The sequence below is a fragment of the Scyliorhinus canicula genome, chromosome 15 (genome assembly GCF_902713615.1).
Source record: "Scyliorhinus canicula chromosome 15, sScyCan1.1, whole genome shotgun sequence".
NCBI lineage: Eukaryota > Metazoa > Chordata > Chondrichthyes > Carcharhiniformes > Scyliorhinidae > Scyliorhinus > Scyliorhinus canicula.
Genome location: NC_052160.1, coordinates 39568636 through 39640724, shown reverse-complemented (window position 1 = coordinate 39640724; position 72089 = coordinate 39568636). Strand labels below are relative to the sequence as shown.

The 72089-nt window shown below is 50.7% G+C and overlaps 1 long non-coding RNA gene across 3 annotated transcripts; it reads left to right on the top strand.

The window, feature by feature from the left end:
• The first annotated feature begins 22714 nt into the window (after positions 1-22714).
• LOC119978014 lies at positions 22715-55311 on the top strand. Of its 3 annotated transcripts, none has more exons than XR_005463344.1 (3): positions 22715-22791; positions 54823-54880; positions 55163-55311. It is a non-coding gene; the product is annotated as an uncharacterized LOC119978014 (long non-coding RNA). The 3 variants fall into 3 exon arrangements; XR_005463345.1 differs by lacking the exon at positions 22715-22791 and adding an exon at positions 28186-28222; XR_005463346.1 differs by lacking the exon at positions 22715-22791 and adding an exon at positions 28233-28422.
• Positions 55312-72089: the final 16778 nt, after the last annotated feature.

The window sequence follows — 72089 nt, the reverse complement described above, 5'->3', positions numbered from 1 at the left end:
CTCACTGTTCCTATCCCACTGTAAATGGCCTCACTGCTCCTATCCCACTGTGAATGGCCTCACTGCTCCTATCCCACTGTGAATGGCCTCACTGCTCCTATCCCACTGTGAATGGCCTCACTGATCCCATCCCATTCTGAATGGCCTCACTGCTCATATGACACTGTGAATGGCCACTGCTCCTATCCCACTGTGAATAGTCACTGCTAGTATCCCACTGTGAATAGTCACTGCTAGTATCCCACTGTGAATGGCCTCACTGCTTCTATCCCACTGTGAATGGCATCACAGCTCCTATCCCACTGTGAATGGCCTCACTGCTCCTATCCCACTGTGAATGGCCTCACTGCTTCTATCCCACTGTGAATGGCATCACAGCTCCTATCCCAATGTGAATGGCTTCACTGCTCCTATCCCATTGTGAATGGCCTCACTCGTACTATCCCACTGTGAATGGCCTCACTGATCCTATACCACTGTGAATGGCCTCACTGCTCCTATCCCACTGTGAATGTCCTCACAGCTCCTATCCCACTGTGAATGGCCTCACTCTCCTATCCCACTGTGAATGGCCTCACTGCTCCGATCCCACTGTGAATGGCCTCACTGCTCCTATCCCAGTGTGAATGGCCTCACTGCTCCTATCCCACTGTGAATGGCCTCACTGCTCCTATCCCACTGTGAATGGCCACTGCTCCTATCCCACTGTGAATGGCCTCACTGCTCCTATCCCACTGTGAATGGCATCACAGCTCCTATCCCACTGTGAATGGCCTCACTGCTCCTATCCCACTGTGAATGGCCACTGCTCCTATCCCTCTGTGAATGGCCTCACTGCGCCTATCCCACTGTGAATGGCCTCACTGCTCCTATCCCACTGTGAATGGCCTCACTGCGCCTATCCCACTGTGAATGGCCTCACTGCTCCTATCCCACTGTGAATGGCCTCACTGCTCCTATCCCACAGTGAATGGCCTCACTGCTCCTATCCCACTGTGAATGGCCTCACTGCTCCTATCCCACTGTGAATCGCAACTGCTCCTATCCCACTGTGAATGGCCTCACTGCTCCTAACCCACTGTGAATGGCATCACTGCTCCTATCCCACTGTGAATGGCCTCACTGCTCCTATCCCGCTGAGAATGGCCTCACTGCTCCTATCCCACTGTGAATGGCCACTGTTCCTATCCCAATGTGAATGGCCTCACTGCTCCTATCCCACTGTGAATGGCCTCAGAGCACCTATCCCACTGTGAATGGCCTCAGAGCACCTATCCCACTGTGAATGGCCTCACTGCTCCTATCCCACTGTGAATGTCCTCACAGCTCCTATCCCACTATGAATGGCCACTGCTCCTATCCCAATGTGAATGGCCTCACTGCTCCTATCCCACTGTGAATGGCCTCATTGTTCCTATCCCACTGTGAATGGCCTCACTGCTCCTATCCCACTGTGAATCGCAACTGCTCCTATCCCACTGTGAATGGCCTCACTGCTCCTAACCCACTGTGAATGGCATCACTGCTCCTATCCCACTGTGAATGGCCTCACTGCTCCTATCCCGCTGAGAATGGCCTCACTGCTCCTATCCCACTGTGAATGGCCACTGTTCCTATCCCAATGTGAATGGCCTCACTGCTCCTATCCCACTGTGAATGGCCTCAGAGCACCTATCCCACTGTGAATGGCCTCACTGCTCCTATCCCACTGTGAATGGCCTCACTGCTCCTATCCCACTGTGAATGGCCTCACTGCTCCTATCCCACTATGAATGGCCACTGCTCCTATCCCACTGTGAATGGCCTCACTGCTCCTATCCCACTGTGAATGGCCTCATTGTTCCTATCCCACTGTGAATGGCCTCATTGTTCCTATCCCACTGTGAATGGCCTCACTGCTCCTATCCCACTGTGAATGGCCTCACTGCTCCTATCCCACTGTGAATGGCCTCATTGTTCCTATCCCACTGTGAATGGCCTCACAGCTCCTATCCCACTGTGAATGGCCTCACTGCTCCTATCCCACTGTGAATGGCCTCACTGATCCTATCCCACTGTGAATGGCCTCACTACTCCTATCCCACTGTGAATGGCCACTGTTCCTATCCCAATGTGAATGGCCTCACTGCTCCTATCCCACTGTGAATGGCCTCACTGCTCCTAACCCACTGTGAATGGCCACTGTTCCTATCCCAATGTGAATGGCCTCAGAGCACCTATCCCACTGTGAATGGCCTCACTGATCCTATCCCAATGTGAATGGCCTCACAGATCCTATCCCAATGTGAATGGCCTCACTGTTCCTAACCCACTGTGAATGGCCTCACTGCTCCTAACCCACTGTGAATGGCCTCACTGTTCCTATCCCACTGTGAATGGCCTCTGATCCTATCCCACTGTGAATGGCTTCACTGTTCCTATCCCACTGTGAATGGCCTCTGATCCTATCCCACTGTGAATGGCCTGACTGCTCCTATCCCACTGTGAATGGCCTCGCTGCTCCTATCCCACTGTGAATGGCCTCACTTATCCTATCCCACTGTGAATGGCCACTGCTCCTATCCCACTGTGAATGTCCTCACAGCTCCTATCCCACTGTGAATGGCCTCACTGCTCCTATCCCACTATGAATGGCCACTGCTCCTATCCCACTGTGAATGGCCTCACTGCTCCTATCCCACTGTGAATGGCCTCATTGTTCCTATCCCACTGTGAATGGCCTCATTGTTCCTATCCCACTGTGAATGGCCTCACTGTTCCTATCCCACTGTGAATGGCCTCACTGCTCCTATCCCACTGTGAATGGCCTCATTGTTCCTATCCCACTGTGAATGGCCTCACAGCTCCTATCCCACTGTGAATGGCCTCACTGCTCCTATCCCACTGTGAATGGCCTCACTGATCCTATCCCACTGTGAATGGCCTCACTACTCCTATCCCACTGTGAATGGCCACTGTTCCTATCCCAATGTGAATGGCCTCACTGCTCCTATCCCACTGTGAATGGCCTCACTGCTCCTAACCCACTGTGAATGGCCACTGTTCCTATCCCAATGTGAATGGCCTCAGAGCACCTATCCCACTGTGAATGGCCTCACTGATCCTATCCCAATGTGAATGGCCTCACAGATCCTATCCCAATGTGAATGGCCTCACTGTTCCTAACCCACTGTGAATGGCCTCACTGCTCCTAACCCACTGTGAATGGCCTCACTGTTCCTATCCCACTGTGAATGGCCTCTGATCCTATCCCACTGTGAATGGCTTCACTGTTCCTATCCCACTGTGAATGGCCTCTGATCCTATCCCACTGTGAATGGCTTCACTGCTCCTATCCCATTGTGAATGGCCTCACTCATCCTATCCCACTGTGAATGGCCTCACTGCTCCTATCCCACTTTGAATGGCCTCACTGTTCCTAACCCACTGGGAATGGCCACTGCTCCTATCCCACTGTGAATGGCCTCACTGCTCCTATCCCACTGTGAATGGCCTCACTGCTTCTATCCCACTGTGAATGGCCTCACTGCTTCTATCCCACTGTGAATGGCCTCACTGCTTCTATCCCACTGTGAATGGCCTCACTGCTCCTATCCCAATGTGAATGGCCTCACTGCTCCTATCCCACTGTGAATGGCCTCACTTCTCCTATCCCTCTGTGAATGGCCTCACTGATCCTATCCCACTTTGAATGGCCTCACTGTTCCTAACCCACTGGGAATGGCCACTGCTCCTATCCCACTGTGAATGGCCTCACTGCTTCTATCCCACTGTGAATGGCCTCACTGCTTCTATCCCACTGTGAATGGCCTCACTGCTTCTATCCCACTGTGAATGGCTTCACTGCTCCTATCCCACTGTGAATGGCTTCACTGCTCCTATCCCACTGTGAATGGCCTCACTGCTTCTATCCCACTGTGAATGGCCTCACTGCTCCTCTATCACTGTGAATGGCCACTCTTCCTATCCCACTGTGAATGGCCTCACTGCTCCTATCCCACTGTGAATGGCCTCACTGCTCCTATCCCACTGTGAATGGCCTCACTGCTCCTGTATCACTGTGAATGGCCTCACAGCTCCTATCCCACTGTGAATGGCCTCACTGATCCTATCCCACTGTGAATGACCCTGCTACCGCTCTTTTCTTCTAGTTGGTGGTTAATTCCTGCCTGTTATCACCGGCCGGATTACTACTGGCTGGGGATGAATGATAATCCCACAATCCTTCGTGAGTATGAATTTGGGGTTGGGCGGAGAAACCATTAGCAGAGTCACCTGCATAAATAGAGCTGGCCAGTGTGGAACCAGCTAGAGAGGAGAGAGCAGTGGTGGAGTACTGCTGCTGGTGTATGTGTGTAATTGTAAATAAAGATATTTTCGATTCTACAAACTCGGGCTGGATTCTTCGTGACCCAAACACAACGGCCTTTAACCGGTTATTGCATGGATTTTAACCAGTCATCTTCTTCTAATTAATTTGCCGAGTTTGGCTTATGTCAGCATTAAGTGTAATGTTGACCAGTAATTGTCAGCCCAGCTTTTCCCTATATCCATAAAAAGCCTCCACAAAATAACGACCCTTTTACTATAAATGAAATGCAGCAGCTCATAGCTGACAGGAAAGAAAGGCCACAATCAGGTCTGCCTTGATCTTATCAAATGGGAGGGAAGGCTTTAGGGGCCGAATGGCCTACTCCAGCTGCTAATTTGTCTGTTTGGCAGTGGCCCTAAGAAGTCTCAATTTGCAACGTTGTCTGTGTGGTGAGGTTGTGTGTTGGTCTTCAACAGGATCCTTCTCACCCAAGGTCATCCACTGAGGCTCCCTGATGGTGTGAAGAGAGGCAGCATCTGAGACTGCTGAAAGATTATCAAGACATTTCCCTGGGAATCTAGCACCCTCCTGCAATATAGAACATAGAACAGTACAGCACAGAACAGGCCCTCCGGCCCTCGATGTTGTGCCGAGCAATGATCACCCTACTTAAACCCACGTAACCTGTATACCCGTAACCCAACAAACCCCCCTATTAACCTTACACTACGGGCAATTTAGCATGGCCAATCCACCTAACCCGCACATCTTTGGACTGTGGGAGGAAACCGGAGCACCCGGAGGAAACCCACGCACACACGGAGAGGACGTGCAGACTCCACACAGACAGTGACCCAGCTGGGAATCGAACCTGGGACCCTGGAGCTGTGAAGCATTGATGCTAACCACCATGCTACCGTGAATGGCCTCACTGCTCCTATCCCACTGTGAATGGCCTCACTGCTCCTATCCCACTGTGAATGGCCTCAGAGCACCTATCCCACTGTGAATGGCCTCACTGATCCTATCCCACTGTGAATGGCCTCACTGCTCCTATCCCACTGTGAATGGCATCACTGTGAATGGCCTCACTGCTCCTATCCCACTGTGAATGGCCTCACTGCTCCTATCCCACTGTGAATGGCCTCACTGCTCCTATCCCACTATGAATGGCCTCACTGCTCCTATCCCACTGTGAATGGCCTCACAGCTCCTATCCCAATGTGAATGGCCTCACTGCTCCTATCCCACTATGAGTGGCCACTGCTCCTAACCCACTGTGAATGGCCTCACTGTTCCTATCCCAATGTGAATGGCCTCATTGTTCCTATCCCACTGTAAATGGCCTCACTGCTCCTATCCCACTGTGAATGGCCTCACTGCTTCTATCCCACTGTGAATGGCCTCACTGAACCTATCCCACTGTGAATGGCCTCACTGCTTCTATCCCACTGTGAATGGCATCACAGCTCCTATCCAATGTGAATGGCTTCACTGCTCCTATCCCATTGTGAATGGCCTCACTCGTACTATCCCACTGTGAATGGCCACTGCTCCTATCCCACTGTGAATGGCCTCACTGAACCTATCCCACTGTGAATGGCCTCACTCTCCTATCCCACTGTGAATGGCCTCACTGCTCCTATCCCACTGTGAATGGCCTCACTGCTCCTATCCCACTGTGAATGGCCTCACTGCTCCTATCCCACTGTGAATGGCCTCACTGCTCCTATCCCACTGTGAATGGCCTCACTGCTCCTATCCCACTGTGAATGGCCTCACTGCTCCTATTCCACTGTGAATGGCCACTGCTCCTATCCCACTGTGAAAGGCATCACTGCTCCTATCCCACTGTGAATGGCCTCACTCTTCCTATCCCACTGTGAATGGCCTCACTGTTCCTATCCCACTGTAAATGGCCTCACTGCACCTATCCCACTGTGAATGGCCTCACTCTTCCTATCCCACTGTGAATGGCCTCACTGCTCCTATCCCACTGTGAATGGCCTCACTGCTCCTATCCCACTGTGAATGGCCTCAGTGTTCCTATCACACTGTGAATGGCCTCACTGCTCCTATCCCAATGTGAATGGCCTCACAGATCCTATCCCAATGTGAATGGCCTCACAGATCCTATCCCAATGTGAATGGCCCCATTATCTGCTCCACTCTCTCTGTGAATGGCCTCACTGCTCCTATCCCACTGTGAATGGCCTCAGAGCACCTATCCCACTGTGAATGGCCTCACTGCTCCTATCCCACTGTGAATGGCCTCACTGCTCCCCTCTCACTGTGAATGGCCTCACTGCTCCTATCCCACTGTGAATGGCCTCACTGCTCCTATCCCACTGTGAATGGCCTCACTGTTCCTATCCCACTGTGAATAGCCTCACTGCTCCTATCCCACTATGAATGGCCACTGCTCCTATCCCACTGTGAATGACCTCACTGATCCTATCCCACTGTGAATGGCCTCACTCCTCCTACCCCCTGTGAATGGCCTCACTGCTCGTATCCCACTGTGAATGGCCTCACTGCTCCTATCCCACTGTGAATGGCCTCACTGATCCTATCCCACTGTGAATGGCCTCACTGCTCCTATCCCACTGTGAATGGCCTCACTGATCCTATCCCACTGTGAATGGCCTCACTCCTCCTACCCCCTGTGAATGGCCTCACTGCTCGTATCCCACTGTGAATGGCCTCACTGCTCCTATCCCACTGTGAATGGCCTCACTGATCCTATCCCACTGTGAATGGCCTCACTCCTCCTACCCCCTGTGAATGGCCTCACTGCTCCTATCCCACTGTGAATGGCCTCACTGCTCCTATCCCACTGTGAATGGCCTCACTGCTCCTATCCCACTGTGAATGGCCTCACTGCTCCTATCCCACTGTGAATGGCCTCACAGCTCCTATCCCACTGTGAATGGCCTCACTGCTCCTATCCCACTGTGAATGGCCTCACAGCTCCTATGCCACTGTGAATGGCCTCTGCTCCTATCCCACTGTGAATGGCCTCACTGCTCCTATCCCACTGTGAATGGTCTCATAGAACATAGAGCAGTACAGCACAGAACAGGCCCTTCGTCCCTCGATGTTGTGCCGAACAATGATCACCCTACTTAAACCCACGTAACCCGTATACCCGTAACCCAACAATCCCCCCATTAACCTTACACTATGGGCAATTTATCATGGCCAATCCACCTAACCCGCACATCTTTGGACTGTGGGAGGAAACCGGAGCACCCGGAGGAAACCCACGCACACACGGGGAGGACGTGCAGACTCCACACAGACAGTGACCCAAGCCGGGAATCGAACCTGGGACTCTGGAGCTGTGAAGCATTGATGCTAACCACCATGCTACCGTGAGGCCCATGAGGTCTCACTGTTCCTATCCCACTGTAAATGGCCTCACTGCTCCTATCCCACTGTGAATGGCCTCACTGCTCCTATCCCACTGTGAATGGCCTCACTGCTCCTATCCCACTGTGAATGGCCTCACTGATCCCATCCCATTCTGAATGGCCTCACTGCTCATATGACACTGTGAATGGCCACTGCTCCTATCCCACTGTGAATAGTCACTGCTAGTATCCCACTGTGAATAGTCACTGCTAGTATCCCACTGTGAATGGCCTCACTGCTTCTATCCCACTGTGAATGGCATCACAGCTCCTATCCCACTGTGAATGGCCTCACTGCTCCTATCCCACTGTGAATGGCCTCACTGCTTCTATCCCACTGTGAATGGCATCACAGCTCCTATCCCAATGTGAATGGCTTCACTGCTCCTATCCCATTGTGAATGGCCTCACTCGTACTATCCCACTGTGAATGGCCTCACTGATCCTATACCACTGTGAATGGCCTCACTGCTCCTATCCCACTGTGAATGTCCTCACAGCTCCTATCCCACTGTGAATGGCCTCACTCTCCTATCCCACTGTGAATGGCCTCACTGCTCCGATCCCACTGTGAATGGCCTCACTGCTCCTATCCCAGTGTGAATGGCCTCACTGCTCCTATCCCACTGTGAATGGCCTCACTGCTCCTATCCCACTGTGAATGGCAACTGCTCCTATCCCACTGTGAATGGCCTCACTGCTCCTATCCCACTGTGAATGGCATCACAGCTCCTATCCCACTGTGAATGGCCTCACTGCTCCTATTCCACTGTGAATGGCCACTGCTCCTATCCCTCTGTGAATGGCCTCACTGCGCCTATCCCACTGTGAATGGCCTCACTGCTCCTATCCCACTGTGAATGGCCTCACTGCGCCTATCCCACTGTGAATGGCCTCACTGCTCCTATCCCACTGTGAATGGCCTCACTGCTCCTATCCCACAGTGAATGGCCTCACTGCTCCTATCCCACTGTGAATGGCCTCACTGCTCCTATCCCACTGTGAATCGCAACTGCTCCTATCCCACTGTGAATGGCCTCACTGCTCCTAACCCACTGTGAATGGCATCACTGCTCCTATCCCACTGTGAATGGCCTCACTGCTCCTATCCCGCTGAGAATGGCCTCACTGCTCCTATCCCACTGTGAATGGCCACTGTTCCTATCCCAATGTGAATGGCCTCACTGCTCCTATCCCACTGTGAATGGCCTCAGAGCACCTATCCCACTGTGAATGGCCTCAGAGCACCTATCCCACTGTGAATGGCCTCACAGCTCCTATCCCACTGTGAATGACCTCACAGCTCCTATCCCACTATGAATGGCCACTGCTCCTATCCCAATGTGAATGGCCTCACTGCTCCTATCCCACTGTGAATGGCCTCATTGTTCCTATCCCACTGTGAATGGCCTCACTGCTCCTATCCCACTGTGAATCGCAACTGCTCCTATCCCACTGTGAATGGCCTCACTGCTCCTAACCCACTGTGAATGGCATCACTGCTCCTATCCCACTGTGAATGGCCTCACTGCTCCTATCCCGCTGAGAATGGCCTCACTGCTCCTATCCCACTGTGAATGGCCACTGTTCCTATCCCACTGTGAATGGCCTCACTGCTCCTATCCCACTGTGAATGGCCTCAGAGCACCTATCCCACTGTGAATGGCCTCACTGCTCCTATCCCACTGTGAATGGCCTCACTGCTCCTATCCCACTGTGAATGGCCTCACTGCTCCTATCCCACTATGAATGGCCACTGCTCCTATCCCACTGTGAATGGCCTCACTGCTCCTATCCCACTGTGAATGGCCTCATTGTTCCTATCCCACTGTGAATGGCCTCATTGTTCCTATCCCACTGTGAATGGCCTCACTGCTCCTATCCCACTGTGAATGGCCTCACTGCTCCTATCCCACTGTGAATGGCCTCATTGTTCCTATCCCACTGTGAATGGCCTCACAGCTCCTATCCCACTGTGAATGGCCTCACTGCTCCTATCCCACTGTGAATGGCCTCACTGATCCTATCCCACTGTGAATGGCCCCACTGCTCCTATCCCACTGTGAATGGCCACTGTTCCTATCCCACTGTGAATGGCCTCACTGCTCCTATCCCACTGTGAATGGCCTCACTGCTCCTAACCCACTGTGAATGGCCACTGTTCCTATCCCAATGTGAATGGCCTCAGAGCACCTATCCCACTGTGAATGGCCTCACTGATCCTATCCCAATGTGAATGGCCTCACAGATCCTATCCCAATGTGAATGGCCTCACTGTTCCTAACCCACTGTGAATGGCCTCACTGCTCCTAACCCACTGTGAATGGCCTCACTGTTCCTATCCCACTGTGAATGGCCTCTGATCCTATCCCACTGTGAATGGCTTCACTGTTCCTATCCCACTGTGAATGGCCTCTGATCCTATCCCACTGTGAATGGCCTGACTGCTCCTATCCCACTGTGAATGGCCTCGCTGCTCCTATCCCACTGTGAATGGCCTCACTTATCCTATCCCACTGTGAATGGCCACTGCTCCTATCCCACTGTGAATGTCCTCACAGCTCCTATCCCACTGTGAATGGCCTCACTGCTCCTATCCCACTATGAATGGCCACTGCTCCTATCCCACTGTGAATGGCCTCACTGCTCCTATCCCACTGTGAATGGCCTCACTGTTCCTATCCCACTGTGAATGGCCTCATTGTTCCTATCCCACTGTGAATGGCCTCACTGTTCCTATCCCACTGTGAATGGCCTCACTGCTCCTATCCCACTGTGAATGGCCTCATTGTTCCTATCCCACTGTGAATGGCCTCACAGCTCCTATCCCACTGTGAATGGCCTCACTGCTCCTATCCCACTGTGAATGGCCTCACTGATCCTATCCCACTGTGAATGGCCTCACTGCTCCTATCCCACTGTGAATGGCCACTGTTCCTATCCCAATGTGAATGGCCTCACTGCTCCTATCCCACTGTGAATGGCCTCACTGCTCCTAACCCACTGTGAATGGCCACTGTTCCTATCCCAATGTGAATGGCCTCAGAGCACCTATCCCACTGTGAATGGCCTCACTGATCCTATCCCAATGTGAATGGCCTCACAGATCCTATCCCAATGTGAATGGCCTCACTGTTCCTAACCCACTGTGAATGGCCTCACTGCTCCTAACCCACTGTGAATGGCCTCACTGTTCCTATCCCACTGTGAATGGCCTCTGATCCTATCCCACTGTGAATGGCTTCACTGTTCCTATCCCACTGTGAATGGCCTCTGATCCTATCCCACTGTGAATGGCTTCACTGCTCCTATCCCATTGTGAATGGCCTCACTCATCCTATCCCACTGTGAATGGCCTCACTGCTCCTATCCCACTTTGAATGGCCTCACTGTTCCTAACCCACTGGGAATGGCCACTGCTCCTATCCCACTGTGAATGGCCTCACTGCTCCTATCCCACTGTGAATGGCCTCACTGCTTCTATCCCACTGTGAATGGCCTCACTGCTTCTATCCCACTGTGAATGGCCTCACTGCTTCTATCCCACTGTGAATGGCCTCACTGCTCCTATCCCAATGTGAATGGCCTCACTGCTCCTATCCCACTGTGAATGGCCTCACTTCTCCTATCCCTCTGTGAATGGCCTCACTGATCCTATCCCACTTTGAATGGCCTCACTGTTCCTAACCCACTGGGAATGGCCACTGCTCCTATCCCACTGTGAATGGCCTCACTGCTTCTATCCCACTGTGAATGGCCTCACTGCTTCTATCCCACTGTGAATGGCCTCACTGCTTCTATCCCACTGTGAATGGCTTCACTGCTCCTATCCCACTGTGAATGGCTTCACTGCTCCTATCCCACTGTGAATGGCCTCACTGCTTCTATCCCACTGTGAATGGCCTCACTGCTCCTCTATCACTGTGAATGGCCACTCTTCCTATCCCACTGTGAATGGCCTCACTGCTCCTATCCCACTGTGAATGGCCTCACTGCTCCTATCCCACTGTGAATGGCCTCACTGCTCCTGTATCACTGTGAATGGCCTCACAGCTCCTATCCCACTGTGAATGGCCTCACTGATCCTATCCCACTGTGAATGACCCTGCTACCGCTCTTTTCTTCTAGTTGGTGGTTAATTCCTGCCTGTTATCACCGGCCGGATTACTACTGGCTGGGGATGAATGATAATCCCACAATCCTTCGTGAGTATGAATTTGGGGTTGGGCGGAGAAACCATTAGCAGAGTCACCTGCATAAATAGAGCTGGCCAGTGTGGAACCAGCTAGAGAGGAGAGAGCAGTGGTGGAGTACTGCTGCTGGTGTATGTGTGTAATTGTAAATAAAGATATTTTCGATTCTACAAACTCGGGCTGGATTCTTCGTGACCCAAACACAACGGCCTTTAACCGGTTATTGCATGGATTTTAACCAGTCATCTTCTTCTAATTAATTTGCCGAGTTTGGCTTATGTCAGCATTAAGTGTAATGTTGACCAGTAATTGTCAGCCCAGCTTTTCCCTATATCCATAAAAAGCCTCCACAAAATAACGACCCTTTTACTATAAATGAAATGCAGCAGCTCATAGCTGACAGGAAAGAAAGGCCACAATCAGGTCTGCCTTGATCTTATCAAATGGGAGGGAAGGCTTTAGGGGCCGAATGGCCTACTCCAGCTGCTAATTTGTCTGTTTGGCAGTGGCCCTAAGAAGTCTCAATTTGCAACGTTGTCTGTGTGGTGAGGTTGTGTGTTGGTCTTCAACAGGATCCTTCTCACCCAAGGTCATCCACTGAGGCTCCCTGATGGTGTGAAGAGAGGCAGCATCTGAGACTGCTGAAAGATTATCAAGACATTTCCCTGGGAATCTAGCACCCTCCTGCAATATAGAACATAGAACAGTACAGCACAGAACAGGCCCTCCGGCCCTCGATGTTGTGCCGAGCAATGATCACCCTACTTAAACCCACGTAACCTGTATACCCGTAACCCAACAAACCCCCCTATTAACCTTACACTACGGGCAATTTAGCATGGCCAATCCACCTAACCCGCACATCTTTGGACTGTGGGAGGAAACCGGAGCACCCGGAGGAAACCCACGCACACACGGAGAGGACGTGCAGACTCCACACAGACAGTGACCCAGCTGGGAATCGAACCTGGGACCCTGGAGCTGTGAAGCATTGATGCTAACCACCATGCTACCGTGAGGCCCCAATATCTATCCTCTTGGAATGGTTGCATGCGTACATTGAAGGAATGAAAACCCCGATTCATAAATTCGCCAGGCCTTATCAATGGGACACTGGGTGCAGTCAATTCCTTGTCCCAAATAATGGGGGGGGGGGGGGGGGGGGGGACAGATACATGCAATGCAAGGTCAGCCATACCAGCAGAGCATATTTTAACAGCCAAGTAAAATCAAACGACTTACATCATCACAGGAAAAAGAAAAGATCAATGCAACTAACCCTCCCTTGAGTCAGTCAGTCCTTTGCATGATTAAGGGATGTGGCCTGAGTTGTAGATAAGATTATCTTTAATTGTATTATTAATCTACTGTAAAGTCCATTGTAGTGGATTTCTGAGTTATAGACACCTTGTTATTTTCAGATTAACCCAATTAGGGTAACTCATGTTAAAATATAATTCACAGCAGCATGTCTAATATATGCTTCAGGTGTCAAAATGATAAGATATTGTAGTCTCTGACTTCATTTGTGAACCTGCATATGCAAATTGACTTCAATTAGCATAATGCTTTGCCAAATGACCCCTAATTTCAATATCAGGATACCCTCCAAGTATGATAGATAGGTGACTTAATGTTTTTGAGTGAGGCTGAATTCTTTTCGAATTAATGCATTTGCTCCTGCACAATTGGTCCCAATTAGATTAAATCATTCATGACACAAGATAACAACTTAACGGTGATTGGGTGAAGGTTTTGTGTTTCAAAACAAATTCCAATGGCAATATCCTGATTTTGCAAAGATATGTGGCTGGATTCTCCGCCAGAGAGATGCTCCATTTTGCCGGCAGCCCGGGGTTTTCCCGACGGTGTGGGGCTGCCCCACAATGGAAACCCCATTGACCGGCCGGCGAAATGGAGAATCCCGACGGCGTGCCGCACCACAAATCAGGGGCTGGATTCTCCACCCTGCCACACTTCTGTTTCAGCGCACCGGCGGGATGCTCCGTTACGCCGGCTGGTCAATGGGGTTTCCCATTGTGGGGCAGCGCCACACTGTCGGGAACCCCCCCCCCCCGGCTGCCGGCAAAACGGAGCATCCCGCCGGTGGAGAATCCAGCCCCTGGTGCGGCGGGATGGAGAATCCAGCCCCTGGTGCGGCGGGATGGAGAATCCAGCCCCTGGTGCGGCGGGATGGAGAATCCAGCCCCTGGTGCGGCGGGATGGAGAATCCAGCCCCTGGTGCGGCGGGATGGAGAATCCAGCCCCTGGTGCGGCGGGATGGAGAATCCAGCCCCTGGTGCGGCGGGATGGAGAATCCAGCCCCTGGTGCGGCGGGATGGAGAATCCAGCCCCTGGTGCGGCGGGCGGGATGGAGAATCCAGCCCCTGGTGCGGCGGGATGGAGAATCCAGCCCCTGGTGCGGCGGGCGGGATGGAGAATCCAGCCCCTGGTGCGGCAGGATGGAGAATCCAGCCCCTGGTGCGGCGGGCGGGATGGAGAATCCAGCCCCTGGTGCGGCGGGATGGAGAATCTAGCCCCTGGTGCGGCGGGATGGAGAATCCAGCCCCTGGTGCGGCGGGCGGGATGGAGAATCCAGCCCCTGGTGCGGCGGGATGGAGAATCCAGCCCCTGGTGCGGCGGGCGGGATGGAGAATCCAGCCCCTGGTGCGGCGGGATGGAGAATCCAGCCCCTGGTGCGGCGGGATGGAGAATCCAGCCCCTGGTGCGGCGGGCGGGATGGAGAATCCAGCCTCTGGTGCGGCGGGATGGAGAATCCAGCCCCTGGTGCGGCGGGATGGAGAATCCAGCCCCTGGTGCGGCGGGATGGAGAATCCAGCCCCTGGTGCGGCGGGATGGAGAATCCAGCCGCTGGTGCGGCGGGCGGGATGGAGAATCCAGCCCCTGGTGCGGCGGGATGGAGAATCCAGCCCCTGGTGCGGCGGGCGGGATGGAGAATCCAGCCCCTGGTGCGGCGGGCGGGATGGAGAATCCAGCCCCTGGTGCGGCGGGATGGAGAATCCAGCCCCAGCTGGAAATGTAAGGCAGCAATGAATAGCAAAATGCTTAAGGCAATAAAATGCACTAATTCTGAACTCTTGTACAATCCCACCCAATGAACCTCCTTCAACACCCTCCATACAGGTCGGAGAATCGCAGAGGGGCAGCGTGAATCCCGCCCCCACCGACTGACGAATTCTCCGGCGCCGGGAATTTGGCGGGGGCGGAAATCGCACCGTGCTGGTCGGCGGCCGCTGGCAGCTGCCCCCCCCCCCCACCGATTCTCCGGCCTGTAATGGGCCGAGTGGCCGCCCGTTTTCGGCCAGTCCTGCCAACGCATGTTACACCAGGTATTTGCCGGTGGGACCTGGCTGCGCGGGCGGCCGCCGGCGTACTCGGGGGGGGGCCGTGGTGGGATCTGGCCCCGGAAGATGCCCCCACTGTGGCCTGGCCCACGATCGGAGCCCACCGATCCGCAGGCGGGCCTGTGCCATTGGGGCACCCTATTCTTCCGTGTCGGCCGCTGTACCGGTCCGTCATTGCCGGTGCGGAGACGAATCCCGCAGCGAATGTGCTGGGATGACGCCAGCACACGCTGGCGCTCCAGCTCATGCGCCAACTCACGCCGGCCGGCGGAGGCTGGTTGGCACCAGGTGGCGTGGCGCCAAGCCCCTTCCCCGCTGGCCGGCGTGGCGCAAACCACTCTTAGGCCGGCCTAGCTCCTGAAGGTGTGGAGGATTCCGCACCTTTGGGGCGGCCCGACGCCGGAGTGGTTCACGCCACTCCTTGGGGCCGGGACCTCCCACCCCACCGGGTAGGGGAGAATCCCGTCCCTTATCTCTACCATTATGCTCTGAATGCATCCATTGAAACTCCTCGGGCGCGATTCTCCGCATCCCATGCCGGGTGGGAGAATCGCGGGAGGGCCGGGCGAATCACGCCACGCTGCCCTGGCACCCCCTGCGATTCTCCCACTCCCCAGAAAATGGTGTGTCTCGTTTTTCGACAGGCCGCTGGGAGAATCGCCAATCGCCGTTTCTCATGGCGACTGGAGATTCTCCGGCCCGGATGGGCCGAGCGGCCTGCCGAACCCGACTGGTTCACCCCGGCGCCAACCACACCCAGCGCGCGACCGGTGAGTGTGGGGCCTGTGGGGGGCGGAGGATCGAGCACCACGGGCGTGCTCAGCAGATGTCTGGCCCGCGATCGGTTGGCACCGATCGTCGGGGCCGGCGTCGCTAAAAGACGCACTCTTTTCTCTCCGCCGCCCCGCAAGATGAAGCCGCCATGTCTTGCGGGGCAGCGGAGGGGAAGACGGCAACCGCACATGCGCGGGCTGGCGCCGACCAACCTGCGCATGCGCGGCTGACGTCACTTCGGCGCTGCCGGTCGCGTCATTCCCGGCGCGCCGCTTTGACGCAAGCGTCAAGGCCGGGCGCTCGGAATTCACGCGCCGCCGCTCCTAGCCCCCGTGGGGGGGGGAAATAGGGGGCAAGGAGTGGCCTCCGACGCCGAAACACTCCGGGTTTCACTCCGGCGTCGGCACTTTGTCTCCCGTTGGGAGAATCGCGCCCCTCTCCTTTACAACCTATAAAAAACATTATGAATTTTAGGTATCACTTAAAATTTTGTTTTGGAAAACCATGTACAAAAAGTTCCTGATGTTAAAAAGTTTAAATCTTATGCTCAAATGTCAAAATTCCTCCCTGGTCCCTCCTGACAAACCTTTTCCATGTCCCATTCCAGCTTTAGAGGCCACTGTGTCTAGTGACCTGGTTGTCACAGAATATCACCAGATTAGAGAGGATGATGGAGGAGTGTGTCCACCTTCAGTCTGTTGTCATTGCACTAACTTGCCTGTGCATCAAAGTGTCCCATGGCTGGTTGGAGACCGCCCTGGAGGTCTTGGTCTTTATGCCGATATGCATGAGGACCTGCACACCGTCACTTTAGCCATGAGAGCATTTGAGCACTGTTTAGGTTCGAGGGACATGGGGCACCTCAATCTCCCTCCAGGATCCCTCTCTTCAGAGCACCCACAAGGAGAAGGAGCATCAGCCAGGTTCCGCCGGGCTATGCACCCAGGACTCTCCTGGGCTGTGCAACCATTCAAAGTCCCCCATCAGCTTGAACTCCATGGGCAAAGTAGGGTACTCTTGCCCCACAGCAGAAGACCCAAAGCAGACTGGGGTCCTCCAGGCCTCGGCCTTCCAGATGACGCCCGCCAAGGCCATTACAGACTTCAATGCCCAGCAGTCAGCAGGCTGCCTCCTCCTCTGCTGTAGTATTACCATCCCAGAGCAGACCCCAGCAGGGACGAGGATACTGGACAGAAACCCCAACATTTTTTTTTATTTTGTCAGACTGTGCGTAAAGGATACCACACACCAGGAGTGATTGCACAATGAAATATGGATACGGTATTTTAAAACAAACTTTATTACTAGTGGAACTGATGGAAAGCGATGGGTCCTGACAGGGTCCCTGGTCGTGCACTCAGATCCTGCATGGACCATCTGGCAGATGTGTTCGCGGAGATCTTCAACCTCTCCCAACTCCGTTCCGAGGTCTCCACCTGCTTCAAGAAGGCCACCATCAAGCCAAAGAAGGACGAAGCAATCTATCTCAATAACTACCATCCGGTGGCCTTGACATCGATAATTATGAAGTGCTTCGAGAGGTTGGTCATGAGACACGTTAGCTCCATACTCCCAGAATGCCTAGGTGCACTGCAATTTGCATATCGCCTCATACCTAGTCCCATACTCATCCCTGGAGCATCTCGACAAGAAGGACTCCTACGTCAGACTCCTATTCATTGACTACAGCTCTGCCTTCAACACCATAATCCCAGCCAAGCTCATATCAAACCGTTAAAACCTAGGACATGGCTCCTCCCTCTGCAACTGGATCCTCGACTTTAGCACCCATAGACCACAATCAGTGAGGATAAACAACAACACCTGTTCCATGATAGTCCTCAATACTGGGGCCCCGCAAGGCTGCGTACTTAGCCCCCTACAGTACTCCCTATACAACCACATGACTGTGTGGCAAAATTTGGCTCCAATTCCATCTACAGGTTTGCTGATGACAGAGCGTAGAGGGCCGGATCTCGAACGATGAGGCAGAGTACAGGAGGGAGATAGAGAGCCTAGTGGAGTGTGCGGTGATATGCACATATGCATATTTGTATATAACTGTACATAGTTACACAATGTAAATGTCAGTACCAGTGTATATAGCTAAGGATCAATACATGTAGAGGCAGTCATGACCTCCTGCCAGTAGGTGGAACCAGACAGCTAAAGAGACATAGATACATATATACCAGGGGACGGATGAGACAGCGGTACCTGGTAGCACGACGGACAACTAGACAGCCGCATCTCACCTTAGCTCCACAGTAACATAGGCTTCATTGTTTGTACATAGAATTGCATGGTTACCTTTCTGGTGTTTGTCATAATATGCACTCATGTTCATAATGAGGTACAGACAGCGTCCTGACGTGCCACAATTGTGGCTCTGCCCATTTAAAGCTGCAATGCCCAGCCAAAGGAAGGTGATGTCTACAATGAGAACACGCACTAACAGTTTCTTCCCCGCTGTTACCAGACGACGATATGGCCCTTTTATAGACTAATCACACATCCTCTCTACTGAGTAGTACTGCACTCCTGTATGCTTCACCCAATGTCTATGTCTCTGTATTTACATTATGTATTTATGTATGCCCTATGCTTTTTTTCATATATGGAATGATATGTCTGGACTGTACGCAGAACAACACTTTTCACTGTACCTCGGTACACGTGAGAAAAAAACTAATCCAAATCCAAATAACAGTGCCTGACTGTTCTCTGTGCAACAGTGACATGAGAAAAGCTTCTGCCTCTCAGAACCTTGGGTGGGATTCTCCAGCAGGACCAGGTTTCTCCATCACGCCAGCCGGCCAATGGGGTTCCCCATTGTGGGCAGCCCCACGCCGTTGGGAAATCCCCGGAATCCCGCCCATGGTGTTTGGGCAATGCATTTCAGAGACCAGCCTCAGAGGTTCACATCATGTGACCTCATGCATTGAGATGCTGCAGTCTGGTTTAGTCTCTTGACACTTCTGCAGTGAAGTGAGCTGAATTAATCACGGACCTGATTAACAAGTGGTGAGCATTGAGATTCGTGCGAGAGGACACTGACTCTGCAAGATCAGAGAGGTCTGTCAAAGCCCCAGATGACTGTGACATGAGAGGATGCTGCTCTGGTCCTGAAGGTCTGGCTGGCATGTATTGGCATTGCCCCTGTGCCAGCTCTCCAATGGGTAGTCAACATGGTTTTGTGATACCGTCAGTGTGCCTGGTTTCTTTGTGGGTATCTAAGACTGATGGATTAAAAATGTGCTGGTCTCATATGGGATCAGAGCAAAGTTTCACTGCATCTATTATCAACCATTTAACGAGTTGATGCCTAAATGCAGACTCTGCATTTTCTGGCCCTCAGATGCCAAGGTTAGGCTGAATGGTAACATGATGATTGCAGGATCATACGGCCTGACAGTGACGCAACAATACTGCTGCTGAAGCTTCAACAGTCCACAGGAAGTTGACTGTTTCACAGGCTCCCTTCCTGTGCTGTGCCCTCAGTAACAATCCCTTTGCTGGGGACTCAGCATGATGATGAGGCCTGAACGATCAAGGAGACAATCACTGAGTGATTAATGTCCTCCCCAGGAACACCCCCACGCTTGCAGGGAGGATCGCAGTGCTGCTTCTGCCTCTGGGATATTGCCACAGGCCATGAAATGTTTGCTAGATTCTTGGGCAAACTGCGACATACTCACAAAATGCACTGGTGGAATTATTATTCCATCACAGGACTGCCACATGCTCCAGTGGCCATCCGGAATTCCAAGGATGAGGACGTGGTGACTCAAATAGTAACCATTCATTGAGAGATTGATTGATTGAAGGAGGAGATTGGGAGGTTTTTAGCGGGGTGAAGGGTCATGGGGAGCAGGCAGGAAGGGCAAGATGAGGCCGAGTTGAGATCAACCATGATTGTATTGAATAGCGGAGCCCACTGAGGGGTGGAATTGCCTACTCCTGCTCCTCGTTATTATGTGCATCATTGAGCTGATGAGGATAACAATGCTCAGCTGCAGGCATGAAGAGCAACTTCGGTGCACATTTGGTTGCGCTGAATGCCTCTGTCTTGAGGAGCCCTGCTGGCCCATATTCGACAGGGTGAGTCAGACTCTTCCCTTTGCCCAGTCTGACGGAGACGGGCCCTGCTCCTCCTCAGTTGCCTGATTGCCTGGAACACTGCAACATTTGCTGCTCCATCCACTATCCTGCTCATCTCTGCGAAAACATTGGACAAATACATGACTAAACATAACCCAGCATGATCACCTTGGGCGAGTGTCAGGGGAATGTCACTTTAAGAAATGGTAGTCTGCTAAAGTTACTGCAGTGATGTCAGGATGTGGGTGGAGCTGAGCTCTGGCTCTGCTTTTTAGTTTCACTTTGAGAAAAGCTTGGGTGTGCCTGTGTTTGTTTTGGTTTTGTTTCAGTGTTGGAGCTGCTGTCAGCCACCGGAGGTGTAATGCTGATCTCTCTGCCATGTAAAGACTATCTCTTGATCATTTGGTGAATTCAGAGTGATAACTGTTCTCAGTAGTGAATTTAAACCTGATGTGCATCTGTTCAAAGGTTTTCTTTATGTCTAAAAAGGAATGTTTAAGTATTACTTAGAATGTTGTATTCTTTGAGAAGTGTATTTGAATTGATGGTTGCTAAGATGTTCACTGTATGTTTTAAAAAGGGGTAAATGAGTTCATAGAAAATAAACATTGTTTTGCTTTAAAAATTACTTTTTGATCTCTGCTGTACCACACCTGTAGAGTGGGCCGCGTGCTTCCCATACCACAATCTAGTAAAGGTTGTGGGTCAGGTGAACTCCATGATACATTTTGGGGTTCTCTAAACCCTGGCCCATAAAACGAGGAAATTATTGTGAAGCACTTGGATTGCATTCGGTCCAGCCATTCAATCCCTGGATCTTCCTTTGCAGCTATAGCACTGCCTTAAGAATCAGCCTTCCCTCACTCGCGCAAACACCCCTGGCAAGACAGCGCTTTCACAAAGGGGATTGGACCTGAATGAGTGCAGGCAGGCAATATCAGCCTCTGTGAGCTCACTGTCAGACTGAATCCGTTGGATTAGTGTGCAGCCTAAATTTATACTACTGAAATGACATTAATTGGGGAGGTATGAAAAGTCTGAACATGTCAGGGTCTGAGCTGTGCTCTATATCAGCTAAAGTGAAAATAAGTAGGCTTCCTCGTCAATTGGCCCAAAGTACAGTCGTCAACTCCTCCCACAAGCCCACTGAGCTGTTAGCTCTGATGTTATCTCTGCAACAAGATGGCCAACCAGACTAGCCCATCCCTCACACCCATCTGACAGAGCACCGAGATCGGTTGTCACGGTGTGAACAGATGTTTAATGTGCACAAATATTTACAGATATGTTACCTAGCCCCTATAACTAACTGTGTCCTGCACCCTTGCCAACTTAACTGGTGTCTAACTTTCTAGCTTTCCGGGCCGTAACTCCACATCGAGGTGGATCCCCAGATGGTACATCGGGAATGGAGGTGGCCTATTGCGATCTCTGCCCTGTGACCTGGGTCCCCGTTGGCCTGGGTGGCACGCATGGCCGGCATCATCTCGTGCTCCTGCACGCGGTTGGACTCCTCCAACTGCATCTTCACGTGCTGGACGTTCACTGACAACCCCCTCATGTAGTCCTGGGCTCTGTGACTGCATCTCCATGATCAACGGGACTGTTTGTTCCTGAAACCCAAAACCTGTCTCCCATAACGGGAGCTAGTCCCTGGGTCGGCCGGCCCTCCGACTGTCCGCCCCCTCAGGAGTTCCTATGTCCAACTCCTGTACCGGATCAGCTGTCTCGTGCACACCAGAGGGTGTCCCAGGAGACTCTTCACTAAAGTGCCCAACCCAAGGTGAGTATCTCTGGGTTGGTGGAGGGTATTGGAGACAGTTGTGATGGGAAATCAGTGTCATCCCCAGACTCGAGCTTCAGGGTGTCTTGGGTCGAGAGCTGCTCTCCCCATCGCTGGTCGGCACACGGCGGGGCTCTGGCTGGGGCGGGGGACACCTAATGGACCTGCCCCATCACCTGAAAGGCACAAGAAAAGATGCATGATGAGGGTGGGGGCGAGGGTGGGTGTGAGGGTGAGAGTGGTGTCGGGGTGAGGGTGAGGGTGCTGTGGGGGTGGCATTGCGGGAGGGGGGGGGTTGACACACTTGAGCATTGAGAACTGCAATTAAGCGCGATCTCATTTCATCACCCGCGGCCAATCTTCACCCTGGCAACCTCCCTTTGGATCACATCCAGGGCCCCTTAGCCACGGTGAGGAGCCGCAGATCCGGCGGTCCCCCTACAGTTTTCTCCCGCTCCCGACAGTTATGGGTGGTTTCAGAAGGGGCGGGGGAGAAACAGAAAGCGACAGTGTTAGACAATCTGACGCATAAAGCCCAGGGGGTGGCTAGCTGGTGGCATGCCCTGACGGCCCAGTGAGTGCAAGCCGACATGCATGCCATCCACTACCCTCTACACCTGGGCACCCAGCCGTGGCAGAGAATCTTCCATCCAGGGCATCCTGTTGGGCATGGTCGAGGTCAAAGTTTACATAGTTCACTGCCCGGGCAGCAAACAGGGGTTCTGTGACCTCACTGTGACCTCACTGTGACCTCACTGATACACTTGCGGCTGGAGCTTGTGAGATGCACAAGTCCCCGTTTGAGACCTGGAATGATCCTGCATCACGACAGTTTGGAAGAATACTAATGGTAAAGGGAACAACAATTTACATTGCACAAGAAGAAAAATGCTGATTGGTCGGCCAGTGGACTTTTGGTACAGGCATTGCCATGGAAAATGCACCAGGGAACAGTTGACTGCCAAGCTTTTGTTGTTTCTGGCTGTTCACAACAGATCGAATCCAACCAGCCCGTTCTTACAAAACTCAAAACATAGTGGGCGGGATTCTCCGACCCCCCACCCCCGGTGGGTCAGAGAATCGCCGGGGGTGGTGTGGGGGGGGGGGGGGGGGGGGGGGCGTAAATCCCGCCCGGCAGCCCCGCGATATTTTCCAGCTGCCCAAAAATCCCGTCTACGTGAATCGCGCAACAAGCCTCGGAGAATGTTGCAGACCGGCGCGCGCAACGGGCCCCGGGGCCGCCTCAATTCTCCGGGCCGGATGGGCCGAAGTCCCGCCGACGTGACCGCCGGCGTAAATCAAACTACCTATTTAACGGCGTCAACCAGTCAGGTAGGGGTCGGCGTGGGCGGATGCCGGAGAAGTGACGGCACGGCCGCAGGTGGTGGAGGAGGGTCACAGGAGCAGTTGGAGTGCGCGTGCCGGGGGGGGGGGGGGGGGTGGGGGGAGGGGCTGTGAGGGGCTGGGGGGAGGAGGGAGAAGAGGGGAGGAGGAGGGGAGAGGTGTTGGGGGAGAGGCGGGGTTGGGGAGGGGGATGGGGAGGGTACGTGATGGGGAGCGTGCGTGCCAGGGAGGGAATGGGGGGGGAGGGTGTGCGGGAGGGGGGAGGGGGTTGGGGAGGGTGCATGCCGGGGAGGCGAGGGGGGGGGGGGTTGGGGAGGGTGTGTGCTAGGGATGAGAGGGGCGGCAGTTACAGAGGGTGCGTGCCGGGGACGAGAGGAAGGGGTTTGGGGACGGTGCTTGCCGGGGGGGGGGGATTGTTCGCCTGGCCAGGTGCCAGCTGTCAACAGTCGCAACCATGCAGCCCATGGCACCCGGCTGCGGGGGGTATGGGCAATGGTGGCATGTCGTCTATCCCCCCCCCCCCCCCCACCCCCTGCAGGCCGTTATGTTTGATGATCACCCAGCGATGTTAGCCGCCGTGGCAGGAGCCGCACTTCTACATGTTGCCCTGGGAGAGTTGGAGCAGGAGCGTGCCAGGGAGGCGGCGGAGGCTGCAGTGAGGAGCGTGCCACAGGGTGGCAGGTGGCAGCCGCGCAGGCTGGAGGGCCACCCGCCAGGCAGGAGGGGGAGGGGGAGGAGGTGGTGGTGCCACGGTGATGTAAATGCCCGATGAGGACCCGTGTGTACCGCCCCCACTCGTCATACCAAGACCTCACGGACCGGGAATGCAGGAGGAGACTCCGGATGAGCCGGGAAACCCTGGCACACATCTGCCACCTGATGGCACACCTGGGACCGCGTGGCACTGGGGGAGGACACCCTCTCCCCGCGTGACCGTCAAGATTACCATGGCCCTGAACTTTTATGCCACGGAGTCATTACAGCCGCCGAGTGGGGACCTGTCCGGCATCTTGCAGGTATCGGTGCACCGGTGCATCCGGGCAGTGACAGACACCCTTTATGCCATTGCGGACCGCTACATCCGGTTCCCTGTGAACCGGGCGAGCCAGGATGCCCGGGCAGTGGGCCTTGCTGCCGTGGCCAGGATGCCCATGGTCCAGGGGTGATCGATGAGATGCAATTCGCCGTGCGACCAGCTGCGGATAAAAGGGCCGTGTTCATGAATAGGAAGGGGACCTGTTCCACGAACGTGCAGGTGGTCTGTGACCACCTCATGAGGATCCTGCACGTCTGCACCCGGTACCCGGGCAGTGTACATGACTCATCGTATTGGCGCAATCTTTCATCCCCACCATGTTCGAGGGACGCCCCCACCCACTGTCTGAGGGGCTGGTTGCTGGGCGACAAGGGTTCCCGTTGCGGTCGTGGCTGATGACGTCTATACGGAGGCCACAGACTGACACGGAGAACTGCTACAACAATGCCCATGCAGCGACCAGGGGTGTGATAGAAAGGTGCTTTGGGCTGCTGAAGATGCGCTTCAGGTGCCTGGACCGCTCAGGATGTGCTGCAGGCAGAGACATAGAAGGGGAGGAACAGCCAGATGAGACGCAGACCTCCCCAGATGAGGAGGGTGGGGGGCATTGGTCAGGACAGACAAGGTGGACATGGACGGGAGGCTGCCCACCATTACCGGCTGGGCTAGCGGGCACGGGACAGGCTGATAGTCGCCTGGTTCACGGACGAGGGGGGTGTTGGAATCGCCGAGTATGGGCACAGACTGCACACGACACCAGCCGACCACCCTCACCCCCCGCTACCCACCCACCACCAACCACCCTCACCCCACCCACCCAATGCCAACCACTCTCACCCCACCCACCCAACACCAACCACCCTCACCCTGCCCACCCAAAACCAACCACCCGCACCCCACCAGCATGCACACCACCCCTCCATTGCACATCCACCTGCGGCACAACGGGCAGGGCTCACAAGGTCGCCGGTGGAAGCGTGTCTATTGCAGGCCATGGAAGATGATGACAACCAGCCTTGCGATGAGCTCTGGGCTCTACATCTTTGGACAATGTCTGACCCATGGCCACAGTACCACCATCCACCCGGACCATTCCTGCATGCGGTCGTGAGACTGCAGCGCACGGTCCCGTCGTCTGTTCGGGGGGATGACGAAGGCGACTCGGGAGATGGGGCGCACATTAACCTGAGGACGATGTTCTATCACCCATCACACACCCACTGGTGCCCACCTCACACCACACACCCCCACGCATTGGACAGAGTACAGAGGCAGCTTCTGTAGGTGTGAAAGTGATTTCAATAACAAACAGTTCATACACGTGCCCTAGCCCCTAAAACCCGACTGTGTCCTGCACCCGTGCCAACTTACTCAGTGTCTAGTTTTTTTGCCTTACGTGCCCTATGACTACGTCTAGGTGGTTCCCCAGATGGTACAGCAGAACTGGAGGTGGACTCCTGCGATTCCTGCCCTGTGACTAGGGACCCCTTTGGCGGCCGTTTCCTGGGGGGGGCGGCCTGGCCTAGATGGGCCAGGCTACCGCTCGGGCGACTGGGATGGCGAGCTGCCAGCCTGTCCTGCCCGCTGTCCACCAAATGCACCTGGGATGGAAGGGGGGTGGAGTCCGAGGTGTCGCGGTGTTCCGGAACCTCCCCTACAGGTGGACACGGAACGGGCCCCAGCAGCTCCTCCTCCCTTGGGGGGACCAATGGCCCCAGGGCCGCTACACGGGTCGGGGATGCGAACGGACCGAGCACCCAACAACCCCCGGACACCTGCCAGTCCTGGAGGCGACAGGGTTCTGTTGCTGTGCCTGTGAGAGGGCAGCCATGTCCTGGGCCACGGACGCCGCGTGCACGGAAAGCCCCACACCTTGCATACTGCGACCCATGTCTGACACCGTTGCACCCATTGCCTCCACCGTGGGTGCCACCCGTGTGGTGTCGGCCTGGGTGGCATGCATGACCGGCACCACTCCCTGCTCCTGGACATGTGTGGACTCCGCCACCTGCGTCTGCAGCTGCCGCAAGCGGCCGTCAGCCCCTTTGGTCCTCCTTGGTCCGTGACTGCATCGGGTCTATGGGTGGGTGTGGTAACTCCAGGAACCCGGGACCCGTCTGGGTGGCAGATGGTTGCCTGCGGCCGGCTGCCCTCCAACTGCCCAGCCCCTCGGCTGCTCCTGCCTCCACCTGCTGTACCGGGAACGCTGTGTTGTGCGCACCAGTTAGTTTACCAGGTGCCTCATTGCTAAAGTGCCCAACCGAGGTGAGTGTCTTTGCAATGGTGGAGGGTGTATGAGATAGCAGTAGTATTGTGTCGTGCTCCTCATCCGACCTGAAGTCCTGGGTCCCCTGGAGTGGTGATTTCTGTCCATCCGTCACCTGTGTGTGGGTGTCATGTGCGTCAGTGTCCTGGGTGTCAGTGTCCTGGGTGTCGGTGTCCTGGGTGTCGGTGTCCTGGGTGGGTGTGTTCTGGGTGGGTGTGTCCTGTATGTGGGTCTCCGGGGTGCTTGTGTCCCGGGCGTCATTGTCCTGGGTCGGCTGCGACAGGGGCCTGTTGCTGTGGCTGCTCTCCTTGTCCCTGGGTGTCGTACCCCCCCCCCCCCCCCCCCCGGCGTCGCGCACCCGCACTAGATGGGGGCAGCGTCATATGCCTGATGGACTGGGTCTGTCCCTGGCTCGTGGCCATCCTGGGACGTCCTGAGGGCGGTCGGCATCCGCGGGGATGCGGCAATGCACAATACAGAATGCATGGTTAGACATGCAGACGGGGATGGAGAAAGGGGGGAAGGGAGGATATGGGGGAAGGGGGTATATGGGGGAAGGGGGGATATGGGGGAAGGGGGATATGGGGGAAGGGGATATGGGGGAATAGGGATATGGGGGATATGGGGAAGGGGGATATGGGGGGATATGGGGAAGGGGGGTATGGGGGGATATTGGGAAGGGGGGATTTGGGGGAAGGGGGATATGGGGAAGGGTGGATATGGGGGATATGGGGAAGGGGATATGGGGGTATTGGGGAGGGGGGATATGGGGGAAGGGGATATGGGGGATATGGAAGAAGGGGGATATGGGGGCGGGGGGATATGGGGGAAGGGGAATATGGGGGAAAGGGGATATGGGGGTAGGGGAATATGGGGGTAGAGATGGGGAATGTGGAAAAGGGTGCAGGCAGTGGGGGGTCTCACTTGGCGCTGCATGGCGGGCGGCCATTTTGCCAGGTCTCGGCGGGGGGGGGGGGGGGGGGGGGGGGGGGGGGGGGGGACTTTCATGCAGTGATGCCGCGCGGGTGTCGATGACAGAGAATTTGCAACGTTTCGGGGGGCCCGGCGCCGGAGTGATTCATGCCGTTTTTTGGCGCCGTGTTCGGGCCATCGCGCCAATTCATGGAGAATCCCCCCCATATCCCCCTTCCCCGATGTGATTCTGCTATTGGACAACCCTTCCTAAACAATCCAGATTGTACTAAGAATTACACTGAAAATCTATTTAAGACTATGGCTCAGGCTCACAGTGTGGCTCAGTTACTCATGCTAGAAGCTACATCTGTTCACACACAGTGCTCTGCCCTCTGGAGACAGAAGGAGCATGTTCACGCATTTCACCTTTTTCAACAAAACAAGTTGAGGGACAGCTATTCCCCGGTTCATCCCCCGAGGCAATGCCTTGACCAATCAGTGTCAACCTGCCTGGTTTGAATTTGAACAATGGCTTGACAGTTAACATGTTCCTTGGTGCACTCTCCATGGCAACGCTTCCACCAATCAGAGCCTACTTGCCAACCAATCAGTACTCTTTTCATAGATGTCAGGTAGAAATTACAACTGAGAACCAAGGTGAATATACAGTAGAAGGTTCAGAAGGGAGGTGAAAAACAACATAAGAGAAGGAAAGAGAAAGTATGAAAGATTGGCAACTAACATAAAATGGAATTCTAAAGTCTTCTATCGGCATATCAAAAGTAAAAGTGTAGTAATAGAAGGAGTGGAACTGACTACTGTAGTGACCAAAAGGATTTACTCTACTTTACAACTGTCTTTACCAAGGAAGGAGATGCTACACTCAGGCCACGATGGAAGAGGCGATTCAGACAACACAAGTATTTGAAATTGATAAGGAGGAGGCATTTGATACACTATTTGTAAATGTATAAGGCATCAGGACTGGGTGAGATGCAGAGGGATAGGAGAATGGAAATTGTAGAGGCACTGACCATAATCCTTCAGTTTTCCTTTGGCTCAGGGGTGGTGCCACAGGGCTGGAGAATTGTAAATGTTATGCCCTTGTCAAAAAAGGGTGTGAAGGTAAGCTCATCAAATAGAGGCTGATCAGTTTAACTTTGGTAATGAGGGAACTTCGAGAGACAACAATTCAGGACAAAATTAATAGTGACGAGAACAAATGCAGGTTAATTAAGGAAAGCCAGCACAGATTTCTTCACGGAAAATCCTGTTTAACTAATTTGCTTGAGTTTGTGAAGAGGCGATAGTGAGGGTTAATGATGGCGATGCTGTAAATGTAATATACGAGGACTTCCAAAAGGCATTTGATACAGCAAAGTTATAGCTCATGGAATAAAAGGGAAGTCAGCAACATGGATCTGAATTGGCAATATGGATGTGAGAAACTGTGTAGCGGTCATTAGTTTTTCAGGCTTAAAGAGGGTTTCCCAGGGATCAGTGTTGGGACATGTATTCTTCCTGATATATATTAATAACCTAGACCTTGGTGTACAGGGCAGTGCATGTTAGCATGATGTGAAACTTGGAAGTATTGTGAACTGTGGGGAGGATCGTGTATAACTTCAAAAGGACAGCGACAAGTTGGTAGAATGGGCAGACAGGTGGCAGATGAAGTTCAATGCAAAGAAATGTGAAGTGATTTCTTTTGGTAAGATGAACATGGATAGATAATATAAAATAGAGGATGCAACTGTAAAGTGGGTGTAGGACTAGAGGGACCTAGGTGTATATGTACATGAGTCATTGAAGGTGGCGGGCAGCATTCAGTAGCCTAGATTTTATTAATAGCGACATGGAGTATAAGAGCAAGGAGGTTATTTTGAACCTCTATAAGTCACAGGTTCGGCCCGAGATGGATAATGGTGTCTAGTTCTGGGTACTGCAATTTAGGAAAGGTGTGAAGGTATTGAAGAGAGAATGGTTGCAGGGGTATGGAACTTCATAAGTAAAGTTAGATCGGAGAAGTTAGGGCTGTTTTCCTGGGAGAAGAAAAGGCTAAGAGGAGATTTGAAAGAGGCATTCAAAATCATGAGGGGTCTGGACAGAGTAGATAGGGAGAAAATGTTCCCACTCGTAACAGATTTAAAATGATTTGCAAAAGAAGCAAAAGTGAGAGGAGAAAATGCTTATTCATGCATTGAGTGGTTAAGATATAGACTTGTAAGACTTCTTACTAAGACATAGAATGCATTGCCTGAGAGAGTGGTGGAGGCAGGTTCAATAAGGGCATCCAAAAGGGAATTGAACAGTTATCTGTAAAGGAAGAATGTGCAGGATTACAGGGAGAAGGCAAGGGAGTGGAACAAAGTAAGTTGCTTATTTGGAAAGCTGGTGCAGACATGATGGGCAGAATGGCCTCCTTCTACTGTATCAATTCTGTGAAGATACTTGTTTAGAAATGAAGTATGTCAATTTCAAAATTAATATGCAATTCAGTTGTATTAAGATACTTTTCATAAGAACAAAAGAACTAGGAGCAGGAGTAGGCCATCTGGCCCCTCGAGCCTGCTCCGCCATTCAATAAGATCATCGTTCATCGTTTTGTTGCCTCAGCTTCACTCACTGCCCGCTCACCATAAACCTTAATTCCATTACCTTTAGCCCCATTAGCTTGCCCAACACTACCTCCTTAGTGATAATGATTGTTTTTAGATCCTCACCTGCCATAGACCCCTTGCCATCAATTATTGGCATGTTATTTATGTCTTCCACTGTGAAGACCGACACAAAATACCTGTTCAATGCCTCGGCCATTTCCTCATTTCCCATTATTAAATCTCCATTCTCATCCTCTCGAGGACCAATGTTTACCTTAGCCACTCTCTTTCATTTTATATATTTGTAGAAAGTTTTCAAAAATCTATCTATCTTTGCATTAAAAACATTCAACGAGGTAGCCTCAACTGCTTCACTGGGCAGGGAATTCCACAGATTTACAACCATGTGGGTAAGAAGTTCCTCCTCAACTCAGTCCTAAATCTGCTCCCCCTTATTTTGAGGCTATGCCCCCTAGTTCTAGTTTCACCAGACAGTGGAAACAACCTCCCTGCTTCTATCTTAACTATTCCCTTCGTAATTTTTTATGTTTCTCTAGGATTTCCCCCCCCCCCCATTTTTCTAAATTCCAATGAGTATAGTCAATATGCCCAATGGGACAATTTCTATCCAGTTGTTTTGTTATTTCTTCCTTGATGATAGATTCAAGCATTTTGCCCACTACACAAGTTAAGCTAACTGACCTATAGTTACCCGTCTTTTGTTGACCTCGTTTTTTAAACAGTGGCGTCACATTTGCTGTTTTCCAATCTGCTGGAACCACATCAGAGTCCAGTGAATTTTGGTAAATTACCACAAGGGCATTTGCTATTTCCCCCGCCATCTCTTTTAGTCCCTGGGATGCATTCCATCAGGGCCAGGAGACTTGTCTACCTTTAGCCCCATTAGCTTGCCCAACACTACCTCCTTAGTGATAATGATTGTTTTTGGATCCTCACCCGCCATAGACCCCTTGCGATCAATTATTGGCATGTTATTTATGTCTTCCACTGTGAATACCAACATAAAATACCTGTTCAATGCCTCAGCCATTTCCTCATTTCCCATTATTAAATCTCCCTTCTCATCCGCTAAAGGACCAATGTTTACCATAGCACTCTTTTTCATTTTATATATTTGTGTAAAGTTTTTCTATCTGTTTTTATATTATGAGCCAGTTTTCTTTCATAATCTATCTTACTTTTCTTTACAGCTTTTTTCAGGGCTTTCTGTTGACCTTTAAGTATTTCCCAATCCCCTTGTTTCCCACTAATCTTTGCACTTTGTATGCATTTTCTTTCAATTTGATACCCTCCTATATTTCCTTAGACACCCATGGCTGATTATTCCTTTTCCTACAGTCCTAACCTTTTCACTTGTATATACTTTTGCTGAGCACTGTGAAAAATCACTTTGAAAGTTCTTCACTGTTCCACCAGAAAGTCTTTGCTCCCAGTCTACCATAGCCAACTCCTCCCTCATCCCATTGTAGTCTCCTTTGTTTAAGCACAAAACACTGGATTGGATTTTATCTTCTCACCCTACATCTGTATTTTAAATTCAACCATACTGTGATCGCTCCTTCCGAGAGGACCCTAACTATGAGATTGTTAAGGTTCAGAATGTCTTTTACTATATGATTCTTAAATAAATCTGCCCCATTGCACAAAACACAAGGCTACAGTATCTTTATCTTAGTTGGAACCTAGTTGGTTCCACAATGTATTGGTCAAGAAAACTATCTCAAAGGCATTCCATAAATTCATCAAGCGGTTATTGGATAGGTACATGGAGCACACCAGAATGACAGGGAGTGGGATAGCTTGATCTTGGTTTCGGACAATGCTCTGCACAACATCGAGGGCCGAAGGGCCTGTTCTGTGCTGTACTGTTCTATGTTCTATCTTCGAATCTACCTTTGCCAATCTGATTTGCCCATTCTATATAAAGATTAAAGTTCCTGGAATTGTTACATTGCTTTCTCTACAAGCTCCAATTATTATTTTCTTAATGCTCTGTGCAACAGTATACTTACTGTGAGGTGGCGTATTAATTAGTCCCATCAGAATTTTCTAACTTTTAAATTCTTAATCTCCCCCAATACTGATTCTATCTCCTGATCTTGTGAAGCAAGTTACATTCTCACTACTGCCCTTATCCCATCTTTTACCATGAGGGCTACTTCTTCCCCTTTCCTACTCTGTCCGATTTATCAAAATGTTCTTCACCCTAGATTATTTATTCCCCAATCTTAATCATGATTAGGATATTACGAGACGCGGCAGGAAGGAGAAGGTGCAAGTAGGTGGTTATGGCCCTCTCACTCCAATACCATTTCCAGAGGGTTTTGCACCGGTCAACATAATAATGGCTAGCTAGCAGGGGTAGCTGACCACTCAATGGTTACAGGCGGGAATTAAGACTACCTCAGTGTCACCAGCTAACATGGAAGGAATTGCTGGTGCCATGTTTAGAGAGCCACCAGCAGCCAAGCTCTGATTCTGATTCCTTACTACAGCGCTCAACCCAGCAAGAAAACCGTGAGCAGTCATCCCTTCATCAGTCATCCCTCCATCAGCCTTCGGTCAATCATCCGTCCATCAGTCTCCGGTCCGTCATCCCTCCATCAGCCTCCGGTCAGTCCCCTCCATCAGCCTTCGGTTATTCATCCCTCCATCAGTCATCCCTCCATCATTCATCCCTCCATCAGTCCCGGTCATTCATCCCTCCATCAGTCATCCCTCCATCATTCATCCCTCCATCAGTCTCCGGTGAGTCCCCTCCATCAGTCTCCGGTCAGTCATCCCTCCATCAGCCTTCGGTCAGTCATCCCTCCATCAGTCTCCGGTCAGTCATCCCTCCATCAGTCTCCGGTCAGTCATCCCTCCATCAGTCTCTGGTCAGTCATCCCTTCATCAGTCTCTGGTCAGTCATTCCTCCATCAGCCTCCGGTCAGTCATCCCTCCATCAGCCTTCGGTCAGTCATCCCTCCATCAGCCTTCGGTCAGTCATCCCTCCATCAGTCATCCCTCCATCAGTCATCCCTCCATCAGTCATCCCTCCATCAGCCTCCGGTCAGTCATCCCTCCATCAGTCTCCGGTCAGTCATCCCTCCAGTCAGTCATCCCTCCATCAGCCTTCGGTCAATCATCCCTCCATCAGTCCCGGTCAGTCATCACTCCATCAGTCTCTGGTCAGTCATCCCTCCATCAGTCTCTGGTCAGTCATCCCTCCATCAGTCTCCGGTCAGTCATCCCTCCATCAGTCATCCCTCAATCAGTCATCCCTCCATCAGTCATCTCTCCATCAGCCTCCAGTCAGTCATCCCTCCATCAGTCTCTGGTCAGTCATCACTCCATCAGTCTCCGGTCAGTCATCCCTCCATCAGTCTCTGGTCAGTCATCCCTCCATCAGTATCTGGTCAGTCATCCCTCCATCAGTCTCTGGTCAGTCATCCCTCTATCAGTCTCTGGTCAGTCATCCCTCCATCAGTCTCTGGTCAGTCATCCCTCCATCAGTCTCTGGTCAGTCATCCCTCCATCAGTCTCCGGTCAGTCATCCCTCCATCAGTCTCTGGTCAGTCATCCCTCCATCAGTCTCCGGTCAGTCATCCCTCCATCAGTCTCTGGTCAGTCATCCCTCCATCAGTCATCCCTCCATCAGTCATCCCTCCATCAGTCATCCCTCCATCAGCCTCCGGTCAGTCATCCCTCCATCAGCCTCTGGTCAGTCATCCCTCCATCAGCCTCCGGTCACTTATCCCTCCATCAGTCATCCCTCCATCAGCCTCCGGTCAGTCATCCCTCCATCAGCCTCTGGTCAGTCATCCCTCCATCAGTCTCCGGTCAGTCATCCCTCCATCAGTCTCTGGTCAGTCATCCCTCCATCAGTCATCTCTCCATCAGTCATCCCTCCATCAGTCATCCCTCCATCAGCCTCCGGTCAGTCATCCCTCCATCAGCCTCTGGTCAGTCATCCCTCCATCAGCCTCCGGTCACTTATCCCTCCATCAGTCATCCCTCCATCAGCCTCCGGTCAGTCATCCCTCCATCAGCCTCCGGTCAGTCATCCCTCCATCAGCCTCCAGTCAGTCATCCCTCCATCAGTCCCGGTCAGTCATCCCTCCATCAGCCTCTGGTCAGTCATCCCTCCATCAGTCATCCCTCCATCAGTCATCCCTCCATCAGCCTCCGGTCAGTCATCCCGCCATCAGCCTCTGGTCAGTCATCCCTCCATCAGCCTCCGGTCACTTATCCCTCCATCAGTCATCCCTCCATCAGCCTCCAGTCAGTCATCCCTCCATCAGTCTCCGATCAGTCATCCCTCCATTAGTCTCTGTCATAATATACATCCATGTATATGATGGAGTGCAGACAGGCAGTGATTGACACACAGGATGACCAGTAAGCACACAGAACAGAGCAGCCAATCACCAGACAGGACACGACCACTATAAAGCCAGAGGGTACCAGTTTTCCCACTCTCTTGGGATCTAGCCTCTGAGACAGTCAGAGCTCGTGAGCAGCAGCTAGAACAAGCACCATGTGGCAGTCAGTTAGTCTGGTCAGGCTAGCCTCAGGTCTCCAGTCAAATCAGCATCGTGTCAACCCACAGTTGAACATGTAAAATAGTTAGATGTTAAATAAAATCGTGTTGCATCTCATCAGGTGTTTGAAGTCTGTCTCTCGCTACACTGCATCAAACGCAGTCTACATAGACCCCAGCCTATCCAACACCTCATGGTACCAGGTTTGGATGCTGAGAATTGACGGACTTACCTTCAGTTAATCAGCGTTGACCAGCGATCAGCCATCCAGTGACATGGACAATGTCCGCCCTCTTCCACAGCTCCGCATCGTTGGCAACCTCGGCGCAAATTGGAAGATCTTCAAACAGAAGTTTCAACTCTATCTCGAAGCCACCGACCTCGAGGCCGCATCAGATGCCAGGAAGATCTCACTCTTCCTCTCCACAGCCGGGGACCACGCCATCCACATCTACAACTCCCTTACATTGGCTGAAGGTGAAGACAAGACGAAATTTAAAACAGTCCTGCTGAAGTTCGACAGCCATTGTGACATTGAGGTGAATGAGAGCTTTGAATGGTATGTTTTCCAGCAGAGGCTTCAGGGTAAGGATGAACCTTTTCAATCCTTTTTGACCCATCTGCGTATCCTCGCGCAGTCATGTAACTATGACTTGACAACTGATTCCATGATCGAGGATCAGATCGTTTTCGGGGTCCACTCCGATTCCCTTCGCCAGCAACTCCTGAAAGTCAAGCAGCTCACCTCACCATCGCCATCGAAACGTGCATTCTCCACGAACATGCTAACAATTGGTACTCCCACATCAGGGCAGCAGAAACGACAAAGCTAACCCCCCACGAGGCAGAACGGGTGCAGGCCATCACACAAATGCAGGGCCTGAGTCTTGATGAGAGTGGCCATTTTGCACGCTTTTCCTGGGCTCCAGCGCATGCGCGCCACGACCGAGGGGAAGCGAGACCGATGACCAGCCTGTGCAGGTGCGTACATCATTCGACCACACTGCGCATGCGCGTTGGTGCACGGAACGCGCTGACGTTGGTGTCATGATGTGTCCGAATTATGGCTCCACCCATTTAAAGCGGCAATGTCCGGCAAAATCACGACGCTGGCTACAGTGTGGCAAGCTTGGCCACTACGCAGCCCTTTGCAGATCTGCTCCACTGCCCAGCATCCGGTGATCCCAGCCATGGCGCAGAAGCGTCCGTTCGATACAGCAGGCCGTGCCAGACTCCGACCCTGACAGCCCACCAGATCTTGACGCCGAGTGCCTCAAATCCCCATTCGAGGTGGGCATCATTACTAAACATGCACTGCCTTTCTCAAAGATGGTGAAATCCTAAGCGTGGATCCTGACAACGAGTGGTGTGCTGTCCTCACAGTTAACAAGGCTCGCATCTATTTCAAGCTGGACACCAGAACATCAGTGAACCTCATTTCGAAATCCGATCTCGACACCATTCGCGTCAGACCAAGGATTCTTCCACCGGCCTGCCAGCTCCTTGACTACACTGGCAATGCCATTGCTGCCAGTGGCTCATGCAAACTCGGAGTTTCCAATAGGTCACTTAAAGCGATGCTGCGATTTGAGATCGTAGGACCTGACAGAGCTTCCCTGCTCGGTGCTCGGGCCTGACAGAGCATCCCTGCTCGGTGCTCGGGCCTGCAAACTCCTGAACCAGGTTCAGCGAGTCCACACCATGTCATCCTCACAGGCGACGGCCTCACCTGATGAAAATTTCCAGGCTCAAATTGATGACATCATAGCACAGTACCATAGCGTGTTCGAAGGTATGGGCACACTCCCATACCGATACAAAATCCTACTGAAACCAAACGCCACCCCTGCGGTTCACGCACCGCGTCGGGTGCCGGCACCCCTCAAGGATCGCCTCAAGCAGCAATTACAGGACCTCCAGGACCAGGGCGTCATATCAAAGGTCATGGAACCCACGGACTGGGTTAGTTCCATGGTTTGCATCAAGAAACCGTCAGGGGAGCTTCGAATCTGTATCGATCCCAAAGATTTAAACCACAACATCATGAGGGAACATTACCCAATACCAAAACGAGAAGAGCTAACCAGCGAGATGGCTCATACCAAATTCTTTACGAAGCTGGATGCCTCCAAGGGGTTCTGGAAAATACAGCTGGACGCATCCAGTTGCAAGCTGTGCACATTCAATACCCCGTTCGGTCGCTACTGCTACAACCGAATGCCCTTTGGCATCATCTCTGCCTCAGAGGTATTTCACCGCATAATGGAACAGATGATAGACGGCATCGAGGGGGTGTGAGTCTACGTCGACGATGTCATAATCTGGTCCACAACTCCTCAAGAACACATCGATCTCCTCAAGCGGGTATTCCACAGGATCTACGAGCATGGCCTCCGACTCAACAGGGCCAAATGCTCATTCGGTCAATCAGAAATCAAATTCCTTGGCGACCACATCTCGCAGCAAGGCGTGCAGTCAGATGCTGACAAGGTTTCGGCGATCAACGCTGATGTGTTGGGTATGCTGGGTCTGCGAGGACTGCGCTTACCAGAGCAGTGACAGAGACAGGCTACCAATACTTGTAGAAGTACAACTCTATTTTATTTAACTATGAGCTGTTAAATATACTTGCACTGTGGGTCGATACTATGTTAGATTGACTGGAGACCTATGGCTAACCTGACCAGACTATACTGCTAGCACATGGTAGATGTTCGTGTTACTGATCACGGGCTCTGGCTGTCTCAGAGGCTGCATCCCGAATGAGCGGGAAAACTAGTGCCCTCTGGCTTTATCGTGGCCGTGTCCTGTTTGGTGATTGGCTGCTGTGTTCTGTGTGTTGATTGGTCTTTCAGTGTGTCAGTCAGTGTCTGTCTATGCATCATCATATACTTGTGTGTATATTATGACAAACGCCATGAAGACCCCAGCCCTCGGGGAAGCCCCCCGGCCAGCAGCGCGGCTTCCGGCCGACAGGCGCGCTGGACACAGTCCGCAGCCGCCCATCGGGTTCCCAACCACTCAGACCACGAGTCAACCGCACGATAGGGAATTCTCTCCACCGAGGGCGGAGCATTGGGCGACGGCCTTCCAATGACGTGTCAATTCTGTTCCACCGGCGGGCGGCACGCGACATGATGACACCATTTTGAAGGGGACGAAGAATTGAAAACTGGTGTCAAACCGGGGTTGCCCCCGATTTGGCTGTCGGAAGGGATTCTCCACCCAATCGCCGATTACGATATCGGCGTCGGGCAACAGAGAATTCCACCTTAGGTATTCATAACAAGGTCTGTAACTCCTCTTTAGGTAACAGTTTCCACTGAGGGTCTTTGTCACATGCCTCTGGAAGTCCATATCAATGGCATTCATAAACATTTCCCTTTCCAATACTTTCATCAGGTTCTTCAAACTTCAAATCAGGTTCAGCAGGCATGGCCTACCCTTTCAAAATCGTTAATAATCAGAAGATTGGCGTTCCTGCCATTACTCGATCGCATTGCACTGAGATGTGAGTCTGGATTATATTAGTTCCTGGAGGTGGTCCCTTGAACTCATCATTTTCTGATTCAGAGGCTAGAGTTTCCTCAGCTGAGCCAAGTGGAAACAAAGAAAGAAAGGCATACATCACAACATCAGAATGCAAAAAGTGCTCAGAAACAGCAATGAAGTAAACAACCATATCATCTGTTTTAGAGATGTTGGGCGATTTTGCAGCTGTTCATGCTGGTGGGATTTTCTGTTCCTGCCGATGGTGAACTCCTGCTGCAGGGTTCCAGCGGCATTGAGGGAGTCAATGACAGAGGCGGGACCAGAGGATCCCACAACCGGCCAATGGTAGGCCGCCTCCCGCCACCAAGAGACGTGCCGCAGGGAGACCACACAATCTCACCACAGTTTTTGCAATGGTGATTGGCCAAGGCAACATGGAATATTACTCATTTCCAAAGTGGTATCTTGTGGTTTTTAACAGATAATCTAAAACAATAGCCTGTCCAACAGCACAGCCCTCAGTGCTGCCCACCTGACAGTGCAGCACTCTCTCAGTACTGTCCCTCTGTGAGGTACCATCAATTGGACTCGAGTCGTGAAGAAGTTCCATAGTTCAGGCTTTAATCAACTAGTTGTGTGCCCGGCAGACGACTTACAGAGAAAGGCCGACTGCCGGGTCCTACGGGTTCTTATACCCCGCCTCGTAGGTGGGACTACTTGCCTCTCAGCCAGTGGGTGAGCAGTCACATGACTAGCTTCAACCAATCAGCAGAGAGGTACATGACCGACCTGAGCCAATGGGTAGCGAGTGCTCTGCACCAATGGCAGATAGGTACCGTAAACCTCCTAGTCATATCACCACATTCACCCCTTGTGGAGAAAGAAGCCGGGGGGGCAGGAGTAAGAAGGGGGGGGGGGGCTGTTGGACTGGTGGTATGACTAGAGAGAACGAGGCGTACCGAGGTAAATGGTGGCTGCCCACTGGCTCGCGACGACTGTGCGGATACAAGAACGGCAATGAACAGTACACAAATAGAAAAAAAAACGAAACAAAATGTGCAACTTGTTCACTGGAACTCTGAATGACACGAGAGTCTGATAAAAGTCCAGTGGAACATCAGATTAACGCGATCAGTCTGTCGGGCGCCCTCGATGTTCTGCTGGACCGTCGCAGCGGTGCCGGTGACGTCAGGCCGGTGGCCGTCCTTGACTCCGGGAGCGGCGGTCGTGATCCTGTGTCCGTACTCCTGGTCGGAGCTAGCGAAGCTCTGGCCGGAGGAGGGGGTTCCTGTGCGCTGGGTTGCGGGGGCGCCAGGGGGGGGTTGGGACTGGGCGGAGGGTGTTGATGTGGGGGGTTGGGGCCGCAGGCTGGCGGGTGCCAGGTCCCGGAGGGAGACCGTGTCCTGCCGACCGTCGGGATACTCCACGTACGCGTACTACGGGTTAGCGTGGAGTAACTGGACTCGTTCCAGCAACGGGTCGGACTTGTGCACCTGCACGTGCATCCGGAGCAAGATTGGCCCGGGTGTGGCCAGCCAAGTCGGGAGTGGGGATCCGGAGGACGACTTCCGAGGGAAAACAAGAAGACGTTCATGAGACGTTTGGTTTGTGGCAGTACAGAGGAGAGACCGGATTGAATGGAGGGCGTCGGGGATGACCTCTTGCCAATAGGAGATAGGGAGATCTCTGGACCGTAGGGCCAGTAGGGCGGTCTTCCAGACTGTTCCATTCTCCCGCTCGACCTGCCCGTTACCCCGAGGGTTATAACTGGTCGTCCTGCTGGAGCAGGAATTGACGCAGTTCGCCGCTCATAAAGGAGGAACCCCAGTTGCTGTGGATGTACGTGGGGTAACCGAACAGGGAGAAAATGGAGAGGAGAGCCTTGATGACGGTTATCGTGGTCATGTCGGGGCAGGGGATGGCGAAAGAGAAGCGGGAGTACTCGTCAATCACACTTAAGAAGTAGGTGTTGCGGTTGTTGGAAGGGAGGGGGCCCTTGAAGTCCATACTAATGTTCAAAAGGGTGGGACGCCTTTCCCAGATGGGTTTGCTCGGGGCCGTAGAAGTGCGGTTTGCACTCTGCGCAAATGTGGCAATCCCTGGTCACGGTCCTGACCTCCTCGATGGAGTAGGGCAGGTTCCGGTCTTGATAAAGTGGTAGAAGTGGGCTACCCCTGGATGGCAGAGGTCCGCATGGAGGGTGCGGAGGTGGTCAATCTGTGCGCTGGCGCAGGTACAGCGGTACAGGGCATCAGGAGGCTCGTTGAGCTTCCCAGGATGATACAAGATATCGTAGTTGTACATGGACAACTCGATCCGCCATCACAAGATCTTGTCGTTCTTGATCTTGGCCCTCTGTGCATTGTCAAACATGAAAGCCACTGGCCACTGGTCTGTGAGGAGGGTAAACCTCCTGCCGGCCAGATAGTGTCTCCAGTATCGCACAGCTTCAACTATGGCCTGTGCCTTCTTTTCCACCGAGGAATGGCGGAGTTCGGAAGCGTGGAGGGTCCGGGAGAAGAAGGCCACGGGTCTGCCCGCTTGGTTGAGGGTGGCCGCCAGAGCTACATCAGACGCGTCGCTCTTGACCTGGAATGGGAGGGACTCGTCGATAGCGCGCATCATGGCCTTTGCAATATCCGCTTTGATGCGGCTAAAGGCCTGGCGGGCCTCCATCGACAGTGGAAAAGTGTTGGATTGGATGAGGGGGCGGGCTTTGTCGGCGTAGTTCGGGACTCACTGGGCGTGATAAGGGAAGAAGCCCAGACAGCGTTTAAGGGATATGAGGGAGTTGGGGAGAGGGAGTTCCATCAGGGGGCGCATGCGTTCGGGATCGGGGCCTATCACTCCGTTACGCACTACGTAGCCGAGGATGGTTAGACGGTCGGTGCTAAACACGCACTTATCCTTATTGTATGTGAGGTTAAGGAGTTTTGCAGTACGGAGGAATTTTTGGAGGTTGATGCCATGGTCCTGCTGGTTGTGGCCGCAGATGGTGACGTTATCAAGATACGGGAAGGTCGCCCGTAAACCGTATTGGTCAACCATTCAGTCCATCTCCCGTTGGAAGACCGAGACCCCATTTGTGACAGCGAATGGAACCCTTAGAAAGTGATAGAGGCGCCCATCTTCCTCAAACGCAGTGTACTTTCGGTCACTCGCGCGGATGGGGAGCTGGTGGTAGGCGGACTTAAGGTCCACCGTGTGAAGACTTTGTATTTCGCGATCCTGTTAACCAGGTCGGAAATACGGGGGAGAGGATACGCGTCCAGCTGCGTAAACCTGTTGATGATCTGACTGTAGTCAATGACCATTCGGTTTTTCTCCCCAGTCCGAACTACCAGCACTTGGGCTCACCAGGGACTGTTGCTGGCCTCGATGACTCCTTCCTTTAGTTTTCTCTGGACCTCGGACCTGATGAAGGTCCGGTCCTGGGCACTGTATCGTCTGCTCCTAGTGGCGACGGGTTTGCAATCTGGGGTGATGTTCGCAAACAAGGAAGGGGGGTCCACTTTGAGGGACGCGAGGCTGCAGACAGTAAGGGATGGAATAGGGCCGCCGAATTTAAAGGTTAAGCTCTGCAGGTTGCACTGGAAATCCAGTCCTAAGAGTGCCGGTGCGCAGAGGCGGGGGAGGACGAGGAGTTTGTAATTTTTAAAAACCCTCACCTGGACCGTGAGGTCCGCTACGCTGCACCCGGTGATGTGGACGGAGTGCGAACCTGAGGCTAGAGCTATCTTATGCTTGACCGGGTGAACGGGGAGCGCGCAGCGTCTTACTGTACCAGGGTGGACAAAACTCTCTGTGCTCCCGGAGTCTAGTGGGCACTCGTTTCGTGTCCATTGAGAAGGACCTGTGTCGTTGCCGTGGAGTGCGTGCGTGGTCGCGACTGGTCGAGAGTCACTGCAGCGAGTCGTGGCAGGAGGTCTGGGTCATCTTCGTTTGCGGAGTAGTCGCTGGTGGGATCCTCTGTATTGGTCCAAAATAGCGGCGCCCGTTGGCAGCACGTGGAGTCGGGACCCTAAGATGGTGGCGCCCAGGACCCACATGTGGAGTCGGGGCCCCAAGATGGCGGTGCCCGGGACCCACACTTAGGGTTGGGCCACAAGATGGCGGAGCCCGGGACCCACACGTGGCATCCGGGACCCAAAATGGTGGTGCCCGTGGGTCACTCATGGTGGCCGGGAGCGGGGGCAGAGAGGCCTGTGTGCCGCGCGGGTCCCTGGAGGAGCGCGTGGGGGGGGGGGGGGGGGGGGGGATCCGCGGTCGCTGCGCGGAACAACAGCGACCGACTTTGATTGGCAGGCGACTGAATAGTGACCTTTCTTACCGCAGCTCTTACATACTGCAGAGCGGGCCGGACAGCGTGGGCGGGGGTGCTTGGCCAGGCCACAGAAGTAACAGCGGGGCCCCGTGAGCTTATCGGGGTGCCCCGCAGCGCAGGCCTGGGGGGGCGGGGGGGGCGGAGTCGGTGGGGGACAGGGGGGTTGTGTGCCACGTTGCCCAAGGGGCTGCCGCCGGCCGGGGGTATATGCGCGAGCGTTTCGGTCGGCAACCTCCAGGGAGGATGCGAGGGTCCATGCCTCAGCGAGGCTTAAAGTGTCCTTTTCTAATAGTCGCTGGCGTATTGCAGAAGGTTCCATGCCTGCAACAAAGGCATCCCGAATTAACAGTTCCGTATGTTCTGCAGCAGTAACTTGCGGGAAGGCGCAATTTCTCCCCAAGACAACGAGGGCCCGATAAAATTCATCAAGGGACTCACCGGGGAACTGTTGCCTTGTAGCCAGGAGATGCCGTGCGTAGACGTGGTGAACAGGCCTGAAAAAATGTCCTTTCAGAAGGTCCATTGCCGCGTCATAGTCTTGTTCTTCCTTAATCATCGAGTAGACGGCGGTGCCCACGCACGAGCGGAGGATGTGGAGTTTCTGCTCCTTGGTGGGTTGGCTGCCTGTGGTGGAGAGGTAGCTGTTGAAGCACGCCAGCCAATGTTTAAAAGTTGCTGACGCATTTGTAGCATGCGGGCTGATGCGGAGGCAGTCTGGCTTGATCCGAAGCTCCATTTCAAAATTCGAGTTGATTAAATTGATGTACCATCAATTGGACTCGAGTCGTTAAGAATTTCCATATATCAGGCTTTAATCAACTAGTTGTGTGCCTGGCAGTCGACTTACAGAGAAAGGCCGACTGCCGGGTCCTACGGGTTCTTATACCCCACCTAATAGGCGGGACTACTTGCCTCTCAGCCAATGGGTGAGCAGTCACATGACTAGCCTCAACCAATCAGCAGAGAGGCACATGACTGACCTGAGCCAATGGGCAGCGAGTGCTCTGCACCAATGGCAGATAGGTACCGTAAACCTCCTAGTCGTACCACCACACTCTGACAGTGCAGCCCTATCTGAGTGCTGACTTGCCATAGTGCAGCACTCTCTCAGTACTGCCCATCTGACAATGCAGCCCTACCTCAGTGCTGGCCTTCCCATAGTGCAGCACTCTCACAGTACTGTTCCTCTGACAGGGCAGCCCTACCTCAGTGCTGACCTTCCAAGAGTGCAGCACATTCTCAGTCCTAGCCCTCTGACAGTGCACCCCTACCTCAATGCTGACCTTCCCATAGTGCAGCACTCTCTCAGTACTGTCCCTCTGACAGTGCAGCCCTACGTCAGTCCTGACCTTCCCATGGTGCAGCACTCTCTCAGTCCTGCCCCTCTGATAGGGCAGCATTTCTTCAGCAGTACCATCCAACAGGCCAGCCCTCCCTTATTACTGCCTCTTTCATTGTGCAGTGCTCGCCGAGTGTTGCTCCTCTAGTGCAGCCCTCCCTCAGTACGGTACCTCTGACAGCGCAGTAGTCTTCAGTAATGACTTCCTTACGTTGCGGTATTCCCTCAGCACAGTGCTGTGCTCCCTCCACACTGCCAGTCTGACAGTGCAGTCTTCCCTCAGTGTTTACCCTCCTATAGTAGAGTGCTCCATAAGTACCGCCTCTCCATCAATACAGAGCTCCCTCAATACTGTACCTCTGAAGACGCCAAACTTCTGTACTACACTGAGAATGTCAAGGTAGATTATATATTCAGGTGTCTGGAAGGGAACCTGAACCCACAGCGGAAGTACTGTGGACAGTTTACCACGTTACATAAAGGATGTGATCGCACTAGACAACGTAAAGAAGAGATTTGCGAAGAGCTTGGCAGTGATAGAGACCTTTAGCTATGAGGATAGGTTGTATAGGCTGTGATTATTTACTTTGCAACAGAGGAGACTGAGGACAAATTTAATTGAGGAATACAAAATTATGAGTGGCCTAAATAAAGCGGAAAGGAAGGATCTAATTTCTTGAGCAGAGGTTAATAATTGACAAACATGAATTCAAAGTAACTGACAGAAAGATAAGAGGGGAGTGGAGAATTTCTTTCATAATGAGGGTCTTGTGGATCGGGAACTCACTTCCTGAAAGGGTGGTAAAGGCAGACACCCTCGTCATTTTTAAACGTAACTATGCACTTGAAGTTTTGTAGTCTACAAGGCTACGGACAAAAAGTTGAGAAATGGAATCAGGCTGAATAGCTCTTTTTGGTTGGCATGGATGTGATGGGCCAAATGGCCTTCTTCTTTGCTGTAAACTTTCCAAAAAATCGAAGGGATGAGATTTGTCTGACTAAGCAAAGAAGATTCTTTTACCTGGGCTTGGTTTTAAAATTCCACCCAGCCGACTTGAAGTGATGAAGTGCAGAATGAGCTGTGAGATTCTGCAAAGATGCAACTTTTCTGCAAAAATGAATGTCGAGACACATTCCTGGAACACCAGAACTGATTACCTCAGCACTCTGAGAGGTGGGACAGGTGTCCCCATTGTGTAGGTTTTTAATTAGGTATCAGCACACCTCTATAGAGGCAATATCTCTCTCGGCAGTGCCCCTGGGATTGTGACCTTTCACTCGACAATGAATGATGCATTTCTGCAACCTGCTGTCTGTCACATTGTCCCTCCAGATGTCATTTAGCCATTCTCTCAAGTGCCCAATCCATCTTCCTTTCAAACGTTCTGCTGGAATGTGTCACAGGGATATGGGCTAATCGGTTGTTTGACTTGATTGTTTAGGATCACGTGAGTACGACGCAAAATAGGGCGTCAGGTGGAGCTGACGACACACTTGCAATGGTGCCCATCTGATTTTCTTCTGTGCATTCTGTCTTGCTGCTTTTTGGCATTCAAGTGCGTGAGGAGAAACCTGGCCCATACGGACCAGGAGGTTTCCAAAACCAATCTGCGGAGTGAACCAATTTCAGCTGAGGCCTCAATCAGAGCCGACATTTACGTAGAAAATATTGCACAGAAACAACAACTTGTATTTATACAGCACCTTTAATGTCCCACCAGGAAAGCTGTCAAAACAAAATTTTAAAAACTGATCCATAGGTATCAGGGCAGGTGAATGAAACTTCAAAGAAATCAATTTTAAGTCGCATCTTAAAGTAGGAAAGTAGAGTTAGAGAAGAGAGGTTTAGGGAATGGATTCCAGACCTTGGAGCCTGAGCAGGTAAAGGTAGGGGGCGCGATTCTCCGACCCCAACGCCGAGTGGGAGAATCGCAGGAGTGCCGGGCAAATCACGCCACGCCACCCTGGCACCCCCACGCGATTCTCCCCCCCCCCCCCCCCCCCCCCAGCCAAAACGGCGTGTCGTGTTTTGCGACACGCTGCTCGGAGAATCACCGCTCCGGTTGGGCGGCGATTCCCCAGCCTGGATGGGCCGAGTGGCCTGCCGAATCCGACCAGTTCACGCCGGCGCCAACCACACCTGAACGCTGCCGGCTTGAACATCGCGCGACCGCTGCGTGTGGGGCCTGTGGGGGGCGGAGGGAGGATCGAGCACCAGAGGCGTGCTCAGGAGGGGTCTGGCCCGCGATCGGTGCCCACCGATCGTCGGGCCGGCGTCTCTGAAAGATGTACTCTTTTCCCTCCGCCGCCCTGCAAGATCAATCCGCCATGTCTTGCGGGGCAGCGGAGGGGAAGATGGCAACCGCGCATGTGCGGGTTCATAGATTATCATAGAATTTACAATGCAGAAGGAGGCCATTCGGCCCATCGAGTCTGCACCGGCTCTTGGAAAGAGCACCCTACCCAAGGTCAACACCTCCACCCCATCCCCATAACCCAGTAACCCCACCCAACACTAAGGGCAATTTTGGACACCAAGGGCAATTTATCATGGCCGATCCACCTAACCTGCACATCTCTGGACTGTGAGAGGAAACCGGAGCACCCGGAGGAAACCCACACAGACACAGAGAGAACGTGCAGACTTCGCACAAACAGTGACCCAGCGGGGAATTGAACCTGGAACCTGGGAGGAGATTACAGGGACTGTGGCGCTGTGAAGCCACAGTGCTATCCACTTGTGTTACACTTGTGCTGCCCACCTCCAGAGCCCCTCACCCCCTTCAGATGTCTGTCTGTCTGTCGGGGATGAGGTGTAAGTAGTGCAGTGAGTGATCCACGCACACACAGGGAGGATGTGCAGACTCCGCACAGACAGTGACCCAAGCCAGAATCAAACCTGGGACCCTGGAGCTGTGAAGCAGTTGTGCTATCCACAATGCTACCATGCTGCTGGCCAACCTGCGCATGCGCGGGTGGCGGCATTTAGGCGCCGCCGGCCGCGTCATTCAGGCGTCAAGCATCAAGGCCCGGCACGCGAGATTGACGCACCGGCGCTCCTAGCCCCGGAGGGGGGGGGGGGGGGGGGATAGGGGGCGAGGAGCGGCCTCCGACACCGGAGTAAAACACGCCGGAGTGACTGCACTTTGTCTCCCTTTGGGAGAATTTCGCCCATGATCACCGACGAAGTGTTTAAAATCAGGAATGCAGAATAGGACACAATTGAAAGAGTGTAGATATTGCATAGGGTTGCATTATATTCCATGAAGCCAGTTTAAAAAAAAATTAATTCAAGGAATGTATTCATCGCTAGCTAGGCTAGCACAGGGCGGCATGATGGTACAGTGGTTAATACTGCTACCTTACAGCGCCAGGGGCCCAGGTTCGATTACGACCTTGGGTGACTGTATATTGCAGGACTGGAAAGTTTAGACTTGATTCATTAACTCTATTTATCACGTGATGCTTACGCTGTTTGGCACACAAGTAGTCCTGAGTTGTAGCCTCACCAGGTTGACACCTCTTTGTTTTTAGGTATACCTGGTGTTGCTCCTGGCATGCCCTCATGCACTCTTCATTGAACCAGGGTTGATTCCCTGGTTTGGTGATAATGGTAGAGTGGGGGACAGGGTGGGCCATGAGGTTGCAGACTGTGGCTGAATACAATTCTGCTGCAGGTGGTGTCCAGATCTCCTCATTAATTCCTAGTCTTGAGTTGCGAGATCTGTTCAAAATCAATCCCAATTAGCTGCTTCACAGCTCCAGGTAGTGACACACAGCACGATGGAATGATGGATGATATCCTCAATGTGAAGACGGGAATTTGTCTCCGCAGGACTATGCGGTGGTCACTTCTCCTGATACTGTCATGGACGGATGTATCTGCGGCAGGCAGATTGCTGAGTATGTGGTCAAGTATGTTTTTCTCTCTTGTTGGTTCCCTCACCCCCTGCCACAGTCACAAACTTGCAGCTATGCTCTTTCGAGCCTGATGCTACCAGGCCTCTCTTGGTGGTGGACATTCAGTCCCCCATTGTAATGTTTGCTATAGACCTCTTCAATCTCTGTAGCCAGCTCCAGTTGTACAAGTCTATGATAACTCTGTGTTCCTCCAACTCTGGCATTGTACACATCTCCCATTCTCTTCATTCCATTGTTGCCATCCATGCATTCAGCTGCCTGGGCCCTGTACTTTACAATTGCTGTCCTAAAACGCCCCATCATTCCCTTCCTTTAAGACCTCACATCCTTAAAGCAGCAGTCGAGTTCATCCAGCACTTCAGTTCCAAAAGCTAATTTATTTTTCAAAGTTTCTGAAGTGACACTGCCATCAACCAATCGCAGAGAGCTTCTTGTGGTGAGCAGTAAAGTGACTAGAGGGCCATGATCCTGGCCTGTTTCTGGACTGTGAGCTTTAGGACCATTTACAAGTCATTGACAGGAAACTGTTAGATATATTCTAATGTATTTGAGAGATCTGTGAACTGTAAAATCTTTTTAAAGATTTATTATCATCCAGTGTGATACAATTACAAATGACTTTTATGATTTATTATTGATATATCATTTACTTGCAATAAATTAGTTGCATTGATTGTATTATGCATTTTGCCGACCTCAGAGATGCCGTCATTACCATGACCTCCAAGAAAGGAGACAAAGCGGACTGTGGGAACTACTGAGGAATCTCCCAACACTCCATCGCCAGGAAGATCATTGCCCGAATCCTCTCTAGCCGCCTTCTCCCAATCTCTGAAGAAATCCTTCCGGAAAAGTAGTGTGGCTTCCGACCAAACCGTCGAACAGTGGTCCTGATTTTCAGTGCTCGGCAACTTTAAGAGAAATGCCAGGAGCATCAACAACCACTCTACATGGCCTTCTTAGATCTGACCAAGGCTTTTGACTCAGTCAATCGGGAAGTGCTATGGAAGACCCTGTCAAAGGTCATCTCTCCAGAGAAATTCATCAACATCCTCCGACTCCTCCGCGGCAAGATGTCGGTGACAGTCCTCACCGATAGAAATAAGACAGAAGGCTTTGAGGTCAAGACTGGAGTCAAGCCCAGCTGTGTCATCGCCCCCCACCCTTCTCTCTACCCTCGTCGCCACCGTCCTTCACCTTGTCAAGATCAAGCTTCCCAGTGGAGTGGACATCGCCTAAGGGATGGACAGAAGAGCTTTCAGCCTCAACCGGTTGAAATTCAAGAAGAAAATAACGCCTACATTGATCATGGAACTTCAATATGTGAATGACATTGCCATCTCCACTCTCCCAGAAGAGAATTTCCAACCTATGTCTGACATCTTCGTATACTGAAGAATTGGTCTCATCATCCATATGTCTATTCAATGACCATTTGAATGCCCTTAGTGTTGGCGAGTCCACTACTGTTGCAGGCAGGGCATTCCACGCCCTTACTACTCTCTGAGTAAAGAACCTACCTCTGACATCTGTCCTATATCTATCTCCCCTCAATTTAAAGCTATGTCCCCTCATGCTAGGCATCACCATCCAAGGAAAAAGGCTCTCACTGTCCACCCTATCTAATCCTCTGATCATCTTGTATGTCTCAATTAAGTCACCTCTTAACCTTCTTCTCTCTAACAAAAACAGCCTTAAGTCCCTCAGCCTTTCCTCATAAAATCTTCCCTCCATACCAGGCAACATCCTGGTAAATCTCCTCTGCACCCTTTCCAATGCTTCCACATCCTTCCTATAATGCGGCGACCAGAACTGCATGCAATACTCCAAATGCGGCCGCACCAGAGTTTTGTACAACTGCAACATGACCTCATGGCTCCGAAACTCAATTCCTCTCCCAATAAAAGCTAACACACCGTACGCCTTCTTAACAACCCACTCAACCTGGGTGGCAACTATCAGGGATCTATGGACATGGACACCGAGATCTCTCTGCTCATCCACACTACCAAGAATCTTACCATTAGCCCAGTACTCTGTCTTCCTGTTATTCCTTCCAAAATGAATCACCTCACACTTTTCTGCATTAAACTCCATTTGCCACCTGTCAGCCCAGCTCTGCAGCTTATCTATGACCCTCTGTAACTTGTAACATCCTTCTGCACTGTCCACAACTCCACCGACTTCAGTGTCATCTGCATATTTACTCACCCATCCTTCTACGCCTTCCTCCAGGTCATTTATAAAAATGACAAACAGCAGTGGCCCCAAAACAGATCCTTGTGGTACACCACTAGTAACTGAACTCCAGGCTCAACATTTCCCATCAATCACCACCCTCTGTCTTCTTCCAGCTAGCCAATTTCTGATCCAAACTGCTAAATCACCCTGACTCCCATGCCTCCGTATTTTCTGCAATAGCCTACCGTGGGGAACCTTATCAAACGCTTTACTGAAATCCATATATACCACATCAACTGCTTTACCCTCATCCACCTGTTTGGTCACCTTCTCAAAGAACTCAATAAGGTTTGTGAGTCACGACCTATATGGAGAAACCCTTGCAAACGTGAAACATTTCCCCCATCTGGGAGGCCAGCTCTTATCTCAGGCTGACATTGATGCAGAGATCCAACATCATATCTAATCCACGAGCACCACCTTCGGGCACCTAAGAGCGAGAGTCTTGATGACTGCAGTATCTGTGCTGCCACTAAGATCCTTGTCTACAAGGAGGTCCCCTACCAATTCTTCGATACAGTTCAGAAAGTTGGATTATTACAGATGCCACCTCAAAGTCCTGGAGAGATATCATCAATGCTCTCTGAGGCGGATTCTCCGCATCAGCTGGGAGGACAGCTGTACTAACACCAGTGTCCTTTAAGGAGCCAAGAGCACCAGCATCGAGGCCGTGATCAACCAAAACTATCTCTGCTGGGCCGGGTCATGTGCTCAGGATGTCAAAGTCCCGACTGCCAAAGTAAATCTTCCTCGCCCAGCTCAAGGAAGTCTCCCAAACAAGAGGAGCACAAAGGAAGCACTTCAAAGTCACCCTGAAGGCCAATCTCAAGAAATGCAACCAAGACGTCAATGCCTGGGAGACCCTTGCTCAGGAGAAGTCTTCTTGCAGGAACCTCCTGATTGAAGGGACAATTTTCTTCAAGGACACCCAACAGCAAGAGGAGGCCCAGAAAAGGTGCCTGAGAAGTAATACCAACGATCTAGAATCCAAGGTCCGATCCCACCTCCCAGAAACACCTGTCAAATGCACAGTCAAAGAGGTGGCTCTCGGACTTGGCTCATCAGCCACACAAGGATGCACAGAACCCGTGACCAGTAACACGGAGCTTCTTAGATGAATAACCATACCCTTTAGCGAGAGATCGTCAAATAAGAAAGACGATGTCTGGAAGTAAACATGACATGAATAGAAATTCCCTTCGACTCAAGCATTTAATGAATTACCAGGCACCAGATAATCTGAAGCATTAATACTGGAATGAATCATAAACCTGACTGGGCGCTTAGTGCTTGGAAACAACTGAATGGCCAGCAGACTGGCCAGGAGTCTTTTAGCTTTCGTGGGCAGTAAGGTGCAAGGCAGTTGATTTAAAAGGGCAGCAGATACATTTGCACTATAACTAATCCATTTGGGAAGCGAAGGAGGAGGGGCAAAAGAATATCACTGAACCTACCTAAAGAGCTATAGAGTGAGGTAATATGGAGGAATGGAATATCGTGCACAATCAACATATCGGGCAGAATCTTGTGCCCTTCCCCATGGCAAGTTTGGTGATGGTGGGATAATTTTAATCGGGTGGGTGAGGGTGTCGGGTGGGGACCATGTCACCTTGCCACCTCCATCCTAATTGATTCTGTGATGCATGGATGGCATTCCTGCCTCACAGCCAGTGGAGCCCCAAAAGGGAGTAATTAACGCTCAGATAAGGGCCTCTTTGTGTTGGGGCTCCCGGGGAGAAAGCAGAAAGCAGCTCTAACTTGCCTTCATCCATCGAGCACTCCAGATCCCACAAGTGCCTGCTCTTCAGGAAGAAGCAGGACTGAAGCATTGAACTGAAGGTGAGCAGGAAAAAGTGCAGGTGGCAGTACAGGAGGATTGACAAGAATGGGTGAAGTAGGGGCAGATCCTTCAATCCCCACTGATTTGTAACAGGCCAAGGATAATGGAAATCTGGAACTCTTTCCCGCAAAGGTCTAGACTCTGAAAGTCAACTGAAACTTTCAAGATTGACATGGATAAAAGCATCAAGCAAGATGGAGTAAGTTCAGATAAATTGAGTTGTGGCACATCATCTATGAGCTAAATGGATAATGGTACTGGCTGAAGAGGCAGTTCTGACCTGCGTCCTTAACCAGTGCCGTATACAAAACGGAACCAATTCATCTGTTTTTCCTTCAGTGGATTGGTTTATGTCAGAACATATCTTGTTCTGTGTCGAGTATTTCCATGTAAACTCGTACATTAACTGAACAGGAATTAGAAAAGTAAGATGAAGGTGAGAATGAGAGGAAAAAGGAGAGAGAGAAAAGCAAAGAGAATAGGAAAGAGGAATAATGATGGCAGCACTAGAAAGCGGTAGTATGTTTGGTTTCCGTACGCAGTCACAATGTACCAGATAGTATTTATTGGTTGGATTACATCAGCAAGTTGGATCAAAAGGGGCAGTTGTCACCAGTTTAGTAGGCTTTGGTGTTCATGTTAACATCCCACAGAATATGGAGTGGTGTTAGACACACGACGAATGTTGGATGTAGGACTTTCTCGTGAAGGTGCTGTCAAGATGCAGTTGTCAGAATCAAATCCCCTGGTGCTTTTATAGCAGAAGCTCTTCTCATGTTCTCTGTCAGTGTCCTCCTGTAACAGTGTGTGGGCTATTTAATGGGATTTGCATTGTCCGTGTTTGTCCAGTCTCTCAAAGGTGACTGTCACCCTGTGCTTCTACATTGTTGTCAGTGTATCTGGCGCACCACAGTACATTCAAGCTTTGAGTTATTTTATCAAATATTGACTTTGTTATTAGCTTCTCTAATTCTGCTTTTGTCCATAAGCAGTTATAAATCAGTTACAAAAGGAGTTCAACGCCTGGTGATTCAGAGGCCTGTGCTAATAACTTAAGGAACACGAGTTCAACTCCCATCGTGGCAGTTTTAGAATTTAAATTCAGTTTAAGATATGATGGAAATAAAACAGCGGAGTTTATCCAGGCTGCAATGGGAGGGAGAGCACTTCCTGCACATGTTCAGTTGCACTTTCAGTGTCAGTGTTGGAGTGTCAACAGGCAGAAAACAAACAAGTTGGCTTGACTTGACGCAGAGATAGTGTAATATCTCACATGGGACTTACCAGGTGAGAATGATTGTCTTCTCCGTGGCTCTCGCTGAGGGGCGACCTGTATAAAAGGCACCGACCAAGGAGAGACCAGGTAGCAATTTGCCAGGAAGTGTATATACCCTTATTTAAATAAATCGTAGTTCTTTTTATTTTACTCAGTTTGGACTCCCCGTGTCCTTACTAAACTTACAGTAAAATTTTAGTTACCCATTTTTAGGTCTGTCCAACCCTTAACTGATTGTAAGTTCTCGTATTTTGTCCAATGATCGGATATCAACTGTTCCCTCTGTGGGGTTACCATGGATCAGAAACTGAACTGGACTAGCTACATTAATGCTGTGGCTACCAAGGCAGGTCAAAGGCTAGGAATCTTACGATGAATAACTCACCTCCTGACCCCCCCAAAGCCTGTCAACAATCTGCAAGGCACAAGTCAGGAGTGTAATGGAATACTCTCTACTTGCCTGGATGAGTGCAACTACAACAACACTCAAGAAACTCTACACCATCCCGGACAAAGTATCCGGTTTGATTACTCCTCCTTCCACAAACATTCAAACCCTCCACCACCGACGAACAGTGGTAGCCGTGTGTACCATCTACAAGATGCACTGCAGTAACTCACCAAGGTTCCCTCGGCAGCAGTTTCCAAACCCATGACCACTACCATCTAGAAGAATAAGAGCAGCAGATACCTGGCAATCCCACTACCTGGAGGTTCCCCTCCAAGTCACTCACCACCCTGACTTGGAAATATATCGCCATTCCTTCGCTGTCGCTGGGACAAAATCCTGGAACTCCTCCCTAACAGCGCAGTAGGTGTACCTACACCTGAAGGACTGCAGCGGTTCAAGAAGGCAACTCACCACCACCTTCTGAAAGGCAACTAGCCTAACCAGCGATGCCCACATCCCGTAATTGAATTTAAAAAAAATATATATATATATACATATTTCTGACCATTAAATGATGAGTAAATGTCATGAAAATTAGATTCTCAGCTTCCAATGTGGAGAATGTATTGCAATATTTAGTTTAAAGACCTTATTTTGTTTAGTAAAAATCAGTTTTAAAATTAAAAAATAATTATTCATGTGGAAGTTGAAATAATGAGTCTGGGATTAAGAGGTCTGTTATCTATGAATGGGGTGTGTGGAAGTTCCCAACACAAAGCCTCAATACACTGGATCCAGCCAAGGAGGCAGGATTCATGTAAAATCCCATTGTGATTATGATCCTATGCCAAATTGGAATCTGGGTTAAATTGTTAGCAGTAAATTATTTTTGTCCAGGTGCCAAAGTGCTACACTAAAGTGCGATAGTGGATTTCCCATTATAATGCTATTTGGTGGCATTTTGACAACGTACAGTATTAAATTTTAACATTGAAATTCTCTTTGGAAAAGCTTGCATTGCAGGTCCTAATGCAGTGTAAGACAACATAAAGTTTGATGGTCCCAAACTCCTTACGTCGAACAAAAAGGTATCAGGAGCATTTGAGCATGTGCCAGCAGCCACAGTGTGGGCCAGCTGTGCACGTGCAACTCTTCCTGTTGCCTTTCTGGTCAGTGTGATGTTCTTTGCTTTGTGGATGAGGATGGCTTTGAATTGTAGTGTCTCACAGAGAACCTCAAGCTATCTTTTAAACATAGCTTATTTTATTAACAGTACAGCTAACTAGATGCGAACCAACTTACTAAGATACAAATATTACAAAATACATTAAGACTATTATTCTATTTTTCAGACCTTCTAAAAACATGACTACTCTCTATGCCGCCTACTCATCTACTCCCAGAATGAAGGTATCACGTGATATACATGAATGCTCTTGATCTCCATCTAGTGGTTGGAAGCATTCACATCAAATTGTTAACCCTTCATTTACCATACAATATTGTCATGTGAGAGTATCTTTAAAGAAATGGGGGTTTATTGATTAGTTGTACTGGGTGTACCTTTAAGAAATGGGTGTTTATTAGAGAGCTGCAGTGATGTCAGAGTGTGGGTGGAGCTGGGCTGTCTGTCTGCTTTACTTTAGTTTTTGAGCAGGCAGCTATAGAGTGAGTTTTTAATTTTGTTTTCAGAGGGAAGAGCTGCTTTGAAAGCCAGCAGACGTGCATGGATCTCTCTGCAAACGAAAGACTGTTTCCAAATCAATTGGTGATTTCAAAGTGCTGACTGCTCTCAATAGTGAATTTAAACCTGATATTTGTGTTAAAAAGGGTCTTTTGTCTCCCGGATGTTTTTTGAGAATTTATTAAGGGTTATCGGTGGAATCTTGTATTCTTTGGGGATCTATTGGTGTTGATAATTGTTAAGTTGTTTATTGTGCGTTTCTAAAGTGTTAACTGGTTTCATAAATAAACATTGTTTTAATTTAAAAGTGCTGTAGATTTCTGTTTGCATCACACCTGCAGAGTAAGCCTGTGTGTCCCCCATAACCACAATCTATTAAAAGTTGTGGGTCAGGTGAACTCCATGATACACTTTGGGGTTCTCTAAACTCTGGCCCATAATAATATACATATTGTCACATCCCCTTTCTTTGAAGTTGATTGGAGACATATACAAACATATTTACGTGACTTGATTGCTGTGTGACCGATACATTGTTTCAATGTTCTTGTCTAGAAGTTAACAATTTTTCAATGTTCACAGATTGAGTCTGTCTGGTTTCTTTCTTACACATGTGGACCTTCTCAGTTGTGTTTGTTCCACTGCTGCTGCCGTTGTACTCGCTGCTGGAACAACGTCTTGCTGCTGTGCATTTGGTTTAAGTGTCTCTGTGTCTATTATTATCTGTGGAAATTAGGTAGAGTCAACTTCACCTTCAGAAGCGCTCTGCGGTTCCTCCTTAAGGTTGAACCCTCTTCCGTTTCGATGATGTATGAATGTGGAGCTGCCTGGCAAATTACATGTGCCACGCTCAACCATCCATCCGGAAGTTGTACCCTTACAGTGTCCCCTGGCTCTAGCTCCTCTAGATTTTTCATTGATCTGTCAGAATAACATTGCTGTTTCAGTCTGGTCTGCTTGATCTTTTGCATAGCATCGTTACTGTCAGGATTCACTGTAGTTAGACACGGTAATGTGGTGCGTATTTTACGATTCATCAGCAATTCTGCTGGTGAGTACCCAGTTTTAAGTGATGTCGCTCTGTAGCTTAAAAATGCTAAGTTTGGATGGCTTTTGGAATCCCTAGCTTTTTTGAGAAGTTTCTTGGCTATATGTACCCTTTTCATTGGACTGTGGATAAAGTGGGCTGGAGGTGATGTGCTGAAAGTCGTATTGTTTGGATAACTAGGTCCATTCGCTGCTGTCAAAACACGGCCTATTGTCACTCATGACGGTGAATGGGATGCCATACCCAGCAAATATATCCTTCGTAGCCTTGATGGCGGCCTTCGAACTGGAGTTGAGTAGCTTGATTACCTCCGGATAGTTCGAAAAGTAGTCAATAACTAACAAATATTCATGGCCTTGGAACAAAAACAGATCAATGCCTACTTTCGACCATGGAGTTGTGACGATTTCATGCATTATAGAACAGTACAGCACAGAACAGGCCCTTCGGCCCTCGATGTTGTGCCGAGCAATGATCACCCTACTCAAACCCACGTATCCACCCTATACCCGTAACCCAACAACCCCCCCCCCCCTTAACCTTACATTTTAGGACACTATGGGCAATTTAGCATGGCCAATCCACCTAACCCGCACATCTTTGGACTGTGGGAGAAAACCGGAGCACCCGGAGGAAACCCACGCACACACGGGGAGGACGTGCAGACTCCACACAGACAGTGACCCAGCCAGGAATCGAACCTGGGACCCTGGAGCTGTGAAGCATTTATGATAACCACCATGCTAACGTGCTGCCCATTGTAAGTGTCTCCTTGTGTTCATGGGGCTGGTTCTTCTGAGATGAACCACACTGTGCAACAAGGTTGCCAAGTACATCGTTGACTCTTGGCCAATACACGGACTCGCGAGCTCTACCATTTTTCTATCCCAGATGGCCTTCATGCATCTCAGGGGCTGGTTTAGCACACTGGGCTAAATAACTGGCTTTTAAAGTAGACCAAGGCAGGCCAGTAGCACAGTTCAATTCCCATACCAGCCTCCCTGAACAGGTGGTGGAATGTGGTGACTAGGGGCTTTTCACAGTAACTTCGTTGAAGCCTACTTGTGACAATAAGCGATTTTTCATTTAATTACTTGCATGTTTCTTAAATAAGTCGGAATAACAGTACGATATTGCCTGAGTAAGAACCCATTTATTCTGCCTAGCTCTACTCGTATGTTTCTGTAGTTGGAACAAGTTCCTTTGGGCCAACCATCCCACATGTATTTCAGCACACGTTGGATTGTTTCATCTTTACAAGTTTATTCTTTAGTGAGCTTCGACTTTTCATCAGAGACAGGTCGGGTCGCTTGAGCTTCGATGATCTGGACGATGTCCGTCGTCCCTGCATCATCAGTTGCACGCGATAGTGCTTCAGCTACAACTATCACTTTTCCTGGCATGCAAACTAGCTGAAAATCGTACCTTTGAGGTTTCATAACCATTCTTTGTAGTCTCGGAGACATGTCATTCACATTTTTCTTTAGAATGCAGATGAGAGAACAATGATCAGTTTCCACTGTGACTGTGGGTAACCCATACACGTAGTTATGGAATTTGTCCATACCCGTCAGTAGACCAAAACACTCCTTTTCAATTTGCGCATAGCGCTGCTCGATTGGTGTCATCACTCTTGAAGCATATGCAACTGGTTGCCATAACCCTTCACTTGTCTGCTGTAACGGCACTGCACCTATGCCGTCTTTGCTGGCATCTGTCAAAACCTTCATGTTACTCTTGGGATCGAAGAAGGACGCAACAGGTGCTATGGTGTCAGACCACTCCCTATTGTATTCCTCGGACCAAGTGAAATATACATTGTTTCTGATCTGGGGCAGGATTCTCCCCTACCCGGCGGGGCGGGGGGTCCCGGCGTAGCGGAGTGGTGCCAACCACTCCGGCGTCGGGCCTCCCCAAAGGCGTGGAATTCTCCGCACCTTTAGGGGCCAAGCCCTCACATTGAGGGGCTAGGCCCGTGCCGGAGCGGTTGGCACCACACCAACTGGCGCCCAAACCGGCGCCAATGGCCTTTGACGCCCGCTGCCCGGCGCCGGGGCTGGCCGAAAGGCCTTCGCCGGTTTGCGCATGCGCCGGTGCGTCAGCTGCCGCTGACGTCACCACCGGCGCATGCGCGCTGGGAGATTCTCTTCCGCCTTCGCCATGGTGGAGGCCGTGGCGGCAGCAAAAGAAAAAGAGTGCCCCCACAGCACTGGCCCACCCGCCGATCGGTGGGCCTGGCCACCGTGGGGGCACCCCCCGGGGTCCGATCGCCCCGCTCCCCCCCAGGACCCCGGGGGCACGCTCGCGCCGCCGATCCCGCCGCCACCAGAGGTGGTTCAAACCACGGCGGCAGGAGAGCCTCCCAGCGGCGGGACTTCGGCCCATCGTTGGTCGGAGAATCGCCGCAGGGGGCTCGCCGATCGGCGGGTGGTGTTTCCCACCCCCGCCAATTCCCGGGTGGCAAAGAATTTCTGTCACGGCGGGGGCGGGATTTTCAGCGGCCCCGGGCGATTCTCTGACCCTGCTGGGGGTCGGAGAATTTCGCCCCTCAAGGTGTCTTAGTGCCGTTGTGCGTGATGCCAAATAGGGTATGAATTTGCCCAAAAGGTTGACAACATTCGTAGCACAGCCTTTTTTGTCTTTTGGACATGACATTCTGGTGATGGCTGTAATCTTTCCATCATCTGGCTGGACTCCTTGAACTGATATTTGATCTCCCAAGAAAATTAATCTGGAGATGCCAAATTGACATTTGGTTCTATTTAGTTTTCAATTTGCTTCATGATTTGCAGAAGACGTGCATTATGTTCCTCTTTATTTCTCAAAAACTGAAACCTAAACACAGCAAAATGGCTGAGCTTAAAAACACAGCTCCACCCACACTCTGACATCACTTCAGTAATATGAGCTGCTCCATTTCTTGAAGATACATTGCTTAAACATCCATTTCTTAAAGGTACTCTCACATGACAAAAGATGCAAGACAATGCTTTGAATACAAGCATTTGCAGGTAATTAAGTCTTTACAGATCCAGAGATAGGGGTAACCCCAGGTTAAAGAGGTGTGAATTGTCTCAAGCCAGTACAGTTGGTAGCATTTTGCAAGCCAAGGCCAGATGGTGGGGGTGAATGTAATGGGACATGAATCCAAGGTCCCGGTTGAGGCCGTACTCATGTGTGCGGAACTTGGATATAAGTTTCTGCTCAGCGATTTTGCATTGTCGCACATCCTGAAGGCTGCCTTGGAGAACGCTTACCCGGAGATCAGAGGCTGAATGCCCTTGACTGCTGAAGTGTTCCCCGACTGGAAGGGAACATTCCTGCCTGGTGATTGTCGCACGGTGCCCGTTCATTCGTTGTTGCAGTGTCTGCATGGTCTCGCCAATGTACCACGCTTCGGGACATCCTTTCCTGCAGCGTATGAGGTAGACAACGTTGGCCAAGTCGCACAAGCATGTACCGCGTACCTGATGGGTGGTGTTCTCACGTGTAATGATGGTACCCATGTTGATGATTTGGCACGTCTTGCAGAGATTTCCATGGCAAGGTTGTGTGGTGCCGTGGTCGCTGTTCTGAAGGTTGGGTAGTTTGCTGCAACAATGGTTTGTTTGAGGTTGCGCGGTTGTTTGAAGGCAAGTAGTGGGGGTGTGGGGGTGACCTTGGCAAGATGTTCACCTTCATTGATGACGTGTTGAAGACTGGGAAGAAGATGTTGTAGTTTCTCCGCTCCGGGCAAGTACTGGACGACGAACGGTACTCTGTCAGTTGTGTCCTGTGTTTGTCTTCGGAGGAGGTCGGTACGGTTTTTTGCTGTGGCGCGTTGGAAATGTTGATCAATGAGTCGAGCGCCATATCCCGTTCGTACGAGGGCATCTTTCAGTGTCTGTAGATGTCCGTTACGCTTCTCCTTGTCTGAGCAGATCCTGTGTATATGGATGGCTTGTCCATAGGGGATAGCTTCTTTAATGTGTTTAGGGTGGAAGCTGGAGAAGTGGAGCATTGTGAGACTAGCCGTGGGCTTGCGGTAAAGCGAAGTGCTGAGGTGACCGTCCTTGTTGGAGATGTGTGTGTCCAAGAATGCAACTGATTTTGGAGTGTAGTCCATGGTGAGTCTGATGGTGGGATGGAACTTGTTGATGTCATCATGTTGCAGTGATTCTTTGCCATGGGTCCAAAGGAAAAAAATGTCATCGATGTATCTGGTGTATAACGTCGGTTGAAGGTCCTGTGCTGTGAGAAGGTCTTGTTCAAATTTGTGCATGAAGATGTTGCATATTGAAGTGCCCATTTGGTCCCCATGGCTGTTCCGTGCGTCTAGATGAAGAATTTGTTGTCGAAGGTGAAGGCGTTGTGATCCAGAATGAAGCGGATGAGTTGCAGAATTGTGTCTGGAGATTGGCAGTTGTCGGTGTTGAGTGCTGAGGCTGTTACAGCAATGTCGTCGTCATGGGGGATGCTGGTGTAGAGTGCCGAAACATCCATTGTGACGAGGAATGTTCCTGGTTCAACTGGTCCATGTGTGCTGAGTTTCTGTAGGAAGTCCGTCGTGTCGCGACAGAAACTGGCCGCTCCTTGTACGATGGGTTTCAAGATGCCCTCGATGTAGCCGGAGAGGTTCTCACACAGTGTCCCATTGCGTGATACGACAGGGCGGCCTGGTGTGTTGGCCTTGTGTTTTTTGGGAGGCAGTAGAGATCTCCATTGCGGGGAGTACGTGGGACTCGGTCCATCGGTGGAACATCGGGGAGGGCCTCAGGTGACGTCCTGAGGCCGTCCCAACGGCATACGCTGTACTCCTCGTGTGCACTGTGTTTGAGTGGGTGGAGCATCGGAAAAATGGCGCAGCTCCCGATTCCAGCGTAAAAACGCATTCCCTGCCCAATCGCCATCAGCGAACGGAGAATCCAGCCCTTCATGTCTGCGCTTTAGTTCTCAGATCTGTGATGAAGCAGTCAAGCGTTTCAACTGCTTTTTGCACTCTTTGCCTGAACACATACTGTTTCATTTTGCTGTAACTTGCAGTGCTTCTCAAACTTTTCAATTACTTTACTGTATTTTTTCGGAACGACTTGAAAATTTCTCGGGCTTGTTAGAAGCAACGCTAAATTTCACTAATCGCTGGCCACTTCTAGGTCTAGGGCAAAGACATAGGACTCAAACTGAAACATTAACTTTACCCGAAGTACAAAATTGCCGTGGAGTTTGCAAACTTTCCAACTCGCTTTGACTGGGAAGGTCTGCGATGCTGTCGATGCAGCCAGAACCTGGTAGAATCTTTTTGATGTTTTGTTTCACGGAGATTGTTTTGAACTGCTCTTCTCTCGCTGAATCTTTCTTTTTGTCTTAGCCATAACACCTGGTACCATGTGATGTTCTTTGCTTTGTAGATGAGGATGGCTTTGAAGTGTAGTGTCTCACAAAGAACATCAAACTATATTTTAAACAAAGCTAATTTTTATCAACACTACAAATAACTAGATTCGAACCAACTTACTAAGATACATATATTATAAAATACACTAAGGCTATTATTCTATCTATAGAGCTTCTGAAATCACGACTACTCTCTATCCCACCTGATCACCTACTCCCAGAATCAAGGTATCATATGATTAGCATGTATGCTCTTCATCTCCATCTAGTGGTTGGAAACATTCACATCAAATTTACCATACAGTATACATGTTGTCACAGTCAGCGGCAGAAGTTACAGTGAAATAAAACAATGGTATTAGTAGGAGCTGTCAGATTGTTATAAAAACCCAACTGGTTCACTAATATCTTTTCAAGAAGGAAGGAAACCTTCTTTGCAGTCTTGTCTCCATGTGATTCCAGTCCCATGCCAATATGGTTGGCTCTTAATTGTGCTCTGAAGTGGCTAAGCAGGATGCTCAGTCAAATCAACTGCAGAGAATATCAGGCATAAAAGCAGGCGGCCAACTTAGCTGGACATTCTGAATTAACAGCACATTGGGAACTCCGAGCACTGAAGGGCAGCATCTGTTAAGGAAGGTCCAGCACCATCATTTCCAGTGTGATTGGGCTGACCAATAAATGCTGCCCTTGCCAAACTGGCTATTTAAAAAAAAAACTCATTTTGATTCATTTTGAACTGTAGCTCATGTAGAAGAATATCTAAGAAACAAAAATTAAGCAAAAAAAAAGTTAAAGAAACCCCCAAATCTACTTGCAGTTTCTCACACTCTCCTCTCATCTCAAAAAGTTACAGCTTTTCTTCTGGGGGCAGTTCTGATCACACATTCTATCAAAGTGAATGTCCACAGGCTGTCCGACCATGGTGATAGCACTCAGCAGTGGGGGACCAGGCTGGTTTTGCCTTCCCTTGCCAGAAACACTAGCAGGGGCTTGGATGGTTCAGGATGAAACCTGATATCCTAGCTGGCAATATGGCTCAGCCAAACTTACTGGGCCTGAAATTTCACATCAGCTCTTCCAGCCTCCCAGCCTTGCTCTGTTAGGTCAGTGGAAACCATCCCTCCTCACGATCAATAAAATGATTGAGATGTTGTTGCATTTTAAGTTACAAGAGGAGAATGTCAGGTTCACTGAACTTGATTGCAATGTTTCTATTGCTTGCTGGCAGTGTTTGTGTGGAATAGATTCCATCTCGTTTTGCCTCTGGGCAGCGTCTCGCCCCGCATCAGTGATGAACCAAACACACACATCCTTCTTTGCATCTTGTGAAATGACATCAACGATTCATGAAAAAAAGTGTCCAGTCATCAAACATCGGACACGTCAAATCCATTCTGGGTCAGAGCTGACCGGTTATGTTAGCTCTGGAAGCAACTGCATCAATCATGTTCCGAACTGAGGAATGTTGCTGGGGAATTCTCAGAACAGCTAAATACCTTCAGTTCCTAACACTGCGATCTGACTCATTTAAAGGAACTGTGAATTTTTCACATTATGCTGCAGAACATAATGAACTTGGACTGATTATAGGAAGGATAGTAAAAGAACTTCTGCAGTGCTTTTATCCTTGATCTCTTCACCGAATCCTCCTGAGTAGCAGGAGAATGTGCATGACAGGAATCTCAAAAAGAAATGAGATGAATTCTCCGCCGGGGGGATTCTCCTTTCTGCCAACAGAGCGCCCCCCGCCCGCGGGTTCACCGGCAAAGTGGGGTGGCTACAAAGGGAAATCCCATTGACCAGCGGCAGAATGGAGAATCCCGCTGCCAGCGATGGCACTCCATCCAGAAATATGCCGCAGCCACGAGGGAAATAGCCCAGATTAGGGACAACATAGGCAAACGAGAACCGGAGCTGGAAAAGGTCAATGAAGCCTTTGAGCCCTTCTACCGGGGGCTGTACACCTCCGAGCCCCCAATAGGGGACTTGAGGATGAAGCAATTCCTAGATGGACTGGACATGCCAGTTGTGCGGGAGGATAGGAGACGGGGCCTGGAAGCATCGCTAGAACTGGGAGAAGTCATGGAGAGTATTAGCTTTATGCATGCGGAAAAGATACCGGGAGCGGACGGTTTCCCGACTGACATCTACAAATGATTTGCCACGGCACTGGCCCCGCACTTGCGAGAGATGTTCATAGATTCACTGGCGAGGGGCACACTGCTGCCTATGCTAGCACAAGCCTCAAATTCACTGATGCCCAAGAAAGATAAAGACCCAACAGAATGCGGGTCCTACAGACGCATCTCGCTGCTAAACGCAGCTGCGAAATACTGGTCAAGAGCCTAGCCAAGAGCTGGAGGACTGCGTACCAGAGTGATAGCAGAAGACCAAATGGGCTTTGTCAAGGTTAGATAGCTAAAATCGAACATCAGGTGCCTGCTGAACGTGATCATGACCCCATCCGGGGAGAGAGCACCTGAGGTGATCATCTCCTTGGATGCAGAAAAGGTCTTTGGCAGAGTTGAATGGAGGTACCCGAGGAACTGGAGTGGTTTGGGCTTGGAACAGGGTTCACTGACTGAGTGAAACTCCTGTACAATGCTCCCACAGCGAGCTTACGTACAAATACCACCAGCTCTAAGTACTTCCAGCTGCACAGAGGCACTAGGCAGTGATGCCCTTTGTCCCCGCTGCTGCTCACCCCAGCGATCGAACCACTGGCGATTACACTTAGGGCGGCAAGGAACTGGAAGGGGATCCGGAGAAGAGTCAGAGAGCACAGAGTCTCGCTCTATGCGGATGACCTGCTCTTCTACATTTCGGACCCGCAAAGCAGCATGGACAGAATCATGGCGCTCTTGAAAAAGTTTGGAGCCTTGTCTAAGTGTCATGTGAGAGTACCTTTAAGAAATGGGTGTTTATAAATGGGTATGTATATAACTATCGGTAGTGAGAGTATCTTTAAGAAATGGGTGTTTATTACTGCAGTGATGTCAGAGAGTGGATGGAGCTGTCTGAAAGCTTTTTACTTTCGTTTTAGGCTGTTTGCTGCAGGGTGTGTTTTAGTTTCGTTTTCAGTGTTGGGGCTGAAGCCAGACAGAGCGGGTGTACTGCTGTTCTCTCTGCCAAGAAAAGACTACCTCTTGATCATTTGGTGAATACAGAATTATAAATGTTTTCAGTAGTGAATGTAAACCTGATGTGCGTCTGTTGGGGCTGGTATAGCACAGTGCGATAAATAGCTGGCTTGTAATGCAGAACAAAGCCAGGAGCTCAGGTTCAATTCCCGTACCGGCCTCCCCGAACAGGCGCCGGACTGTGGCGACTAGGGGCTTTTCACAGTAACTTCATTGAAGCCTACTTGTGACAATAAGCAATTATTATTATTATTAAAAGGTGTTTCTTTTGACTTCTGGATGTTGTTTGGGAAGTTATTAAGGATTACTTAGTGTTGTATTCACTGGGGGTTGTATTTGAATTGATGGTTGCTAAGATGTTTACTGTATGTTTTAAAAAGGTTAACTTGAGTTCATAGAATAAACCTTGTTTTGCTTTAAAAAATACTTTTCCATTTCTGCTCTACCACACCTGTAGAGTGGGCCGTGTGCTCCCCATACCACAATCTATTAAAAGTTGTGGGTCAGGTGAACTCCATGATACACTTTGAGGTTCTCTAATCCCTGGCCCATAACAAATTGGAGGCTTGTCCGGGATAAAAGTCTATCTAATGGATTGGCTTAGTGGCCTTAAAGACAGTGAGGGGTGAGCATATTGTGGTTGCTCTTCAGGTGTGGTATTTCAGTTTAAGTAGGGAGTGTGTTGTGGACAATGGCTCTTTCAGAGGCTCTGAAGTTTTTGGAGGTGGAGACGGTCAAACGCAGTATCTTACGAACAGAGACTAAAAGCAGACTTAGATTTGGCAAAAAACATTGCAGTTAACATTACCTGACAAAATGTGAAAAGATGAGGTAATTATGGCGATGGCTAAGCATTTAAAGTTGCCTGAGATACAGTTTGATGGATGTGTGTGTCATGGATGTGTCTACTCGGTTTCCAGAGGCCATTCCAGTACATAATATTACAGCTAAAAGGATTGTGGAGGAGTTACTTAAATTCTTTACTAGATATGGACTACCCACAGAAATACAATCAGATCAAGGATCAAATTTTACCCCGAGAGTGGCAGTCTTCAGGGTCTCAGAACAGCCAGTCCTCTTAATGGGGAGGAGGGCCGAAGCCCTTGCCTTTGCCTCTCTAATCACCCGCCAGAGAATCCTGCACGACTGGCGGTCAGCAGCACCACCCAAAGCTGCAGACTGGCTGTCCGACCTAGTGGCATTTCTCCAAATGGAGAAAATTTAATTCACCTTCAGGGGTTGGAAGAGGGCTTCCACAAAACGTGGGAACCATTCAACTGTTCTACCAAGATCTGTTTGTAGCCAACAGCCAATAAGCCAAAGAAAAGGAGAGGGTAGTCACGGTACAGCAAGGGGAGAGGGGGGGGGGGGGGGGGAGAGGAGGGAGAGGGGTAACAAAGAGGCATGGAACCCAACCATGTCCAACAAATAGCAAGAGAAAAGGGGGAGGAGGAACAGGGGACCCAGACAGAATCAAAAGGCTACTGGAAAACGTAAAACAGGGACTGTCCCCGTTGTAAATAACGGAAGACGACTGATATAAATAACAGAAGCAGACCGATGTGTAAATATTTATCTTGATCCTTTTTTTTGTTTCAAATGTATGTCCATGCTTATCCTTGCTTGTATACTACAAAAACCTCAATAAAAACATTTTATAAAAATGAGGAAACACGCCGCTGGGAAGCCGGAGAATTTACCCCAATCTGCTTAACCAATACAGCTACCGATGGACTACTTTCTTTGTGAGGCAGGCTCACACAGAGGGAATGGTTTGAAGCTCATAGCCTGTCTGCACTCAGTCAATCTTTTTTGAAAACAAACGCGAGTTTGTTTTAAATACAGTTTTGTATTTAGCCAAAGAGACCAAAGTCCTTGTCATCATCAGATTCTTCGGACTCTTCCTCCTCCTCTTTCTTTTCTTCAATGCCTCCAGTCGGGGCACTTGCAAGCTTGGCACTGCCAACAGTGATACAGTGATAACATCAGCCACGCTCTTGCCTTTCTGCTCACTGATGACCCTGCTCAATGTCATTTCCAAAACTGTCATGAAGCTTAATATCCACTGAAGATGTGGCTTTATTGCTGGCAACAAGACGAGGGGGTAAACTGTGAAGTAATGCATTTTGGGAAGCACCCAGAGCAGAAAGGAGTGTGCCTCATCGTAGCTTTTATTTTGACTGGTTTCCTCCTTCAATACTGTAAGAAGTCTGACAACACCAGGTCCAACAGGCTTGTTTCAAATCACTAGCTTTCGGAGCACTGCTCATTCCTCAGGTCCTTCAATACTGACATCGTTGAGTCACAATTCTCTACCAAACACCATTGTGGCTACACTGTCATCAACCAGACGTCAACAGTTAAGGGCGAGGTCAACCGCTCACCTTTCAGGCCAAATGTAAAAAATAAATGTCAACTTTGCCAGCTTAAAGCCTGGATCTGAAGATTACATTTTTAAAAGATAAAAGGTGGCAAATGTTAATTTTCCCAATGCTGCCACAGAATGGTGCTGAGCACAAACAGCCTGTGCCGAAATATCACTCAGTGAAAAACATCTCAATCCGAGTGTTCATTGAAGCTGACCAGGGTCACAGTCGCTGGGCAGGATTCAACATCCCCCCCTCACAGGAGCAGAGACCGCCCTCCATTGACCAGCAGTAGGCTCTTCCAGTCTCACCACTGTCAACAGGGTTTCCTGTTCTTCGCACCCTCCACCATCGGGACCGGGTGATCATGCCGGGGGAATGCCCGGAAAATCCCGCCCACAGCTGCTGTTACAGTTTTAAACCCATCCGAGGGCAAATTAATTGTTTCTTCTTTTTCTTGGCTGATTGGTGCTTTGATATGTTCCCATCCTTGTGGGATAGCTGGTCTCTGCCCAAACACAGTTATATTTGTGCCGGACTCTGCTGTCAGCTCTCTCCTCCTCTGCGGTTGGACAGGGTCAATGCTAGTGGACAGGACTCAGTCACCAGAGTCTCAGGCCCAGCAAAGCTGATCTCAGCAATAATTAAACAATGAGAAATATTTTGGACTTGGCAGTGAAGGGAAAGATTAGCTACTGGGGTGCAATTACCTTTTACAATCTCAATATTCCAGTTGATTATTGAATTCCTTCCGATTTGTAAAATATTTTATCCAAAATATACAACATATTTGGATGAACCTTTGCACTTATAGAACTAGTATTATCAATACACAGCAATTGGAACCATATTTGCATCAACCATTAGCAGGACATAGATACATAGAGAAATACAGCACAGAACAGGCCCTTCGGCCCACGATGTTGTGCCGAACAAACATGGTTCCCCTGTACTGCCTCATCAGATACTCCCATGGCAGGTACAACCCAGGTTAGATGCAAAGTAAATCCTTCTCTCACTGCCCATCAAACATTCCCAGAGCAGGTGCAATGTGGGTTAGATGCAGAGTCAAGTTCCCTCTATACTGTCCACTTCTCTTTGCTCCTTGTGATAGTCATAGAGTCATAGAGGTTTGCAGCATGGAAACTTGTCCATGCTGCCCAGTTTTTACCACTAAGCTTGTTACAATTGCCCACATTTGGCCCACATCCCTCTACATCCATCTTACCCATATAACTCCAAATGCTTTTTAAAATACAAAATTAGACCTGCCTCTACTACTGCCTCTGGCAACGGGTTCCAGACACTCACCGCCCTCTAGGCCCTTTTGTATCTCTCCACTCTCACCTTCTACCAACTCATGCCCACTTTCAATCCACAGCTCCACCCCATGAATAAGCCAATAGGAATCACTCTACTCTGCGGTGACATCCCGGGTTCCAGTGCGCAGGCCCGCCGTGTGTGGACACGGGATTATCATTCTCATCATTATCCTCCTCCCCCCCACCCCCCTTCTTGTTGCTCCGTTAAGATGCTCCTTAAACATTCCTCTTTAAATAATCTTACGTTGACCTGCTCTAATATCTCCTTCTGCTCAGTGTGAAGCGTTGGCCATGATTCAGTAACCCTGTTGCGCCCGGTGCAAATCTGGGCGCACTGGATAAATCATGCGAGAGCACCAAATTGGATTCGGTGCCGGGCACCGGGCTGAACACTAGTCACCCGACTCGCTCGACCCAGCAGGGGCGAAATCCAGAACTGAATATTCAATAAGCCTAATGGTTCATTCAACCTAATGGCGGATTCACCTGGCACCCGGGATGAACCTGCGAGACCTTGCCACAACAAATGTGGACCAGGCCTAATGGCGCCTCGGGGGGGGGGGGGGGGTCTTGCAGGCCATTCAAGACCCCCGGATGTATGGGAGCAAGGCATGGTGATAACCTGGCACTCCTTTTTCCCCCTGGTAACCACGCACCTTGGCACTGCCAGGGTGCCTTTTGTGCTGCCAGGCTGGCAGTGCCAAGGTGCCATATTGGCACTGCCAGGGGTTGGGCCCAAGGGTGGGGGGGGGGGGATCTTGCCAATTGGAGGGCAGGTGGAGGAGTTCCCAGGGGTCTCGACAAGGTTAGGGGAAGGGTAATGGGGGTGGCTGAAAGCAGGGGGAGAGGGGCAGATCAGGTCTGCCAGTCAAAATGGTGTCCCGATATGCGAGCAGCATTTTCTGCTGATGAGCTGATCGCGCCAGCAGGAAATCACTCGAAATGTGGCCTCAGCAAGGAGAAACTCCCCAAGGCCAAAAATAATGGTGAAGTACCATTGAATAGCGGGGTGATTCTGAGCGCTGCAGCCATCGAGAAACGCACCGCCAAACACGCCCGGAAGTGGACTTAGACATTTGTCCACTGAATTGCGCCCTTTATTTGGTAATGCTTAGCTGAGTGCCCTGACATTCATTAGGTGAAACAGCTGTATCCAAGGGAAAGCATTGCTTAATTGACAGTTCTTTCACTTTAAACTATTTTTCAATTGCACAATGTTTATTTACACAACATAAGAAGGTGTCAAGTGCTTGTAGTTTCTACTATTGATACTTTAAAGGTCTGGAAAATTGACACATTTATAAGGCTACAGTAAAAATGGTTAAGAAGGTCATGAATTAATGACTTTTTGAAAAAGGTTTTACACACATGCCATTATTACTATCAAGTTCATTGCTTCTATGCAGAGTACGTACTAGATGAATGGGCATGGAAGTTCTATTGGTTGGTATGGAGGGAATTGGGGTGGGTGAAGAGGCATAGGTTGGCATGAAGGTTGTGAGGGACCATTGAGGGTGGATGGTGGGACATTGTTTGGCATGGAGGTTATGAAGAGCCAGTGGGGGTGGATGGTGATACATAGCTTAGCATGGGACCTAGGTGGGGCCATGAAGAGGGGTGAAGTGGCATGAATGGGCACAGTAAACTTTAGGGGGGTTGAGGGAATGTGAAGGGTGAATATGAATTTGAGGGTCGAATATGAAACAAAACAACTGGGATAAAGTCCCAGAGCATTGAGGGATAGGCCTTTTGACCAGCCATCCAGCAACTGACCTCCTGTGGCTGCGTCGGAACATTTTCCAGAGGTAGTGGGTCCTATTCCGCGAGCACCTCCCTCCTTTCCACACATCTCCCCCCCGCCACCCCTCCCACACACTCGAGAACAAAATCCCACTTTTCAAGGCACATCCTCCTGAGCCGAGGTTGGGAATTTTCTGAATACTGCTACCCACCATCTAGAATGGAAATGAAGCCTCTTGTTCCTGGGATTCAAGAGGAGAAAATCGATTAGGATTCCTACTCCTGATCGCCATTCAGCGGTCCCTGGCGTAAAAGCCTATGGGGATTCTACATGAGAAAAGCTCAAATACCTCACCAGCACTCATTGTCCAACTGCTGACATGGGCTGTAACTTACTCAGAGTGGCAATCAGCGCCAGATCACTCAGTGCCAATTACGTACGTTGAATTTCTTCTGTGCCTGTATTATCCGACCTTCCGATTCAGGCGGGTAAGATCCAGGCAGTGCAGCAAAACTCGAGGCCCACTGTCAAAGTCCAGCAGATTGAAGGACACATGGCCTCTTTTCTGGCAATGTCCAGGGAGAAGGTAAGTAACTAAGCACAGTGGATAGGAAGTGGAGTGTGGGGGTGATTGGAGATCAGGGCATTTGGACAAATGTGAGGGTGGGGAGGATGTCTGTCATCAGGGGAGTTTGAACATCGGGTGGGGGGTGGTTTAGACAACGGGTGGGAGTGTTAGATATCGGGTGGGTGGTCGAACATCGGGTTGGGGTGTGGGGTCTCAAGTTGGGGGATGTCAGACATCAGCTGGGGAATCTAGACATTGGTTGAGGGTTCATACAACGGGGAGTGGTTGGAACCCAGGGGGTGGTGATGGGACTTCTGGGGGATGGGGGTACCGGATCTTGGGGAGGGGGGGTGACAGAACTCAGAGGGGTGAGTGGTGGGGTGGGGATTTGTTTCAGACTGGCTTCGGCCTGTGGTGTGGTTGGGTTGGTTCTGGCGAAACACTAAGAGGAGTTGCGGATGGGGGGAGTCAGGGAGAGGGAAGTCCTCTTGGGGTCCAGAGCCCGAACTGTGGGGGAGGGGGTAGTCCGGGGTTGAGGAGGGGGTCCGGTGGGGTGGTCAGTGTGTGGGGTGGGAGGGGGGGGGGGGGGGGAAGTCCTACAAGGCCTGGTCTGTGGCTTAATAATAATAATCTTTATTAGTGTCACAAGTAGCCTTACATTAATACATTAACACTGCAATGCACTTACTGTGAAAAGCCGCTAGTCGCCACATACTGGCACCTGTTCGGGTACACAGAGGGAGAATTCAGAATGTCCAAATTACCTGACAAGCATTTCTTTCGGGACTTGTGGGAGGAAACCGGAGCACCCGAAGGAAACCCACGCAGACACGGGGAGAACGTGCAGACTCCGCACGGGCAGTGACCCAAGCCGGGAATCAAACCTGGGACCCTGGAGCTGTGAAGCAGCAGTGCTAACCACTGTGCTACCGTGCCACCCTTTACAATAGTTACCCAGAATTAAGAAGAGGTTTTAGTTCTGGATGAGTTTGTGCAACACTGAACTCCCGAGAGGGATTTCCCTGCATGGAAGTTGCGGCCTCATATGGACTGCGCGCAGTAAGATACAACTACTGGATACCTATGAAATTGGAAATTAGGGCCTGGCATGAGAAGGCACCTTCTGGAGGGGAGGAATCGGAGAATGGAGGGGAAGAATAACAAAAGGTAAAGTGAAAAACTCAAGGGAAAAAGATAGAAATCATTTACCAGCAATACTCTGTACCCTGGACTCAGTAATCTGCATGTTACAGTATTTACAATATACTAATTTTCATCCATCCCAGCTGTTTATCTGCCCAGTACCTCCACAACAGACACCTGCCTCTCTTGAGGCCAGGACTAACTCACATCTCCTTTATTGAAGGTGAGGAG